Here is a 72,089-nt window from a genome sequence, read left to right as displayed (position 1 = left end):
TTTTAGTTTATTTGATATTTTCAGTTTGCTTTTGTTTTCTTATGAAGAGAAAAGTTGACACAAACATTCTAATACACAATATAGTCCTCTAACACTACTGCTCCTGGTATAGTTTCAATCTTTATTATAACTTTTACCAAAGTGACTAGGTTCTGCTTCAGAGAGCAAGAACATTCAGAACTCTCTATCACGAACAAATATTTTATCAAAACTTATAGGTTCCTGGACCTTATTGTGTGTGTGTGCATTTGTGTAGATTTCCCCACAATAACGAGTAATTCTGGGTGTCCCATATATTCAGCTCATGGGATCCCACAGATTAAAGGTTCAGACCTACAACCTCCCCCACCCCACCCTTATCTAAAGGTGTTATCTGTGCTTCTGACTAACTGGCTACATTTTGGAGGTTCTTACAATCCACTCTTTCCTTGAGTTTGATTAATTTGCTAGAGAGGCTCACAGAATTGAGAGAGACATTTTACTCACTAGATTACTGGTTTATTACAAAAGGCTATAACTCAGGGACAGCCAGATGGAACAGACGCATAGGGTAACACATGGGGTAAGGGCTTGGAGCTGCCATTTCCTCTCCAGGTGCTCTGCTTTCCCAGAAACTCTGTGGAGCCTAGAAGCTCTTTGAACTCAAAATCCTTTTGGGATTTTATGGACACTTTATTACATAGGCATTGCATAGTGCCACCATCCGCAGGTGGCACTAGTGGTAAAGAACCTGCTTGCCAATGCAGGAGATATGAGACTAGGGTTTGATCTCTGGGTTGGGAATATCCCTTGGAGGAGGAAATGGCAACCCACTCTCATAGTCTGACCTAGAGAATCCCATGGACAGAAGAACCTGGTGAGCTACAGTCCATGTGGTCACAAAGGATCGGACATGACTGAAGCAACTTAGCATGCGTGATTGATTACATCATTGGTCATTGCCAATCAATTCAACCTCCAGCTCCTCACCCTCTCCCAGAAATCAGGTTGAAAGTTCCCAACCCTCCAATCACACGGTTGGTTCCTCTGGTGACCAGCTCCCATCTGTAGGTGATCAAAGACAGTCCAAAAGTCACTTCAAGTCACTTCACTTCAAAAGTCAAGACATAACGGAAAATATATTCATTACTCTCAGTCACTTAGGAAATTCCAAGGGCGCATCACCAACTCGATGGACATGGATTTGAGAAAACTGGGAGACAGTGGAGGACAGAGGAGCTTGGCATGCTGCATTCCACAGGGTCACAGAGAGTCAGATACAACTTAGTGACTAAACAACAAGTATTACAGAACCTAATTACTGTTGCTATCAAAAAATTTGTCAGAATTATACTTCAGTTTAATTAAGCTCATTAAATTTTATGTTTTTCTTGATCTTTTTTTTTCAAAGCAGCTTTGTTGATACCATACAACTAACACATTTAATGTGTATGATTTAATGGTTTACGTTTTGGTTGCACTGTTAATTTTTTTAATTGCAGTAAAAGAATACAAAAAGGCTAATTTGAAAAGATACATGCACTCCTGTGTTCATTGCAACATTATTTACAAAAACCAAGACCTGAAAACGATCTAAGTGTCCATCAACAGATGAATGAATAAAAAGATGCAGTAACTACATACAATAGAATATTACTTAGTCATAAAAAGATGAAATTTTGCCATTTGTGACAACATGGATAGACCTTAAGGTATTATTCTAAATGAAATAAGCCAGACAGAGAATGACAAATACCGTTAGACTGCACTCATTTGTGGAATATAAAAAGCAAACATGCTCCAAATAAATGAATAGACCAAACCAAGCAAAAGAAAACATGCTGATACAGAGAACAGAAGAGTGATTTCAGCAGGGAGTAGGGGTAGGGACAGGAGGGAGGGAGAAATGGGTAAAGGGGATCAACTCTATGGTGATTGATGAAAACTAAATTTTTGGTGGTGAGTATATTGTAGTGTATATAGAAGTAGAAGTATAATATTGTTCACATGAAGCTTGTATGTTATAAACCAGTTACCTCAATAAAAAATAAAATTTTTAAAACTTCCTTGATTGATCTGAAAAAAATTATAAAATATATGTAACATAAAAATTGCCATTTTAGCCATTTTAAAATGTACAATTCAGTGGCATTAACTGCATTCACAATGTTGTTTGATTATCAGCATTAATTATTTCCAAAATTTTTCATGACTTCAAACAGAATCTTTGTAATCACTAAACAGTAACTTCCCCATCTAACCCATGCTCCAGGTCAGGTAACCTCTGGTCTACTTTCTGTCTGCTTGAATTTGCCTATTCTAGATGTTTCATATTCTAGAAATATTTCAATATCTAAAAATATTCTAGATATTTCATATAAGTAGCATCACACAATTCTTGTTCTTTTGTGCCCTGGTTCTTCTGTTTATAATGTTTTCAAGATTTATTCATGTTGTAGCACGTGTCAGGATTTCATTTTTTACGGCTGAATAATATTACATTGTTTGATAGATCTCATTGGTTATCCATTTATCTGTTGATGGACACTTGGGTTGTTCCATCTTTGGGCTATTGTGAATATTGCTGCTGTGAACATTGGTGTACAAATCCTGTTTTCCTTCATCTTAAACATTATATGGAAGTGATACCAGCATGAGTTCAATAATGAGTATCCGTCCTCCCTTATACCAGTACAAAACTGGAAAAATCCATTGTGCACTCACACCCATTCCTGGAACATCATCTGCAAGAATATATCTCATTCAATCCTACAAACCTGATTAAGGAGCAAGGCTTTCAATTCACATGAGGAATCAAATCCCACAAAGCCCTCCCAGGAACCTGAAATGGCATCTTATGTGTTCTATTGTTGATCGCATTGCAGCCCTTCAGACAGGAAGGAAGGCCCTTCCTGGTAAGCCAAACCTCAGCTGATTTGGGGAACCTTAAGGAGAAAGGACTCACTGTCTTTATAGTACTATAGGTAAAACATGGTGGAAATAATTTGGCAGGGTTTCCTAGCCGTAAGATTGAAGGGCAAATAATATTTAAAAGTTTAATCCTAGATTCCTTATGAAATCTCTGGACAAAGGTTACATCTCTGGCTTTAGTACCTGCTCATCACTATGTCGCTCGAGCTCTGCTGACCAGGCTATGAGAAGACTTACTGCTTGATGTACATAAATCAGGTCAAGCAACGTGAGGCCAGGCTTGCTTTGTGATCAAGAATAATCTTTGGTAGAACATTTATGATCATAACAGGGGACTATTAAGAAAAATTGTATAAAACTGGTAATAAGGCAAAAGGATCGCTACATGTCCCTTCTTTTGAGGTTTTAAAAAACTTATTTTGAAATAACTTTCAATTTTAAGAACAGTTTCAATGATAGTACAGAGTGTTCCCATATATACCTGTCACTCAGAATCTCACATCTTATGTAACCATGTGCTTTACTTTTTTTAGTTTTTGAAAGTTAATACTTTATTCATTAAAGATATAATGTCAAAAAGCCCAGTTCTTCCTTAAACTTTTATTTCATAGGCTGATTATTTGATTCTTCAAAGAAATAATTTCTATTAGTTTATATTCATATGTTCAGCATATATTCAGAATGCCTGTCTTTCCCAGCATCAGGGTCTTTTCTAATGAGTCAGCTGTTCACATCAGGTAGCCTAAATATTGGAGCTTCAGCTTCAGCATCAGTCCTTCCAGTGAATATTCAGGACTGATTTCCTTGAGGATTGACTGGTTTGATCTCCTTGCTCTCCAAAGGACTCTCAAGAGTCTTCTCCAACACCACAGTTCAAAAGCATCAGTTCTTCAGAGTTCAGCTTCTTTATGGTTCAACTCTCACATCCATACATGACTACTGGAAAAACCAGAGCTTTGACTAGACAGACCTTTGTTGGCAAAGTGATGTCTCTGCTTTTTAATACACTGTCTAGGTCTGTCATAGTTTTTCTTCCAAGGAGCAAGCGTCTTTTAATCTCGTGGCTGCAGTCACCATCTTCAGTGATTCTGGAGCACAAGAAAATAAAGTCTCTCACTGTTTCCATTGTTTCCCCATCTATTTGCCATGAAGTGATGGGACCAGATATCATGATCTTCGTTTTTTGAATGTTGAATTTTAAGCCAGCTTTTTCACTCTCCTTTCACCTTCACTAAGAGGCTCTTCAGTTCTTCACTTTCTGCCATGAGGGTGGTGTCACCTGCATATCTGAGGTTGTTGATATTTCTCCCTGCAATCTTGTGCTTCATCCAGCCTGGCATTTTGCATGATGCACTCTGTATATAAGTTAAATAAACAGGGTGACAATATATAGCCTTGATGTACTCCTTTCCCAATTTGGAACCAGTCCGTTGTTCCATGTCCAGTTCTAACTGTTGCTTCTTGACCAGCATATAGTTTCACAGGAGGCAGGTGAAGTGTTCTGGTATTACCATCTCTTGAAGAATTTTTCACAATTTGTGGTGATCTACACAGTCAAAAGCCTTGCCGTAGTCAATAAAGCAGAAGTAGATGTTTTTCTGGAATTATCTTACTTTTTCGATGATCCAACAGATATTGGCAATTTGATCTCTGGTTCCTCTGCCTTTTCTAAATCCAGCTTGAATATCTGGAAGTTCTCAGTTCGTGTACTGCTGAAGCCTGGCTTGGAGAATTTCGAGCATTACTTTGCTAGCATGTGAGATGAGTGCAATATGCAGTAGTTTGAACATTCTTTGGCATTGCCCTTCTTGGGATTGAAATAAAAACTCCCCTTTTCCAGTCCTGTGGCCACTGCTGAGTTTTCCAAATTTGCTGGCATATTGAGCACAGCACTTTAACAGCATCATCTTTTAGGATTCAAAATAACTCAGTTGGAATTCCATCACCTTCATTAACTTTGTTCGTGATGCTTCCTAAGGCCCGCTTGACTTCACTCTCCAAGATGTTTGGCTCTATGTGAGTGATCACACCATCGTGGTTATCTGGGTCATTAGATCTTTTTTGTATAGTTCTTCTGTGTATTCTTGCCACCTTTTCTTAATATCTTCTGCTACTGTTAGGGACATATCATTTCTGTCCTTTATTGTGCCCATGTTTGCAAGAACTGTTCCCTTGATATCTCTAATTTTCTTGAAGAGATCTCTAGTCTTTCCCATTCTATTGTTTTCCTCTTTTTCTTTACATTGATCACTGAGGAAGGCTTTCTTATCTCTCCTTGCTATTCTTTGGAACTCTGCATTCAGATGGGTATATCTTTCCTTTTCTCCTTTGTCTTTTACTTCTCTTCTTTTCTCAGCTATTTGTAAGGCCTCCTCAGACAGTCATTTTGCCTTTTTTCATTTCTTTTTCTTGGGGATGGTTTTGATCACCACTTCCTGTACAATGTCATGAACCTCTGTCCATAGTTCCTCAGGCTCTCCGTCTATAGGATCTAACCCTTGAATCTATTTGTCACTTCCACTGTATAATCGTAAGGGATTTGATTTAGGTCATACCTCAATGATCTAGTGGTTTTCCCTACTTTCTTCAATTTAAGTCTGAATTTTACAATAAGGAGCTGATGATCTAAGCCACAGTCAGCGCCCGGTCTTATTTTTGCTGACTGTATGGAGCTTCTCCATCTTCAGCTGCAAAGAATACAATCAATCTGATTTCGATATTGACCATCTGGTGATGTCCATGTGTAGAGTTGTCTCTTGTGTTGTTGGAAGAGAGTGTTTGCTATGAGCAGTGCATTCTCTTGGCAAAGCTCTCTTAACCTTTGCCCTTCTTCATTTTATACTCCAAGGCCAAATCTGCCTGTTACTCCAGGTATCTCTTGACTTCCTACTTTTGTATTCCAGTCCCCTATGACGAAAAGGATATCTCTTTTTGGTGTTAGTTCTAGGTGTTGTAGGTCTTCATAGAACCATTCAGCTTCTTCAGCATTAGTGATTGGGGCACAGACTTGGATTACTGTGATATTGAATGGTTTGCCTTGGAAATGAACCAAGACCGTTCTGTCGTTTTTAAGATTGCACCCAAGTACTGCATTTCAGACTCTTGTTGACTATGAGGGCTACACCATTTCTTCCAGGGGATTCTCACCCACAGTAGTAGATAAGTGGTTATCTGAATTAAATTTGCCCATTCCAGTCCATTTTAGTTTGCTGATTCCTAAAATGTTGATGTTCACTCTTGCCATCTCCTGTTTGATCACTTCCAATTTACCTTCATTCATGGACCTAACATTCCAGATTCCAATGAAATATTGCTCTTTACAGCATCGGACTTTACTTCCATCACCAGTGACATCCACAACGGGGCGTTGTTTCCACTTTGGCACAGCCTCTTCTTTCCTTCTGGAGCTAATTCTCCGTTCTTCTCCAGTAGTGTATTGGGCACCTACTGACCTGGGGAGTTCATCTTTCAGTGTCCTATCTTTTTGCCCTTTCATACTGTTCATGGGATTCTCAAGTTAAGAATGCTGAGGCAGTTTGCTACTCCCTTCTCCAGCGGACCAGGTTTTATCAGAGCTCTCCACCATGATCCATGTGTATTGGGTGGCCCTACACGGCATGGCTCATAGTTTCACTGGGTTGGACACAGTTGTGATCCATGTGATCAGTTTGGTTAGTCTTCTGTGATTGTGCTTTTCATTCTGTCTGCTCTCTGATGCATGAGGATAAAAGGCTTATGGAAGCTTCCTGATGAGAGGGACTGGCTGTTGGTAAAACTGGGTCTTGCTCAGGTGGGCAGGGCCATGCTCAGCAAATCTTTATTTATTTATTTATTTATTGATGTCTGATCTTATTTATTTGTTACTCTTACAACATCTCATTTTTGACTGGGCTCAGACTTAGAAGTAGAAGCTCTCAGAGAGGACAGCCTCCGTCTCTTGGCAATCTGTTCCTGCCGTTTTCTTTGGCCTCCTTCATTCTCTTGGCCAAAAGTTTAGCATATTCTGCAGCCTCTTCTTTGTTTTTCTTAGTACGCTGTTTCTTCAGAGCAATACGCCGGCGTTTGTGTTGCAGAACTTGTGGAGTCATGAGACGTTGAATCTTGGGGGCTTTAGTCCTAGGCTTCTTACCTTTGTTTAGGTGCTTTCGCACAACATACTGGTGGACGTCATCTTCTTTAGAGAGATTGAAAAGTTTGCGGATTCTGCTAGCTCTTTTGGGACCCAGGCGACGAGGCACTGTAGTATCAGTGAGTCCAGGAATATCCTTCTCCCCTTTTTTCACGATGACCAAGTTGAGAACACTCAGATTGGCATCCACAATGCTACCCCGTACAGATTTGCGCTTTCTCTCTCCAATCCTCCTTGGTCTGTAACAGGAATGCCACTTACTCAGTAGCAGGCGAACTCGGCCATGGGTCAAGACATCCTGCTTCATGGGGAAACCCTGCTTATCGTTCCCGCCACTGATTCGGACCACATAAGCCTTCCATTCTTCACCCAGAGGGTCAGCAGAACTTCTGTGGCCATACGCTTCTCATAGAAGATACAAAGTTTTCATTCATCGTCCACTTCAATGAGCTTCTGGCAGCCAGTGGCCGGGAAAGAGATGTTCAGCTTCATTCTGAAGAGGCTGACAGCCTCCGAGGGGCCAGAGAGAGAGCTCAGTAAATCTTTAAGCCAATTTTCTGCTGGTGAGTGGGGTTGTGTTCTCTCCCTGTGGTTTGGCCTGAGGACAAAAATTTAATACAAATTTTCATACAAATTCATACAATTCTAATATTTCATATTATTCTATTTTTATATCCTGAAAGTGTTGTTAATCATTTAAAGGACATTCTTTCATGTTTCCTTAAATTTTAGTTGCATGTATAAAATAACACTTTCAGTTATCTTTTCTTGATTGGTTTTTTCTAAGGGTTTATCAATGTTATTAATCATTGTAAAATGTCAATTTTGCCTTGTTGCTTTTCTTTATTTTATGCTTGTTTTCTGTTTCATTATTTCTGCCTTTATTATTATTTCTGCCTTTGTTATTGTTTCTTTTCTTTTTTCACTTACCCCAAATTAAGATGCAATTGACATATAACATTGCTTAAGTTTAAGGTGTGCATAACTCAATGATTTGATGCATGTTGTGGAATATTACGAAATGATTACCACAATGAGATATGTTAACATCTCCATCACCTCACATATTTGCCTCTGTGTGTTTGTATACAGTGAAAACAGTAAGATTTACTCTCTTAGCAACTTTCAAGTATTAATGCAGTACTGTTAAGTATATTTACCACACTGTACATTGGATCCCCAGAACTTTTTCACTTTATAACTGAAACTTCATACCTTTTGACCAACTTCTCTCCATTTCTCCCCACACTAGCTCTTGGAAACATGTTGTTGTTCCGACTCTGCGATCTCATGGACTGTAGCCCTCTAGATTCCTCTGTCCTCCGCAATCTCCTGAAGTTTGCTCAGATTCTTGTTCATTGAGATAGTGATGCTATCTAACCATCTTATCCTCTGCTGCCTCCTCCTTTTGCCTTCAACTACCATTCTATTTGTTTCTATGAATTCAGCTTTTTAAGATTTCACACATAAGTGATATCATATAGTATTTGTCTTTCTCTGTCTGATTTATTTCACTTAGTATAAATACCCTCAAGGTCCTTCCATGTTGTTGCAAGTGGTAGGATTTCCTTAGTTTTTATGGTTTCCATAAAGTGGCTCCCATGTCTTGGTTATTGTGAATAATGTTGCAATGAACATGGGAATGCAGGTATCCCTTTAAGAAACTGACTTCATTTCCTTCAGATATGTATCCAGGAAAAGACCTTTTGGTAATATGCTGGCTCTATTTTTCTTTATTTTTTTTTGAGGAACTTCCATACTGTTTTCCATAGTAGGCTGTACCAATTTACATTCTCTCCAACAGTGCATAAGGGTTCCCTTGTCTCCACATTCTCATCAATACCTGTTATCTTTTGTCTTAATGGGGGTATCCATTCTGACAGGTGTGAAGTGATGTCTCACTGGAGTTTTGATTTTCATTTCTCTGATGATTAGTGATGTGAAGCATCTTTTCATATACCTGTTGCCCTTTTGTATGTGTTCTTTGGAAAAATGTCTATTTGAGTCCTCCACTCATTTTTTTTAATTGGGTTATTTGGTTTTTTGCTGTTGAGTTATATGAATTCTTCATGTTTGGATATTAATCCTTTATCAATCATAGATGGTTTACAAGTATTTTCTCCTGTTTCACAGGTTGCCTTTCATTTTGTAGAAGCTTTTCAGTTTTAAAAAAGCCCCAACTGCTTATTTTTGCTTTTGTTGTCATATTTTAAAAAATGTTACGTAGACCAATGGCAAGGAGTTTTCCCCGATGTATTCTTCTAGGTGTTTGACAATTTCAGGTCTTACAGTTGAGTCTTTTTTTTCTTTTTTAATAAAGTTTTTATTTTGTTTATTTATGCTTGGCTGCACTGGATCTTTGTTCCTGTGTGTGCTTTTCTCTAGTTATGATAAGAGGGGGCTGCTCTCTAGCTGACCGTGTGGGGTTCTCATTGCAGTGGCTTCTCTTCTTATAGAGCTCGGGCTCTAGAGTGCAAGCGTGGTAGCGGAGCACTGGCTTAGTTGCCCTGAGGCATGTGCAATCTTCCCGGACCAGGGATCGAACTCTTGTCTCCTGCATTGACAAGCAGATTCTTAACCACTGGACCATCAGGGATTCCTTACATTTAAGTCTTGAATTCACTTCAAGTTAATTTTTGTGGGTAGTGTAAGAGAGGGGTCCAGTTTCACTCTTTTACATGTAGATATCCAGTTTTCTTAGCACTCTATTAAAGAGACTCGCCTTTTCCTATTGTGTGTTCTTGTGGCCCTTGTCAAAGATCAGTTGACCTATATATGTAGGTTTATTTCTGGGTTCTTGACTCAGTTCTATTTGTCTATGTCTCTATTTTTATGCTAGTGCCATATTATCCTGATAATATAGCTTTGTAAGTTTGAAATTGGAAAATATTTTGCCTCCAACTTTGTTCTTCTTTCTCAGGATCGCTTGTTTATTTGGGGGTCTTTTGTGGTTTCTTATGAATTTTAGGATTGTTTTTTTTATTTCTGTGAAAAATGCCATTGGAATTTTAATAGGGATTGCATTGACTTTATAGATGTCTTTAGATAGTATGAAAATTTTAATATTAATTTTTGCAATCTATGAATGTGAGATATTGTTCTCTTTATTTGTGCCTTCAATTTCTTCCATCAATGCCTTATAGTTTTCATTATCCAAGTCTTTTGCCTCCTTAATTAAATTTATTCTTATTTTATTTTTTTTGATGTTATTGTAAATGGGGCTGTTTTCTTAATTTCTCTTTCTGATAATTTGCTGTTAGTGTATAGAAACTCAACTGATTTTTGTATGTCAAGTTTGTATTTCACAACATTACTGAATTCTTTTATCCTAACAGATTTTTGGTGGCATTGCTTTTGATTTCCTCCTTGACTCATTGACTGTTCAGAAGTGTGTTGCTTAATTGCCATATATTTGTGAAATCTTCAGTCTTCCTCCTGTTATTGACTCCTAGTTTCATACTACCGTGGTTGGAAAAGATACTTGGTATGATCTCAGTCTATTTAACTTTGCTAAGACCTGTTTGTGACTTGATATATGATCTATTCTGGAGGAGGTTCAGTGTGTGCTTGAGAAGAATGTGTATTCTGTTTTGTTGCATAGAATGTTCCATATCAAACAAACAAACCAAAAAAGAATGTTCCATATCAGTTCTTTTTGTTCACAAGTGTGGTTCAAGTCCAATGTTTCCTGTTGATTTTCTGTCTGGTGATTTACCTGTTGTTGAAAATGGGGAACTGCCTCCTACTATTATTTGATTGTTGCATATTATTACCTTTATTAAATATCTGTTAATGTTTGCCTGATATATTTAGGTGCTCTTATTGGGTGCATTTATTTACAATTGCTTTATGCTCTTGCTTAATTGATCCTTCCATCATTAGTGACCTCTTTGTCTCATAACATTTTTTACTTAGTCTATTTTTCTGATAGAATATAGTTCACCTGCTCTACTTTTGGTTTCCATTTGCATGGGATGTATTTTTTCTTCTTTTTACTTTCAGCCTACGTGTGTCTGTAAAGCTGAAGTGAGTCTCTTTTAGGCAGTTCATGGTTGGGTCTTGTTTTTTATCCATCCAACCACTGTCTTTTGCTTGAAGAATAGAATACACTTACATTCAAGATAATTATTGATAGATAAAGACTTACTATTGCCATCTTGTTAATTGTTTTCTGACTGTTTTACAGTTCCATTTTTCCCTTCTTTTTTCCCTGTTGTCTTCCTTTGTGGTTTGATGATCTTCCATAATGGTGTGCCTTGATTCCTTTCTCTGTATCTATTATGGGTTTTTATTTTGTGGTTACCATGAGGCTTACAGAAAACAACATATAGAAATTAATATAGCAATTTTATTTAAGCTGATAACTGATCACATATAAAACCTCTACTCTTTTATTGCTCCCCCATTTTATGATTTTAATGTCACAATTTATATCTTTTTATATTGTATATTTGTTAAAATGTTTATAACTATAGTTATAGTTAACACTTTTGTCCTTTAACCTTTATAGAGTTAAATGGATAACACTTTACCATATCACAGTAGTAGAGTATTCTGAATTTGACTATATACTTACCTTTATCAGTGAACTTTATACTTTTCAATGTTTTCATGTTACTAATTACTGTCCTTTCATTCCAGCTTGAAGAACTCCCAGTTCTTAGAACAAGCAGGTCTAGTGGTAAGAACTAGCTTTTGTTTGTCAAGGAAAGTCTTTGTCTCTCTCTCACTTCTAAAGGACAAGTTGGCCCACTAAAGTATTCTTATCTGACCAGTTTTTTATTATTATTGTTCTTAGGTGGAAAGTTTTTTTTTTTTTCTTTTAGCACTTTGTACATATCTCTCTATGCTCTTCTTTTTTGCAAGGTTTCTGCTGAGAACTTCACTGATAGCCTTATGGGGGTTCACTTGCATGAGATGAGTTAAATAATTTTTTTTTCTGCTTTCAAAATTCTCTCTTTGTTTTTGTTTTTGACAGTTTGATCATAATGTGTCTCAGTGAAGTCTTCTCTAAGTTGAATCTGTATGGGGACCTATGAGCTTCATGCATCTAGATGTCCATATCTCCTTCCAGATTTGGGAATTTTTCAGCTCCTGTTTCTTTAAATAAGCTTTCAGCCCTTTTCTCATTCTCTTCTCTTTCTGGGACTCTCATAATTCAAATATAGTAAGTCCCCTACATATGAACGAGTTCCTCTCTGAGAGTATGTTCATAAGTTCAATTTGCTTGAGTCCAACAAAGTTAGCCTAGGTATCCGCCTAACACAACTGACATAGAGTACTGCACTTTAATAGATGTATAATATTCTTCAGAGTATTATATATATAATATGTAATAACAATAATATATATAAGTAATATATAAAACAATATATAGTCATATATAAAAGTAAACAAGTAATATAAAAAATAAACACAAAGTAAAGAAAATATTTTAACTCTTACAGTATAGCACCTTGAAAAGTACAGTAGTACAGTACAACAGCTGGTATACAGGGGCTGGCATTGAGTGGACAGGCAAGCTACTGATTGGAGGAGGAGAAGAGGTGGGAGAGAGTAAAGCTGAAGGACTGTCAGCAGCGGGAGAAAGAGGGCAAGTTGCAATTTCACTCAAGCCTGATGTTGACAGAACGCACATGTGCATCTTCGAAAGTTCTCAACTTGAAGGTTCATGTGTATGAGTCTTACTGTATTGTTTGCATATATGACATATTGTGTCATATAATTCATGTAGGCTTTCTTCACTCTTTTTTTGCTCGGTAAGAATGTTCAAGAATGTTCTTTGTTCTCCTCTAACTGGATAATTTCAAATATCCTGTCCTCTATTTTACGGGTTCTTTCTTTTGCTGTATCCTGTCTGTTGTTTATGCTCTCTGTTTATTGCATTTTCCATTTCATTTATTGTATTCTTTACCTCCAGAATTTGTTTGGTGCTTTTTTTTTTAAGTTCCTATCTCTCTATTGAACTATTTTTCAATATTTCAATATTCAATGATTCTACTGAATCATTTTGTTCATGTAATGGTTTCCTGGTTTCACTGAACTGTCTTTTTTGATATTTACCTATAGCTCACCAAGTTTCCTTACAACAGCTATTCTGAATTCCTTATTGGACAAACTGCAGATATTCATTTCTCTGAGGTTGGCTACTGAAAAATTATTATATTTTTTTGTGGTGTCATGTTTCCTTGATTGTTTGCATAACTTGAAGCCTTGCATTGCTATCTTCCCACTTGAAGTGGCAATCACCGATTTCATTCTTAATGATTGGCTTTGGGGTAGAAATATTTTCTGTCACCCCTGCTAGGCATTCTGAGGCTTTCTCAGGCCTTTTCTAAGAGTACACTGCTCCATACTTGTCCCCTCTTGTGGTAGAATCCTTAAGCGTGCATACTTTCTCAGTAATGGTACCGAATGCTTAAGTGTGTGATTTCTCCCAGGCCTACAGAGCTGGACTGGCTTTCTCGGTGTCTTTGCTTTGTTGTTGTTCAGTTGCTCAGTCGTGTCTGACTCTTTGTGACCCCATGGACTGAAGCACACCAGGCTTTCCTACCTTCACCATCTCCTGGAACTTGCTCAAACTCATGTCCATCAAGTCGGTGATGCCATCCAACCATCTCATCCTCTCTGGTCCCCCTCTCCTCCTGCCTTTAATCTTTCCCAGCATGAGGATCTTTTCCAATGAGTCAGCTCTTCGCATCAGGTGGCCAAAGTACTGGAGCTTCAGCTTTGGTATCAGTCTTTCCAAAGAATATTCAGAACTGATTTCCTTTAGGATTGACTGGTTTGATCTCCTTGTTGTCCAAGGAACTCTCAAAGTTCTTCTCCAGCACCACAGCCCAAAAGCTTCAGTTCTTTGGTGCTCAGTCTTCTTTATGGTCCAATTCTCACATTCATAAATGACTACAGGAAAAACCAGAGCTTTGGCTATACAAACCTTTGTTGGCAAAGTAATGTCTCTATTTTTTAATACACTGTCAGGTTTGTCATAGCTTTTCTTCCAAGGAGCAAGCATCTATTAATTTCATGGCTGCAGTCACCATTTGCAGTGATTTTGGAGCACAAGAAAATAAAGATCTGTCACTATTTCCATTGTTTCCCCACCTATTTGCCATGAAGTGATGGGACCAGATGCCATAATCTTAGTTTTCTAAATGTTGAATTTTAAGCCAGTTTTTTCACTCTCTTCTTTCACTCTCATCAAGAGGCTCTGTAGTTCCTCTTCAGTTCAGTTCAGTCACTCAGTTGTGTCCGACTTTTTGCAGCCCCATGGACTGCAGCACACCAGGTTTCCCTGTCCATCACCAATCCATCACCAACTCCCAGAGCTTGCTCAAACTCATGTCCATCGAGTAAGTGATGCCATTCAACCATCTCATCCTCTGTTGGCCCCTTCTCCTCCTGCCTTCAATCTCTCCCAGCATCAGAGTCTTTTCCAATGAGTCTGTTCTTCGCATCAGGTGGCCACAGTACTAGAGTTTCAGCTTCAGCATCAGTCCTTCCAATGAATATTCAGGATTGATTTCCTTTAGGATATTTCCTCTTCACTGCCATAAGGGTGGTGTCATCTGCATATCTGAGGTTATTGATATTTCTCCTAGCAATCTTGATTCCAGCTTGTGCTTCATCCAGCCCTGCATTTTGCATGATGTACTCTGCATATAAGTTTAAAAAGCAAGGTGACAATATACAGCATTGACATACTCCTTTCCCAGTTTGGAACCAGTTCATTGTTTCATGTCTGGTTCTAACTGTTGCTTCTTGACCTACACACAGGTTTCACAGAAGGCAGGTAAGGTGTTCTGGTATTCCCTTCTTTTTAAGAATTTTCCATGGTTTGTCATGATCCACACAGTCAAAGGCTCTAGCATAGTCAATGAAGCAGAAACAGGTGTGCTTGCTAACCAACTGCAAAAGCTCATTCTCACTGCTGCTGGGAGCACTAACAGGGAACCAGTCTTGAGGTGGAGGTGTGGCATGTGGAGTTCTGGGGGTGATGTGGGGCAGTTGGGGGATTTGAAGGTGAAGCATCTCCAGTGGCCCACGCACAGACCTCCTGATGGAGTCTGTGACACAATTACTAGGATCTGCGTCCCTGGGATGCCCTCTGTGGGCTCTATCTGCTGCTCCCTACCTTTCTGTAGTGCGGCACACCTCAGGTTTTGGGATGGAGCAACAAAGAAGTGGGAGTCTTTGGCAGTGGCCTGCACAACTGAAGATGCTGGGCATTCACTCACAAGCTCACTTTCCCCCATGGGAGGAATCATGGGCCAAAACGGTCCCTCTTAGCACTGAATTGTGCATCTCTGTGGGAAGTAAAGCAAAAATGGTCCTCTTATCATCTTTGTTCAATCTCAAATTGCCTAAATTGTTGCTCTTTGGGAGGAAGATGGTAGAAAACTCTTATTCTGCCACAATGATAACATAACTCTTTTGAGTCCTTTCAATGTTATACTATAGTCCAATAGGATTTAATTAGTTAATTCTCTAGGGGATGTACCTTTGACTTGCTATTACTACTAATTACAGCCTAGATTCACTGAAGTTACAAGTTGACTTGTAGGTTTTTGCCTAGTAAAAGTGTAAATGATATTTGGCCAGTAGAGAAAATAACTCCAAATATAGTGCAGTACATTGTTTTGCTATAACAAAGTACTATAGACTGGGTGGATTATAAACAATAGGAACTTATTTTTCACAGTTCTGAAGGGTGGACGTCCAAGATCAGAGTGCCAGCATGGTCAAATTCTGCTTAGGGCCCTCTTCTGCAGGCTGCCGTCTTCTCGTTATATCCTTACATGCCAGAAAGAGAGTGACAGAGCTCTTTGGGGTCCCTTTCATAAGGGCACTAGTCCCATTCATGAGGGTTCCAGCCTCCTTACCTAATTATTTCCCCAAAGTGCCACTTCCTATTACCATCACATTTCAACATATGAATTTTGGGGAACAAAAACATTCAGTCCATAAGCCTCTACTTTAGCAAACTTATTTAAACATTCCCTTCCCATGTAATTATGTCAATCTCTGTTCTTTAACTGCTCTCTCAATCAGCTTTCCCAATCTCCTGAGTTAAGCTTCAAAAATTTCTACTTTGACAGAGTTACTGTGAACCTGAGGCTGAGGTCTGAGGTGACATTAATGACAAATTAAGATCTGCTCTATGGTTATATAATGTGACAATTCAGAAAGTCCTTATGGTCTTTTCTCCTTTCTTAGAAAAAAAAAATTAAACATAGAGAGAGTAACAGTGATCACCAATGTACTCATCTTCCAAGTTTTTTCCTAGTTTTATTGATATAATCAATACAGTATTAATTATGTAAACTAAATAATAGTATGTAGTTTATTTTTATTTTTTGGTGCTGCCCTGTGGCTTTTGGTATCTTAGTTCCCCCACCAGGGATTGAACCTGTGTCCACTGCAGTGGAAGCTTGGATTCCTACCCACTGAACTGCCAGGAAATTTCCTCACCAGTTTTTCCATTTCCATGTCCTTTTCCTGTTCTAGGATCCAACCCAGGATGTTACATTACATTTATCAGGTTACATGTTTGAGCTTTATAATGATACATGGCATTCTTTTTTATTCATTCTGACTGAAGAGAGAATTCCATTCTTTAATGGTAACCAAGGTATACATTCTCCTGTTGGTACATATTTAGGTTGTTTCTCAGTTTCCTTTACTGTTAGAAACTGGTGCAATCCTAGTATCTCTATCCTTATCTTCTTAAATTGTCAGGAAACAGAGAGAGAGCATCTATCTGCAGCATCTATCTGTAACTTATGATGAAGTGCCAGCCTATACCCTTCAAAATCTGGCTCTAATTTTCTGTTCTAGCCTCATCTTCACTCCCAGACAACCTTTCAAGTTCACTGCTGACTTCTCCAGCTCTCTCATGTTTTCTACTCTGCCCAGTGCTTTCCTGTTCCCCAGACTGGCCTTTTCTGGTCACCTTCCTCACCCCGCCATAAGCTCCAGCAGTTTGTCAGAATGCTGTACCGATTAAGAGCAGAATGGGATTATATGTATGGCTGAGTCCCCTCGCTGTTCACCTGAAACTACCATGACATTGTTAATCGGCTGTTGTTCAGTTGCTCAGTCATGTTAGACTCTTTGCGACCCCATGGACTTTAGCACACCAGGCTTCCCTGTCCATCACCAACTCCCAGAGCTTGCTCAAACTCATGTCCATTGAGTCAATGATGCCATTCAACCATCTCATCCTCTGTCGTCCCCTTCTCCTCCTGCCTTCAATCTTTCCCAGCACCAGGGTCTTTTCTATGAGTCAGCTCTTCTGCAGTAGGTGGTCAAAGTACTGGAGCTTCATCTTCAGCATCAGTCCTTCTAATGAATATTCAGGATGATTTCCTTTAGGATGGACTGGTTTGATCTCCTTGTAGTCCAAAGGACTCTCAAGAGTCTTCTCCAACACTGATTATATTATACTAGCTACACCCCAATACAAAATAAAAAATTAAAAGCTTGAAAAAAAGTGAGCAGAATGGGATTCGTAAGTGTGTTTAAGAAATAACTATGTTCTTAATTTTTTTTTTTTAATGATCAGTATGGATATGGAATAACACCACATCAAGGCATATGAAAGTGAAAGAGATTTACCATACTCACAGGCTGTAGAAGAGAGAGGCAGGCATGCCAGAGGGCTATGTGGGAGTACCACTAAGGGAGCCAGCTCAACCAAGCAGGCGGGGTGCTGGGAGAGACTGAAGGCAGTGGGCGAGTTCCTCCCTGAGGATCAGGGTGATGCACACAGCAACAGGAATGAAGGGATTCCACTGGTGTGCCTGACGTCACTAGGTCACAGTCAGGACAGGACAAGAAGGGGAACCTGTGGCAGGGACCAGCCTCCTCATACCGTACACCTTTTCTCCTGGGCAGGGGGCTCACAGGCTGCGGGGCTGTTGAGGCAGCAGGAAAGTATGATATCTAGTCTGTCTCAGGTGGTCTCATACATCCTAATGGTTTCAACTCTGTTATCTACACCTCCAGCCTAGACTTTGCTTCCCAAGCATCTGACCCATATATCTATCTGCCTCCGGAATATCTCTGTTTCACTATCTCATGTGCTGTACTGTGCTTAGATGCTGAGTTGTGTCCGACTCTTTGCAACCCCATGGACTGTAGCCCACCAGGCTCATCTGTCCATGGAGATTCTCCAGGCAGGAATACTGGAGTGAGTTACTATGTGCTCCTCAGGGGATCTTCCCAGCCCAGGGATTGTACCCAGGTCTCCCGTATTACAGGCAGATTCTTTACTGTCTGAGCCACCAGGAAAGCCCATGCATACTGGAATGGGTAGCCTAATCTTTCTCCAGGGGATGTTCCCCAACCCAGGAATCAAACCAGGGTCTCCTGCATTACAGGTAGATTCTTTACCAGCTGAGCTACAAGGGAAGCCTGGCAATCTTATAGGTAACCTCAAAGTGAACCTGTTCAAAAATGAAATCATCATCTGTAATATGCCCTGAATCTGTTCCCCTTCCAATGTTCCCTGTATCTTAGGGAATGGCATCAGCAAGCTTCCAGAACTCAAAGTAAACACCTGGGAGTTTCTTTGGACTCACTTCTCTTCCCCAGCGTTAATCTAACGCAGCACTAAGTTCTGTCTACTTTATTACCTTAGGATAGATGCATATGTCAACTGCATTCACTTATTCACTTTTGCATTTATTCAGTATCTTTTTATACTGGAACCTGTCCTGGCTTCTGGGAAACAAAAATCAGTGCTTCTCAAACTATCCTAGTAAAGGACCATTTCTTTTCTTTATTCTTTTTCCAACCAGTCAAGAATGGATTCTTTCGGGACTTCCCTGGTGGTCCTGTGGTTAAGAATTCACCTTGCAATGCAGGAGACTCAGGTTTGATCCCTGGAGAACTAAGATGCCACATGCCTCGGAGCAACTAACCCACAGGCCTCAACTACTGAGCCCACATGCCACAACTAGAGAGTCCGTGAGCCACAATGAAAGATCCCCGCGATGATGCAACAAAGATCCCGTGTGCCCCAACCAAGACCTGATATAGCCAAATAAATAAATGAATACTTTTTAAAAAAAGAATGGATTCTTTTATAGACTACAATGAAGATCAACTACTAGAAAAATAAAGTGAAACGACATAAAAAATACAAGTCCCAGTTTTTCATTACTAGATTCAATCAATGGAAATTACTTACCAAATTACTATAAAAGCTTATAAATGTTTCTCTCGATTCCTGTACCTATCTCATTGCAGACTGGTTAAGTTTGCAGACTGGTGTCATACATGGACCACACTCTGAGTAGAACAGAGGAGAGAGAACAAACAGGATGAAGTACATATATGTGGGCCTCACAGTGAGAGGGGGAAGGCAGAAAAGAAAGACTCTTAAGCAAATAAATAATAACCACACCATCAGCAAAAAGCAATTAGTTATTTGTGCCAAGATGCGGGTAACCCAAGGCAATGGGAGCACAGAGATGGCACGTAACCCAGCCTAGGTATCAGGGAAGCCTACCTTATAGGAGGTGCAAGACAAGTAGTAGTCAGTCAGATTGCAGATGCTCTAATGATGAGTAGGAAAGATACTTTTGGCAGAGAAACACGTTCTGGAGACATTAAGTAGCACATGGCTTTCGGAATTACCTTCCTATGATTTGACAGACTGCTTTTCTCTGAGCCTCAGTATGTATAAATGGATGCGATAATCCTCTCTGAATGATGAAAGAAGTGGTGGTGGTGTTCCAGTTGCTCAGTCGTGTCTGACTCTTGCAACCTCATGGACTGTCGCCCCCCCAGGCTCCTCTGTCTATGGGATTTCCCAGGCAAGAATACTGGAGTGGGTTGCCATTTCCTTCTCCAGGGGGTCTTCCTGAATCAGGGATTAAACCTGGGTCTCCAGCATTGCAGGTGGACTAAGCCACCAGAAGCCCTAAGAGAGATAAGGATGAAAATGTAACAATATAACAATGCCCAGTGCTTGGTACCATGCTTTTTGTGTGTGTTTGGGATACTTACAGGAATCAGAGCTACCTTGGATGGTGGGGTAGAGTGGGTGAAGGGACAGGTCGCTGACCCAAGACTGGAGTCCAGAATGACCCAGGCTGAGGGGATATAGGGCAGCATGCCTGCCCCTGAGTCATTCCCAGGCCTGAGGCATGTTTCTCTAGGACAGTCAGCAGACCATGAGTGTAGTTTTAGGTGGGGGCAGGAGGCAGGACCCCAGCGTAATCTCTTCCTCTCCAGTCTGGTGTTCCAGATGCCCACAACAAAAATAAGTTCTATATTAAAAGACTGAAGGGTGGATTGTCTCTGTCCTGTCATGCCTTGCCCTGGGGGAAGGGGGACTGATGAAATAAAGACATGAATGGATTGTTCGTAAATCACAGAGCTAATCCTCTCAAGTGCTGCTTGCTAATGGTTAGAATCATGAAGATTAAGTCAGAGATCCCAAATCTCAAAGCCAGAGTGATACGAAATTAACATGAAATTAATACATTTGATTTATGAAAATAATTTTGTCCTATAGAGGAATGAGGTGTTAAAAAATGACTGACTGTCAAACATGATTCATTCCACAAATATTTTCTAAGTGCCCTGTTACAAGAAACACTAGGTGTATGGTAACTGGAAGAGGCATCTAATGGGAGTCAGAGAAAGCCCATACAGAGGTGATACCAGAGCTGATATCTGAGCAGCTGTTAGTTATGGAAGCACTGGAGCACTACTTCTCAAGGGCCTGCTCTCAGCCACACCCTTCTTAGTGAAGACACTGTTTCTTAAGACTTACCTCACCTGTTACAAGAGAGAAGTCTCTGCTCTCACCGAAACTCTCTTGTCTATTTGTACCTTGGGTCCTGTCTATTCTTCCCTTATTATTGTCACTCCTATAATTAAACCCTTTGCTTAAATGTCAGTTTCAGACTCCTTGGAAAAAGTTGTTTACCAGACAGTGTGTCTACCTTATCAGCACCTGTTCCCTTCTTACCCACTCTAGTCAGGCTTCCATCTCCTCTGTAACTGCCAAAACCATTGCTGAAGTCACCAAGGATCTCCACCTTGTCAAATCTCATAGGCTCTTACCTGGTTCTTAGCAACATTTGACGTAGTTTAACATTTCCTCTTTTACATACATGTTTCTCTTGATTTTTTTTTTTCTCCCACCACATGGCTTGTGGAATCTGGGCCCCCTACAATGGAAGCCCAGTGTCCTAACCAATGGACTGCCAGGGAATTCCCTCTCTTGGCTTCTTGAAATATAATTTCCAAACTTTTCCTCTATCTGGTGGTTATTTCCCAGTGTCTTTGGATGATCGCACTGTTATACCTGCTCTTAAATATAGGGGAACTTGGGCTCTGTCCTGTTATCTTCCTAGTTGATATCATCCATTCTTATGACCTTAAAACCACCATCTCTATGCTGACAACACCTAAACCTACATTTACACTCCTGATCTCTCTCTGAACATGTTTAATTTGCTTGTTGTTTGTTTTAGTTGCTAAGTCATGTCTGATTCTTTTGCAGCCCCATGCGCTGTAGCCCACCAGGCTCCTCAGTCCATGGGATTTCCCAGCCAAGAATACTGGAGTGAGTTGCCATATTCTTCTCTAGGGAATCTTCCTGACCCAGGGATCAAACCCGCATCTCCTGCATTGGCAGGTGGGTTGTTTACCTCTGAGTCACCAGGAAAGTCATCTCCAAGTCAACATGTCTAAAGTGGAACTCTTGTCTCAGCAGCCTCTATCTCTTCTCAAATTCCTATCTTTCAGTATTACCAAATGGTGCAGTCAGCACTTGGTTGCTTCCCCAGGAATCTAAGGATCACCTTTAATTCTTCTTCTCCTCCCAGTCCTTTACCATTCAAATCCACTACCAAGTTCCACTTTTTAAAATTCTAAAATATTCTTTAATGACCATCACCACCACCTCCCCCCCCCCGCCCCCCGACCACTGAACAGTGACTTCTCTTTCTTGGAGACCTCCTTTAGCTTTATAACGGGTGTCCCTGCTTCTCTCTTGTCCATAAGCCTCAAAGGAATGGAAGGATTATTTTCTTTTTATCAAGGTATAGTTAATTTACTATGTTGGTTAGTTTCAAGTGTACAGCAGAGTGATTCAGATTCTTTCCCATGATAGGCTATTACAAGATACTGAATATAGTTCCCTGTGCTATACAGTAGGTCTTTGTCGAATAATTATTTTAAAAACTTAGATCATACCAATTTCTTGCTTAAAAATCCTTCAGTGGTTTCCCATCACCCCTAGAATAAAATCCAAACTACTTCCCTCCAAGACCCTGCTCATCTCTGCTCTCCTGTCATCCCATCCTCCCCTTTTATTCACATCACTGAGGTCACCTGGCCCTCCCTTGCCCAACTGGCCTACCAAGCTCCTTCTTCTTCCATCCTCCTCCAATCTTCCTATGTCTGGTTCCTTTCAGGCACTTGGTTCTCAGCTCACCCGAGAACCTAGTGCCTGAAACAGAATAGCTCACTTGTCCTGTTTTGTTTTCTCCACAGTGCTCACCCCCATCTAAAATTATGTTGACTGCTGATTTTATTATATTCTTTTCCTGTCTGCCCATTTAGGATGAAAATTCCCTGAGCGCAAGGGCTTGGTTCTGTCTCGTTTGTCATTGTATCCCTAGTTCCAAAAGATAGCGCCCAACACACAGTAGGAAGTCCCGAAGTACCATAGAAAAAAAAAGACTTTGTTTCCCAGAGCTCCCAGTCTTCAGCTGGTACACTCATCGGACATCGGCCCTATTACAGCGGAGGAGATCGAGCTCACGGCAAGAACCCCGAGCTGGTGGGGTGGTGCTGGAAGCGCTCCTGTCTGCAGACGCCCTACACCCTGACCTGCGGTTCTCTCCAGCCTCCTTCCCTCGTCCGTCCATGAAGTCCACATGGCCTGACCGAAGTCTGAAACCTCGGGGTCCCCACCCTCACTTAGGCCAAATAAACATGCTCAGAAGGGCGGGTGGGATAGGTAGGGTGGGGAAGGCTTGAGACACAAGTAACGAAAGTCTTGAGGTCCCCCGTTAGTGACCCTGCCGCCTGAGGGCGGGATGAGCGCGAGGCCAGGCGCGGCAGGGTGGGGCGGCGGCCGCCGGGTGGGTCGCTGGGTGCGGCCCTTGGCCCCGCCCCCTGCGCGGTGCGAAGTGGAAGCTGAGCGCGCCGATTGTGGCGTGGTAGGACAGGCCTGCGTCGCGCCGCGAGTCGCAGCTCTGCTCGGCGGCGGGTCTGGACCCTGGCGCAGTGTCCATGTGCAACCCATCCCAAGTTCAGATGGAGCAGGGGGCCGAGGGCCTGAACCAGTGGCATGCGGCTTCGCACCAGTTCACAGAGGTGAGTCAGGGCGTCACCCCAGGACACCGCGTGGGGGCTGAGGGCATGGAGGTTGGGGGAGCAGAAATCTGGAGGATTAGGGGTTCGAGGAATAGGTTGGGAAGGGAAGGGATGCGAGGAAGAGAACATTAATCATGTGTTGTTTGTTCCGTTAGCAGTCTTAGCGTTGGGTGCTGGGAGCGAAGAGATTTCAGGTAACTTCTGATAGAGACTTTTGAGTCTGGAAAGAAGACGAAGAAAGTTGGCGGAAGCAGACGGAGAGGAAAAAATTACTAATTGGCAGGCCTTTGACAGACCCTGGGAATAGGATGGTGAGTTTATCATCAGATATTTCATCGATCGTTTTATTATAAGTAGCTGGATGATTGGAAGTGTAGAAATAACTGTAAAGAAGAAATATAGGGGCCACAGTAACATAGCGTAGAGGTGTTTGATCTGATTTAGGATGTGGAGAAGACAGCTGAGTATTCATTCTGGGACCGGAGAGAAATGGTTAGGTGAAGGGTTGGCAGGTCCTGAGACCAGAGACAGAATGCCTCCACCTTGGCGGTAGTAAAGATGCAGGATGAGACCAAGGTCAAGAGAGTGATGGGAGCGTGGTCAAGGGAAGTGGAAGCAGGGACTCTGGAACCAGCTAAGTCCTGCTGGGCCTGAGTTGGTTGTTCCAAGAGCAGGGGAAAGCCATTGAAGAGTTTAAGTATGATCAATCACAATAAATTTGTTTTAAAAAAAATACTGATTAATAAATGGTAAAATATATGATGCTAAACTTAACATTGTACTTCCAGTATCTGTCAAAGTTCTGCCAATTAGTAATTTTTTCCTCCATATCTGCTTCCCGCTGACTTTACAACTTTTGTCTTCTTCCCTGAGTACTCAAAAGTCTCTATCAGAAGTTACCCGGAATCTCTTTAATCCCAGCACCCAGTGCTGAGACTATTAACTGAATAAATGACACGTGATTTATGTCCTGGTGGGTATGGGTGGAATTCAAGGCAATAATTAGAAAGCTATCATGATAATCCAATCAAAGTGGTGGCTGAACTAGAAAGGTGAGAGTGGAGAAAATGGAATAGATCTTGGAGTCTTTTTGAAGGTAGACATCACAAGAACTGGTATTTAACTTGGATTGGCTACATTTTCTGGGAGTGAAGGATGAGAACTAACAGGAATAATAGGTTTTTTCTCCTGGGGGTAGGTTGGGGGGTGGGTGAGTGGATAAAGCTGATCCTGAGTTTTGGACTTAGTCCAAAAACTAAGTGCCTTTGGGCTATCCAAATTGACTGAGCTTTAAGCATCTGGAAGATTCAGAACAGGTCTACCCTGGAGCTATTGATTTAAGAATAATTGACTATAAACAGAAGTGGACGTATTAACATGAGAAAGGTTGCACAGAGAGTAGCATAATGCAAAAGGGGACTGAGGAGGAAGGCCAGGGTGAAGGGGAGAAGAAAAACCTGGCCAGTGTTTCCCCGTGTTCCAGAGGCCAAGGGGAAGGAACCATTTAAGGAAACAATGGCCATTATTCTTTTAATGGGAAAAGAATCTAAAAAAGAGTGGGTATGTGTTTGCTGCTGCTGCGGGGCTAAGCCGCTTCAGTCGTGTCTGACTGTGCGACCCCATAGACAGCAGCCCACCAGGCTCCTCTGTCCCTGGGATTCTCCAGGCAAGAATACTGGATTGCCATTTCCTTCTCTGCCTATATGTATATATATAGGTATAACAGATTCGCTTTGCTATATAGCATAGAATTGTAAATCAACATTGTAAATCAACTATACTCCAATAAAAATTTTTAAAAAGAAAGAACAATGGCCAGTAGTCTCAGAAACTCGTGAAAGGTCAAGCAGGGGAGAACTCTGACACGTGTTTGGACTTGATAACATGGAGATCATCAGTGACCTGTATGAAAGCTGTTTCTGTGGAGAAATGGGAGCCAGACCGAACTTGGAGGAATAGTAAATAGAGATAGTGGTAAAGTGTTGTAGATACCCCCAAAGAAGTTTGCCTGTGAAGAATCAGGAAAGGGAAAGGGAGGGAAAAGTGGCTGTGTACCCCAGAAATACCCGTCTAGTAGATAGATCTTTGGCGCCTATTATGTGCCTACTTTATGTTAGTTATTGAGTGTAAGTGGTGAATAAAATGGATGGAGTTTTGATAAAACAGGTAGGATGGCAATTTCTTTTCTTCCATAGTCAAAACACATTATCACATCCTCAGAGTTAATGAATAATAATTTCTAAATATCTTAGATGTAATTCTTTCAAAATTTTTTAAAAAATTGTTTTGAAATACAGTTGACCTACAATGTCATGTTAATGTCAATGTCATGTTACAATGTCATGTTAATTTCTGTTGTACAGCAAAGTGATTCAATCACATACACTTATATATTCTTTTCCATTTTCTTTTCCATTATGGTTTATCGAAGGATATTGTATATAGTTCCCTGTGCTATATAGTAGCAACTTGTTGTCTACTTAGATGTAATTCTTATTCAAATTCCCTAGTTGCTCCTAAAATGTCCTTTGCAGTTAGTGTGTCCAAACTAGAATCCACTTTAAGTCTCTTTGAAATTAGAAGAGTTTTCTTTTTTCCTTACTGACCTTTCATTTTTCATCATACTAACTTTTGCCTTGTAGACTTTTCCTCCTTGTGGACTTATCAGATTGCTTTCTTGTGGTATGATTTCAGTTCAGTTCAGTCACTCAGTCGTGTCTATTTGCAACCCCGTGGACTGCAGCACACCAGACCCCCCCTGTTCATCACCAGTTCCCAGAGTTTACTCAAATTCATGTCCATTAAGTCGGTGATGCCATTCAACCATCTCATCCTCTGTCATCCCCTTCTCCTCCCACCTTCAATCTTTCCCAACATCAGGGTCTTTTCAAATGAGTCAGTTCTTCACATCAGGTGGCCAAAGTATTGGAGTTTCAGCTTCGACATCAGTTCTTCCATTATTAGTCCTGAATATTCAGGACTCCTTGAATATTGGATCTCCTTCCAGTCCAAGGGACTCTCAAGAGTCTTGTCCAACACCACAGTTCAAAAGGATCAATTCTTCGGTGCTCAGCTTTCTTTATAGTACAACTCTCGCATCCATACATGACCTCTGGGAAAACTATAGCCTTGACTAGATGGACCTTTGTTGACAAAGTAATGTCTCTGCTTTTTAATATGCTATCTAGACTGGTCATAACTTTTCTTACAAGGAGTAAGCGTCTTTTAATTTCATGGCTGCAATCACTTTCATCTGCAGTGATTTTGGAGCCCCCCAAAATAGTCTGTCATTGTTCCATTGTTTTCCCATCTATTTGCCATGAAGTGATGGGACCAGATGCCATTATCTTAGTTTTCTGAATGTTGAGTTTTAAGCCAGCTTTTTCACTCTCCTCTTTCACTTTCATCATTATGATTTAGCTTGATCTAAATTATTATGTATTGTATTCCCTCTAAAGATCTTAAAGCTAATTGGTTTCCTGATTTGGGGTAAGGATGTCTCAAAGTTACTATCCGGAGATACATCTGGCTCCCACCTTTGGTGACATTAGGTGTGGCCCTTGAATTAGGGGAGAGAAAAGCCTCATTGATCTATTTGAACTTATATTTCAGCTTTATTGTCAGAAAGTAATTTGTAATTTTACCTTGGATCCATCCAAATGTCCCTCTCCCCACTTATCATTCACTTTCATTTAAACAAATACTAATTTTTCCTTAATCAAAAGTTCCGTTAGAGGTTATAAATTTATTTTCCAATTCCACCATTCCTTCTGTATTAGTTTGTACTCTTCTGTAAAGTAGGATTTTTCTTAAACAACTGGAATCATTTGGTGAATTTGAAGTAACAATTTCCTATCAGACATAATAAATGCTTAATTTTTCACTTCAATTCACAATGTTCAGAGCTGGGGTAATAGCTGACCCATTGTCATTTTTGGTTCATGAATTTTCATAGATTTAATCTATTAAAATCAACAATTGTTCTTTTTGATTCTCAAAATTGTTACAAATGTGGCCAGTGGGAACCCCTTCTGTGCACCTGCTTAAACATTTAAAAAATTATGGTAAAATCTGTATAACATAAAAATATCATTATACACATTCACATTACTACTTTCTGTCTCCTTGAATTTAACTTCCTTAAGTATCTCATGAATGGAATCATACATTGTTTTTTTGACTGGCTTATTTCACTTGGCTTAATGTCTTAATGTTGAAGCCTGTGTCAGAATTTCCTTCCATTTTAAGACTGAATGATATTCTATTTTTTTATTTTATTTTTAATTGGAAGATAGTTGCTTTACAATGTTGTCTTGGTGTCTGTCAAACAACAATGAGAATCAGTCATAATTATACATATATCTCCTCCCTCTTGAGACCCCCTCCCTCCGACCCACCCCCCATCCCACCCCTTTAGTCATCACAGAGTGCCAGGCTGGGATCCCTGTCTTATGGAGCGGCTTCTCACTAGCTGTACACAGTAGTGTATATATATATCAATGCTACTTTTTCAGTTCATCCCACCCTCTTCTTCCCCTGCATGTGTGGCTTTTTTTTTTCCATTTATTTTTATTCGTTGGAGGCTAATTACTTTACAATATTGTAGTGGTTTTTGCCATACATTGACATGAATCAGCCATGGATTTACATGTGTTCCCCATCCCAATCCCCCCTCCCCTGAATGATATTCTACTGTATATATATATATATATATATATATATATATACACATACATATATATATATCATATTTTGTTTATCTGTTGATGGTCACTTGGCTTGCTTCCACATTTTGGCTATTGTGAATAATGCTGCTCTGAATATGTGTGTAACAAATATCTATTCCAGTCCTTGCTTTCGAATGCGCTGCCTTCAGGCTCTTTTGATAGTGTCTTATGATGCACAAAAGTCTTAAACTTTGATGAAGTCAGTTTTGTCCATATTCTCCTTTGTTATCAGTGCCTTCAGTATCATCTCTTAGAACTTATTGCCAGTCCAATATCATGAAACTTTTCTGTTTTTTTGCCAAGAGTTCTATAGTTTGGCTCTTACATTTAGATTTTTTTATCCATTTCGAGTTAATTTTGTATGTGGGTTTTTTTTAAACCCTTGCCTGAGATCGGCATGTAGACACTGCTACATTTATTTATTTATGTCATTTGTTTATGTATTTTTGGCTGTGTGGGGTCTTCATTGCTGCATGTGGGCTTTCTCTGGTTGCGGAGAGCAGGGGCTACTTTCTAGCTGTGATCACTTCTCTGGTGGTGGAGCACAGGCTCCAGGCCTACTGACTTCAGTAGTTGCAGCTCAGGGGCTCATTAGTTGTGGCTTGTGGACCCTGGAGCATACCAGCTTCAGTAGTTGTGGCTTGTGGACTCCAGACTGGGGGTTCAGGAGTTGTGGTGCACGGGCTTAGTTGCTCTGAGGCATGTGGACTCTTCCCAGACCAGGGATCAAAACCGAGTCCTTGGCAGGTGGATTCTTATCCACTGCATCCACCACCAGGGAAATCCATGTATATGGTGTTAGGTAAAGGTCCAACTTCATTTCTTTGCATGTGGATATCCAGTTATACCAGCACTATTTATTGAAAAGATTGTCCTTTCCCTACTGAATGGTCTTGTCATCTTTTGACAATCATTTGACCATATATATAAGGATTTATTTCTTGGCTTTCTTCCTTTCTGTTGGTCTATCCTTTTTTGTTGTTGTTGTTGTTGTTGTTGTTGTTGGTCTATCCTTAATGCCAAAAATAGATTTTGCTTTTTTTTTTTTTTGGATTTTTCTACCTATATTCATAAAAATGTTGGTTTATAGTTTTTTTTTAACTTGTATCTTTGTCTAGCTTTCATATCAGGGCAATGCTTACCTCATAGATTGGATTAAGTAGTCCCCTTTTTTTTCAGTTAAAAAAAAAAATTATTTAGCTGCATTGGGTCTTAGTGGCACTTGGGATCTTCATTGCATCATTGCAGGATCCCTAGTTGTAGAGCGTGGGCTCAGTAGTTGCAGCACGTAGGCTTAGTTGCCCTGCAGAGTATAGAATCTTAATTCCCCAACCAGGGACTGAACCGGATCCCCTACATTGTATGGTGGATTCTTAGCCACTGGACCACCAGGGAAGTCCCCTTTTCAATTTTTTGTTAGAATTTGAGAAACATCGGCATTTTTCTTTAAATGTTTAGTGTAGGATTCGGCGTGAAGCCATCATCAGGTTCAGGATCTTTCTTTGTCCTAGAAGCTTTTGGTTACTGATTTACTAGTTGTGGGTATATTCGGATTTTCTATTTTTTCATGATTTGGTGTTGGTATGTATTGTTTTTCTATGATTTTATCCATTTCATTTAGATTATCCAATTTGTTGGCATGCAACTGTTCATAATACTCTATTCTTAAAATTTTTATTTCTATATAGTTCATAGTAATGTCTTCACTCTCATTTCTGCTATCAGTAATTTGAGTGTTCTCTTTTTCTTGATCAGTCTAGTTTGGAATTTTGTTATCTTTCCCAAAAGCCAACTTTTGGTTTCAGTAATATTTCTCTAATATTTCTTTCCTGCTAACTTTAGGTTAATTTGTTCTTTTTCTAGTTCCTTAAGGCATAAAGCTAGGTTGTTGGTTTGAGATCTTTTTAAATTATAAGCATTTATGGTTATAAATTCCCTCTTAGCATTGCTTTTGCTGTACTTTGCAAGTTTTTTAGTGTTATTTTCATTTTTGTTTGTCTAAGTATTTTCTAATTTCCCTTGTGATTTCTTTTTTGACCTATTGGTTTTTTAAGAGTATGTTGTTTAGTTCCATAAATTTGAATATTTTCCAGTGTTCTTGTTATTATTGATGATTTCTGTCTTTTAAAATCTCTTGAGCCTTAATTTGTGACCTGACATATGATCTGTTCTGAAGAGGAATGTACCATGTGCATTTGAGAAGAACGTGTATCTTGTTGTTGAGTAGAGTGTTCTGTATGTGTTTGTTGTATCTAGTTGATTTATGTGTTGTTCAACTTGTTTCCCTACTCATCTTCGGTCTGGTTGTTCTATTTATTATTTAGAGTGAGATATTGACATCTCCGACTGTTACTTAGAACTGTTTATTTGTCCTTTCAATTCTGTCAGTTTGGGTTTCAGGTACTCTGACCTATTATTAGGTGTAGATCTTTATGATTATGCACCTTTTTGCTGTGTTGAACCTTTATTAATATACTGACGTCTAGTATCCTTTGTCTCTTGGAAGCTTTTTGATTTAAAGTCCATTATGTTTGATAGCCACTAGCATAGCTGTGCCAACTCTTTTGTTTACTATTTCCATGGAATGTCTTTTCCCATCTTTTCACTTTCAGCCTATTTTTGTCTCTGGATCTAAAGTAGTCTCTTGTAAACAACATATAATTAGACCATGTTTATTTGAACCCATTCTTCCAACCTCTGTCTTGATTGGAGAGTTTAAACTGTTTATATTTGAAGTAATTAATGATAAGGAGGCACTTCTGTCATTTCACTCTTTGTTTTCAGTGTGCATAGCTCTCCTGCCCCTTGTTTCCTGTATCATATCTTTTGTGTTTAGTGGATTTTTTTTTCGCAGTGAAACTTTAATTCCCTTCTCATTTCCTTTTGTGTATATCATATAGCTATTTTCTTTGTGTTCACTGTGTGGATTAAATTTGACATCCCCAAATTATAACGTACCAATTTGAATTTATACCACTTTAATGTGATTAAAATAAAAGCTCCATCCAGTCCTGTCCCCATTCCAATTCAGTTATTAATGTCACAGAGTTACATCTTTATGTATTAAGAGTCCAAAAATACAAACTAGTAACATTTTTTATGCATTGGTACCTCAGAAAACCGTTTTCCTTCATTCTCATCTCACAGCACTTATGACATCAGACATGTGGGTTTTCTGCAACAAGAAACTAACTGCCTGGAGTTACTGTCCAGTCCTACAGGTTAAGGGCTTAATCCCACAGACTGTCCCCTACCCTTTATTTCCTCTTTTCTTTAATATTTATTTTTAAATTTAAAAAATAATTTTATTTATTTATGTTATTTATTTTTGGCTGTGCTGGGTCTTTGTTGCTGTGCGCATTTTTCTCTAGTTGCAGTTTGAAGGCTTCTCATTGCAGTGGACTCTCCTGTTGTGGAGCACAGGCTGTTTGGAACTCAGGCTTCAGTCGTTGTGACACATGGGCTCAGCAGTCGCAGCTCCTGGACTCTAGAACACAGGCTCAATAGTTGTGGTACATAGGCTTAGTTACTCCATGGCATGTGGGATCTTCTCAGCCCAGACATCGATCCCATGTCTCCTGCATTGGCAGGTGAATTTTTTACCACTGAGCCACCAGGGAAACCCCATTATTTTTATTTATTTGGCTGTGCTGGGTCTTAGTTGTGGCATGCAGGATTTTTCATTGAGGCATACAAGATCCTCTAGTTGCAGCATGTGGGACCTTGAGTTGTGGCATGGGAACTCTTAGTTGCGGCATGTGGCGTCTAGTTCCCTCACTGGGGATGGAGCCGAGGCCCTCTGCATTGGAAACATTGAATCTCAGCCACAGGACAGCCAGGGAAGTCCTTGGCCCCTGATTCAGACACCAGTCACAAGCCCAGGTTATCACTTTGGCTTCTGACCAACTGTCTGTAAATTGGGACCAGTTTCTATGACCTCCTCCTGAGATCTGATAATTTTCTAGAGCAGCACACAGAATCCAGGAAAAGTTTATTTACTATTGCTGATTTTTTACAAAATGATATCTTAAAGAATACAATTGAACAGCCAGATAAAGAGCTACATAGAGGGTGAGGTATGGGAAAGTGGCACAGAGCTTCCATTCCATCTCTTAGTGACAACCACCCTCCTAGCACCTCCATATGTTCAACAACCCAGAAGCTCTCTGAGCTCTGTACTTTGGGGATTTTTATGGAGACTTGATCATGTCGACATCATCAATTATTAATTCATTTTCTAGGCCCTCTCTCTTGTCTCTGGAGAGTGAGGGATACGGCCCAAAATTCCAAGCTTCTAATGATGGCTTGGTCTTTCTGGTGACCAGCCCCTATCCAGAAGGTCACCAAAAGAGTCACCTCATTAGAACAAAAGATGCTCTAATGGTAATAAAATCTTCCAGAATTTATCTGGGAATAACTTAATATCTCCTTCATATTTGAAGGACAGTTTTGCCAGTTATAAGATTTTTGGTTAGACAGTTTTTTTTCAGCATTTTGAATATATTATGGATGCCACTGCCTTTTGGCATCCAAGATTTCTAATGAGAAATTTGTTAATAATCTTATCTGCGATCCCTTATATGTGATGAGTTACTTTCTTACTGCTCTCAAGATTCTCTTTTTCTTTAGACAGTTTGATTATAATGTGTCTCAGTGAGGATTTCCTTGATTGATTTTATCCTACTTGAAGTTCACTGAGCTCTTTGGAGGGCTATATGCATGTCTTTCATCACATTTGAGATGTTTTCACCCATTATTTTTTCAAGCAGTCTCTCTGCTCCTTTCTCTCTTTTAGGATTCCCACAATGCATATGTTGATCTGGTTGATGTTGTCCCACAGGTCCTTTAGCTGCTCATTTCAGTTTTTTCAATTTTTTTTCCTTCTTGTTCCTCAACTTGACAATTTCAATTGTCCTATCTTCAAATTAGCTGATTCTTCTGCCTACTCAAATCTGCTTTTGAATCCCCTAGTCAGTTTTATTTTAGTTATTTTATTTTTAAGCTCCAGAATTTCTTTTTAGTTTATTTTTAGGTGTTCTGTCTCTTTATCAAAATTACCATTTTGTTCATACATCAGTTTTGTGACTCTGTCCACATCTTCTTTTAGCTCTTTGAGCATCCTTAAGACAGACAGTTGTTTTAAATTCTTTGTGTAGGAAGTTCACCATCTGGTCTTTCTTAGACATTTCTGTTTATTTTTCCCCCCTTTGAATGGGTCATAACATTCCTGTCCTTTTATGACTCATGATTTTTTTGTTGTTGAAAATAGGACATTTGAATCTTATGATATAGGAACTCTGGAAATAAAATTCTTCCTCTTCCTCAGGATTTACTGATTTTGTTTATAGTTTATTTAAGTTGGTATATGTTGTCTCTGACAGCATCAGCCTGAGAGGTAAACTTAAGGTTTCCCAGATATTTTATGAGTCTGGATCTTTTCTTAGGTATGTGTGGTGACTTTCTAAATGTTCCATGTATGTGATTGCTTAGTATGTGTTTGTGTGCGCTCAGTCACTTCAGTTGTATCTGACTTTTTTCAACCCCAAGGACTGTAGCAGACCAGGCTCCTCTGTCCATGGGATTCTCCAGGCAAGAATACTGGAGTGGGTTGCCATTTCCTCCTCTAGGGTATCTTCCTGACCCAGGGATTGAACCCTCTTTCTTCTCCTGTGTCTCCTGCATTGCAGGCAGATTCTTTACCTGGGAAGCTTTTAAGTATACTAGTTCTTAAATGTATGGTTTCCAAAAGGTGAAAAAGGGAAAAATGAAGGGAGATAGAAACAAATGCCAGGGACTTCCCTGGTGGTCCACTGGTTAAGACTCTGTGCTTCCACTGCAGGGGGCACAGTTTCCATATTTGGTCTGGGAACTAAGATCCTGCAAGCCATGCAACATGGCTAGAGAGAGAGAAATCGGTGCCAGTCCTTTTAAATACCCTGTATGTTCGGTCATTTGGAGGAGGAGGTTTGTGACGATTGCAGTGGGTGTTGCAACAATGGCTTCCCACCTCTTTCTGCACCTCACGGTCAGAAGCAGCAGTTAGTGATGAGAACACAGATTACCCATTATTTGGAGCACCAAGTTTTCATTGCCCACTCTGGTTCCCACAAGTTGAGGCAGGCTGCTCCAGAAATGTGTGCACAGCTTCCTTGTATGGGACCCAGGATGTTTGGGGGTAGCCTCTAACTACCTAAGAGCTGAAACTGACTGAAATTAACTGCAGCCTACCTTTCACACCTTCCTTTGAAGTCACAAGCATTTAATAGACTCCATTGCTCCAAAGTAATTACATCAAGCAAACCCTGCAGTCAGAGATGTGAATTCCCGGTGCTTCCTACTCTTCTATCTTCCCTGGTGTCACTTCGGCTGAGTCCATTTTACACAGTCCTAATTATCTTAGGAAGTTCCCTTGTTTTCTGGCGCAATAAGAAGCACCAGGTTCATTTATTCATTCCTTGCTCCAGACTTGGAGTCAGGAAATTCTCCTGACTCTTCCTTTAGTAAGGAATGGAATTGAAGGCAAATCTGAGCGTGAGGGATTTGTGCTTGTATAAAATATTTCCTATTTCAATATAGCATTATTTTTGTTTCTGATTTTTATAATTTCATTTATGCTGAAAATCCAGATTTCTCACAGTATTATGTTAAAACTTTTTTATTGTGATAAACAGCACTCAAACAAAAGTGTGAATGTAAGTACACAGTTTAACAGATTATTACAGAATAAAGACCTTTGAAACATTGTTAGCACCATGGAAGCCCCTATGGTTTCCCTTATCATTGTCTCCTTACCTCCCTTCCCTCTATTATTACTCATAGCCTATTGTCTGGACATAACTTCTTTGAATTCCTCTGTCTACCCTGTGGTGTTCCTGTAATTGGTAAAAGCTGCAATTGCTTTCTTAAGTTCTGTTTTCCTTTTTTTTTTTTTTTTAATTTGTGTTTGAATGTTGTTAATTTTTCCTTGATCTTCAACAACACTTTTCTGGTGAATTTTCTTTCTCTTTTGAGAAATTACAATCTTCAATTTCTGTTTTGGTATTTTAGTGTCTTCTGTGGATACTGTATTTTACTCATGTTTTGGTTTTCATATTTGAATGGACTGGTCTTTTCTGGAGAGATTACTGGCGTTGTGTTCCCAGTTTCTCAGCTCAAGAGCTCTCTCTATTGCAACAGTAATTGACAACTTTAAAAAAAAATATGATTCATGGATCCTGTCCTGTTTCAAGAAATTCTACCACCCACCAATCTCTTCTCTTTTCCCTTAATACCAGTCAAGGAATATTGCCCTTGACTTCCAAGACAATCCCCCACCCTTTTAAAAAGTGCTCTTAAAAGTCTTCCCCTTTTCTTTACTTCCTCCAATGCTTGATCTCAGACTTAACCACTGCATTCCTACTCAGATGAGAGCCTCTTTTTTTCCCCTAAATTAGTACCTCTAAAATTTTTAAATGTATTTTTGGTTGTGGTGGGTCTTTGTTGTGGTGAGTGGGCTCCTCATTGCAATGACTTCTGCTGGAGCACGGGCTTTAGGAGAGTGGGCTCCGTAGCTGTGGCGCACAGGCTTACTTGCTCTGCAGCACATGGGATCTTCCTGGACCAGGGATCCAACCTGTGTCCCCTGCGTTGGCGGGCGGATTCTCAACCACTGGACCACCAAGGAATTCCTGAGAGCCTCCTCTCTAGGTAGATATTTGTGAATGGTCTCTAAGTTTTGCCAAAGCCAAGACCTATCTGAACCCTCCATTCTTCTTACCTTTATGGTTTTCTGAACCTGTTCTGCTAGCTTGGGATGATCTTTCACCCTCACACTTAAGCATAATCTGGAATTTCAGAGTTCTCTCAAGAGCCTTAGCTGAAAATGCAGATTGTGGAGTATTTTATTTGCTCTTTATACTTTTTATGAAATAAAACTAAAAGCATGCCAAGCAGGTAGAGTGGCATGAGTCACTTCTAGGCTTCCACCATGCTTCTGTCAGCCAGACTGGCATTTTATTTATTTATTTGCCATACTGTGTGGCATGTGGGATCTTAGTTTCCTGAACAGGGATCGAACCCAAGCTCAGTGCAGTGTAAGCAAGGAGTCTTAACTACTGGACTATGGGGGAAGTCCCCCAGACTTGCATTTTAGAAAACCCAGACTGGAGATTGGCCTGAAGGGGGGATAATTCAGACAAGAGATGATGAGGGCTTGGATTAAGGTGGGGTCTGGAAATGGGGACATGTGGAAGTGTGGTTTAAGCTATGGTGAATCTCCCCTGACTTTCTTTCTCCAAGGATGCTGAGAAGTCAATGTCCATCTTGAACATGTCTTCAACTCCTGGAAGCAGTGGAATGCACACCTCTTGGAACCATAGTCCATTAGGCATTCAACACACCCCTCAGTGCACAGAGCTGCAGAGGATCCCATTGGCTTCTGCTGAGGCACCCAGGCAGAATGCCAGTGAAATGGGGCCTCAGTTCAGTATGGCACTGCCTGACCCCCGTGTGAGCTACTGCCCCCAACTGACTCTCACCCCTGCCCAGATGACTTTCACTCAAGGAATGTCTCCTTCGCAGCCAGGAATGATGATTTTCAAGGAACCCCAGATGATGCCCTTTGGAGAGCCCAATATTCCAGGGATGGCCATGACCTTTGGTGGGAATCTAAGGATGCCCCTCAGTGGGCCACCAACCTCACCTCCCAGTGGAATCCCAATGATGTCCCACATCAGAATGCAAGCAATGTCATATCCTGGCCTCCCATCAGTAGCTTCTAACAGAGACCCTTTACCACCTAAAACATTATTAAATCCAACCGTGCCTTCCACTGAGGCCCAAGCAATGCTCCCTTCTATAGCTCAGATTTTGCCTCCTAGACAGCCCCACAACTTTGGGATGCCCCCAGGTGGATCTCCATTATTGCTGGCTTTGGAATCCCAGGGCTCCTTTGTGAACCAACCAGTCTCCCAGGAAGACCCCTTCCTACCTAAGCAGCCCATACCTGCTCAACAAAGAGCAGAGCGGCAGTACTCCGGGACCCAGGAAAAGGCTCCCAGACGGAGATCCCCAGTTTCAAGGCCTTACCGCTGCGACTATGAGAACTGTGAAAAAGCTTACACTAAGCGCTCCCACCTCGTGAGTCACCAACGCAAACACACAGGTAAATGAAGTATCAGACATGTGGGGTGGGTGGAGAAATCTCTGGGTTTTAGATTTGTGGGGGACCCCTGGTTTGTAATGGTTTAGAATTAGCCTGTCATCCTTAAAGCTTGGGATCAAGCTCTGTTGGCCCCACTGATGTGCTTTCCCACAGTCTAATATGCCTGTGCTGAGATGATGGAGACTGCTAGTTATGCCATCTCCTCACTGCTTTCCCACATTTTCCCTTCTGATTCCTCAACATTGACAGTTCTGCTTCATCAAGTCAGACCCCTTTCTTCCCACCTGCTAGCCTGTTCCTCTCAATCCCTTCTCTCCCTTGTCATTCCCCAGGTGAACGACCCTATAAATGCACTTGGGAAGCCTGTACCTGGTCCTTCTTCCGTTCTGATGAACTTGGAAGACATACTCGGATACACACCAAACATCGACCACATAAATGTGACCAGTGCGGCCGACAGTTCATGAGATCTGACCATCTCAGGCAACACCAAAGGACTCATATACGGATGCCAAGATCTCCAGACCCACCGGCTGACAATGGATGTATGACTGGTCCTCCTCTTACTCCTGGTCTTTAGGTCTATCTGCTCATTCCCTCATTTTGCTTCTCCATCCAGATCCTGCGTGCCTCTGACCAGCTAGTCTCTTTGGTGGGTGTAGGCTTTGATGAAGATACTAAGATTATGAGGCAATGGTGAAGCTCATATGAGCTCTGGACCCACTCAGGGCTCCTCAGAAACTGTGTTGGATGTCCTCACATCTCTGGGGCCACCTACTTGTGCCAAGTTCAGCCACATGAGAAGATGGAGCACAGTAAAAAATGGGAGCTTTATTCAAAAGCTCTTTATCTTTTGTCACTCCCAGCTTGAAACCCTTTAGTGACTCTCCTTTGCCTGCAACACAAAATCCGAGTTCCTTATCTTGGTCTTTGACAGTTTCCAGAGCCAGACTATGTTCAAATCCTGAATTTACCACTTACTAGCCATGTGACCTTGGGAATGTTTTTTGCCCATTGTGCCAGGTTTCCTCTTCTGATAAATGAGAAAAACAGTATTATACTGTGTGAACACGTCTTATGTACAATATCAGATGCTCTCTGGCACTCACTAGCCACATGTCCAGTTTGTCTCTTCTCATCATTTCCAGACTTGGATGAAATGCTCCCCACAGGACATGGGATCTGACATCTCAAGTAGCCACTAGCAACCCAGGAGTGTGGAAGAGTTAATGCTCCAGGCGTAGTGTTTGACTATTGGGAGTTGGGAGAAATCCCGGCAGATTAATTCCCTCTTCTTCCCTCCCTTCCCTAACTGGTGCAAGATTTCTCCCAGTAGGGAGACCACTTCTCCCAGTGGGGAGACCTCCCAGGTACCACTGCGCACAGCTCTGTGCCTCTTCCAGGCTTGTCATGAAGCAGACTCAGTGTGCTCTCACCTTGCATTACCTCCCATTCTTCCTTACCTTGTGTCCCTTTTCTCATCCCCAATGCCCTGGGTTTTTGTCACCCAAATAAAACATTGATACTTATTCATGTTCCAGGCTCTGTTTTCTAGGTGACTTGCAGGTGGAGGACATTAGACTGGAACAGAGAAGGATGAACCCCACTGTAAGTTCCCCTTTGCCCCCCACCAAGCCCAGGTACCTGGACTCCTAAATATCAGCTATCACAGGGCCTGTTCTGCCCTGCCCCTTCCTTGGGGTTAAGGGCATAATGACTCCCCTGGCAACTCAACCACAGTTAGTTCAGAACCTCATTTCTGGACCTCAGCTGGCTGTTTTACTGACCAGCAAACTAATAGGAACTGGCCTAAGTTTTCAAATAGCAGAGCTGGGATCCCAATCAGGAGCTGTCCACTTCAGAGGTGGATCTCTTACCTTAGAGGTGGTATCTTCTACAGGTGTCTCCTGGGCCCAGCACTGCCAGGAGATGGCCACAGTGAAATGAGTCAAGTCTGGTTCTTTTTTTTTTTTTCTATTTGTTTCAGGTCTGGTTCTTGTGGCCCAGGGACCATCTTGGTTTAGGGGCTGAGAGGTCCACCTTGGTGCAGTGGCCATGGAGAGGAGGAATACCTGAAGGGGGAAGGTCAAAGACTTTCTGGAGGAGGTGATCCTTGAGCTCAGTAAGCGAGGGTATGTAACATCTAGTAACCCCTTAGTGTCGAAATAAACCCATCAGATAAAAGAAGAGAATTCCAAACAGAAGGAAGCTGGATCTGATAATCTGCTCTGAGGAGAGTCAACCTGCAAGCATCCTTTCATTCAGCACATGTTCTTGAAAGAACCCACAATACAGACAGCACCACGGCTGTGAGGAACAACTCATAGTGAGGGGTACAGAGAAAAAACGAAAGGATGAGTCAGGGAAGAAAGACTTCTCAAAGAGGTGCCTGAATCACCCTGACCTAAAGGGCTTATGGGGGCTAGTTGGGTCTCCCATTTCCTGGATGTCCCCTTTGATCATGCTCTGTGCTGGACAGTAAGGACTCAGAGAATGACAGTGCCTTGCTGGAGGGCAGAAAGATCATGGACGAAAGTTCTGAAAGTGCTCCATGCTGCCAAGGAGAAGAGTCAAACCCCTGGACTCAGCCTTCTTCTGGGCGTCTGGGGGTGTTCTCATGGCCTTGGTTGTGCCTGCCTCTCCCCCTTCCACCCTGACCCTGTCCTGCAGGACAGCTTGATCTGTTTCCTAAGTGACCCCCTCATATCTGGGCCTGGCATCCTGGTGGCTTCCACCCCAATTGTGAGCCAGGGTAATGGATCTGATTTTAAAAAGTGGGGGCAGAAGGCAATCTTTTGTGACCAACTTCTGGCCCCAGGGACAGGAGTCTTAGGTATCTGAAGTCCCTTCCACCTGAGCACTGGGTCCCCTCCATGGATTGAGGCATCCCAGCCTCAATGGGCCAGGGCTGGTCTCTATTGGCAGCCCTGCTGGTAGGGTCAGCAAGCCAGGTTGATTGTTGGGATGCAAGAGAGATCTGTTGGTGACCCATCACTTTCACTGAGGAAGGGGAGCAGGTAGGAACCAGCGTGGGCGAGAGAGCGCCATGTATGCTGCAACCATGGGAAAAACAGGCCTCCACCCCTTGGAGGTCACAACCTCATAGACGAGGGATGTAGGGAATGTACAGCATGCTGTGAGGACAAGTATCTGAAGGTGACTATACAAGGCCAAGGACTTCTCTGGTGGCTCAGACAGTAAAGGTCTACCTACAATGCGGGAGACACGGTTTCAATCCCTGGGTGGGGAAGATCCCTTGGAGAAGGAAATGGCACCCCACTCCAGTGCTCTTGCCTGGAAAATCCCATGGATGGAGGAGCCTGGTAGGCTCCACGGGGTTGCAAAGAGTCGGGCACGACTGAGCGACTTCACTTTCACTTTATACTAGGCCAAAGGAGTTAGGAAGGCATTCCACAGGAAGTGTAGTTTGATCTTAGAGTTAAGGATTAAGGAGGAGTTAGGAAAATAAAGGAGGTGAAAGGATTGGAGAAGAAATAAATCTATCCTTTATATCCAGTGATTACTTTATGGCAGGCATGGCTAAACATCTCCCAATGTTATCTTGGTTTCAACACAAGGCAGGATAACGGATGGATAAGACACTGTAGGCTCTCAAGTAAGTCTAGGTTTGAATCCTGCTTTTGCCATTCCCTAACTGTGTGTGTATGTGTGTGTGTGTGTGTCTCAGTCATGTCCATCTCTTTGCAATCCCATAGACTGTAGCCTGCCAGGCTCCTCTGTCCGTGGAATTCTCCAGGCAAGAATACTGGAGTGTGTTGCAGTCCCCTTCTCTAGAGGATCTTCCCAACCCAGGGATCAAACACGGGTCTCCGGCATTGCAGGCAGATTCTTCACTGTCTGAGTCACCAGGGAAGCCCTTGAGCAAATTAGTTATCTCTGCTTCAAATAGCAGTGAGGCCAGATTAATAGATTCAAGCTCAAGAGAGACAAGAGTTAATCACATTCAAAAATGGTTTGACTTAAAAAAGAGGGAGGGGTTTTGTACTCCAGGTGAGAGTGGAAGGTAGATTGGACCAGGTTATGGAAATAGAGGTGGAAGGTAGATTTATGAGAGAAAATTAACCCTGGTGAAATTAATTGAATTTGGTTGGTAAGGGAGTGGTCAAAGATGACACCCAGGTTTCTGGCTTGCGTTATAAGTAACACAGAAAGAGAACTGGATGACAATCATTTGTTTTTATTGTGATATTTAATATGTGCAAAAAATCTTATATATATATATATATATATATATACAATTTAAAGAATAATTTAAAAAAACACTTATTTGCTTTTATGACACTTGAGAAAAAGAACAAACTAATACATTTGAAGGCTTTTGAGTTCCCCTCTCTGGTTACATCCCTCATCCTATCCTGAATTTTGGTTGATCTTGTCTTTGCTTTTCTTTGTTGTTCTTACTATATATGTATTCTTAAACAATATAATGATTGGTTTTATGTAGTTTTGAATTTTGTGTTTATTCTATTTGGGGTTCATTAAGCTTCTTTAAAGTTTTATTGTCTTAATAAAATTTGGAAAAAATTTGGCAATCGTTTTGTCAATTTTTTGTCGCCCCTCCTCCCCTTCTGACACACAGACACACAGTCTGGCACACAGTCCAACAAAGGTGGACATTTTAGTCATATCTGACTCTGTGACCCTCTGGACTGTAGCCCACCAGGTTCCTCTGTCCATAGGATTCTCCAGGCAAGAATACTGGAGTGGGTTGCCTTGCCTTTCTCCAGGGGATCTTCCCAACCCAAGGATCAAACCAGCGTCTCTAGTGTCTCCTGTATTGACAAGCGGGTTCTTTATCACTAGTGCCACCTGGGAAGCATTGCCCCAAAGATCAGTAATATTCAATTTCTTTTCAGTATTTGAATGGCTGACAGTTTTTTTTTCCCCTAGATGTCAGAAAATTGTGAATTTACACTGTTGATTGTTGGATTGTTTAATTCCTGTAAGTGTGGTGTTAGCTTTTGTTTCTGGTGTGAATTTTATTTGGAATTAGTTGGCTCTCTTTGAGGCTTACTATTTTTCTCCCTTTGTTGTTGTTCAGTCGCTCACTTGTGTCCGACTCTTGACGACCCTGTGGACTGCAGCACACCAGGCTTCCCAGCTTCACTATCTTCTGAAGTTGGCTCAAACTCATGTTCATTGGGTCGGTGATGCCATCCAACCATCTCATCTTCCATCACCCTCTTCTCCTGCTGTCAGTCTTTCCCAGCTTCAGGGTCTTTTCCAGTGAGTCAGTTCTTCACATCAGGTGGCCAAAGTATTGGAGCTTCAGCTTCAGCATCAGTCCTTCCAATGAATATTCAGGACTGATTTCCTTTAGGACTAACTGGTTTGATCTCCTTGCAGTCCAAGCGACTCTCAAGAGTATTTCTCCAGCACCACAGTTCGAAAGCATCAGTTCTTTGTAACACAGCCATCGTTGTTGTAATTTTTCTTCCAAGGAGCAAATGTTTTTCAATTTTGTGGCGCAGTCACCATCTGCAGTGATTTTTGGAGCCCAAGAAAATAAGATCTGCCACTCTAACTTTCAAATAATGAACGACAACTAGATTTCTTTTCATATATTTATGGGCTATTATTCTTTGATGTGAATTATCTGTTCATGATTTTGTCCATTTTTTCCTCTCGGTTTTAGTGTATTTTCCCCCTCATTTTTAGAGTTTGAATTGTCTTTTGATTTTATCTACCATGTATTTATATATACTTATGGCCATGTAAAAGATTTTTATTTTCATGCAATCAATTTTCCTCACCTACTTTTTATCACATCTGGATTTGAGTCATAGTTAGAGTCCTTTGTCTAAATTCTGGTTATAGAGGAATTCACCTATTTTTCCCCTAGTAATTGTATCTTGAATATTTTACTTTTAGATTTTCGATCCATTTGAGATTACTTTTACTTATGGAATCAGCTATAGATCTAATATCAACTTTTGCTAGTAGGTTAAGCAGCTATCCCAGAACAATTTCTTTTCTTTCTTATTTGTTTTGGCCATACTGCACAGCATGTGGGATCTTAGTTCCCCAACCAGGAATTGAACCCGTGCCCTCTGCATTGGAAGTCGAGTCTTAACCACTGGACTGCCAGGGAAGTCCCTCTTTAAAAAAAAAATCTGATTGATTGATTTTTGGCTGCTCTGGGTCTTTGTTGCTTCACAGGCTTTCTCTAGTTCTGTTGAGCAGGGGCTACCTGCTAGTTGCAGTGTGGGCTTCTCACTGCAGTGACTTCTCTTGTTGCAGGGCATAGGCTCTAGAGCACAGGCTCAGAACTCGTGACACACAAGCTTAGTTACCCTACAGCATGTGGAATCTTCCTGGGCCCGGGATTCTTAACCACTGGGTCACCAGAGCACCCTCAGTCCCTCTGCTAACTCCCAGGGTTTTCTCCTCTGACTCCCCCAACACCACAGCCCTCCCACCATGGACACTGTGTATTCTGTGCCTCAGGCCCACACTAGCACCTCCATTCCCTCTCAGGCACCCAGCCTACAGCTCACCTGCACCCTGGAGGGTTCCTTCCTGCTGTCAGTGACTGTGGTCCAACTCTGCTTCCGCAATGACTACAAACCTGCAAACTTGTCTGCCATCCACCTTCTGCAACTGTACCTTCTTCAGTGAGATCTGAACCCCAACCTCAGAGAGAGGGCTTATCTTCCAACTTATCCTTACTCCTAAGCTTGTCCTAAACAAAGTTAGAATTGGACATGGTACAACAGACTGGTTCCAAATAGGAAAAGGAATACGTCAAGGCTGTATATTGTCACCCTGCTTATTTAACTTACATGCAGAGTACATCATGAGAAATGCACAAGCTGGAATCAAGATTGCCAAGAGAAATAGCAATAACCTCAGATATGCAGGTAACACCACCCTTATGGCAGAAAGTGAAGAAGAACTAAAGAGCCTCTTGATGAAAGTAAAAGAGGAGAGTGAAAAAGTTGGCTTAAAGCTCAACATTCAGAAAACTAAGATCATGGCATCTGGTCCCATCACTTCATGGGAAATAGATGGGAAAACAGTGGAAACAGTGACAGACTTTATTTTGGGGGGCTCCAAAATCACTGCAGATGGTGATTGCAGCCATGAAATTAAAAGATGCTTGCTCCTTGGAAGAAAAGTTATGACCAACCTAGACAGAATATTAAAAAGCAGAGACATTACTTTGCCAACAAAGGTTCATCTAGTCAAGACTATGGTTTTTCCAGTAGTCATGTATGGATGTAAGAGTTGGACTATAAAGAAAGCTGAGCACTGAAGAATTGATGGTTTTGAACTGTGGTGTTGGAGAAGACTCTTGAGAGTCCCTTGGACTGCAAGGAGATCAAACCAGTCCATCCTAAAGGAAATCAGTCCTGAATATTCATTGGAAGGACCAATGCTGAAGCTGAAACTCCAATACTTTGGCCACCTGATGCAAAGAACTGACTCATTTGAAAAGACCCTGATGCTGGGAAAGATTGAAAGTGGGAGGAAAAGGGGACGACAGAGGATGAGATGATTGGATGGCATCACCGACTCAATGGACTTGAGTTTGAGTAAACTCTGGGAGTTGGTGATGGACAGGGAGGCCTGGCATGCTACAGTCCATGGGGTCACAAAGAGTCAGACACTGAGTGACTGAACTGAAAGCTTCTCTTCTTTCAGTCTCAGAGTCCCATATACTATTCCTTTATATCTTAGTTTGTCTTTTATTACAGTTTATTCATTCTGTGTATCAAACTTCTCTTGTGTAAATCACTGCTTACTGTCTCCTGATTGGACTCAGAATGATTCAGTCACAGAGCATGTTTTTTGTGGTGTGAAAGGAAAATGTAGTTAGTATCCCATACTGTACAGCATCATTGCCTACTGCATACTACTGTGTTTACTAATGAGTTTATTACATTAGAAATAAATATGGAATTGGTGGTTTTAATGCTTCATATAATATGAAATTCTCAGTAGGTTATTATATGAGTGTTTTAGTGAAATGTGAGGAAAGTAGCTGAGATTTTTAATGGGGTGGGAGTGTGTTACTGTTTTTCATATTTAGGTTAATGTCTAGAATTCACTGTCTAGCAGGTTAAATTTGGATAATGAGGGATGGCTGTATTATCTTTTCTCTTTGTTGTGGTTTCAACTGACGTAAGATCCAAATGCACTCTCATATCTCTGGTCTCCTTCCCACCCCAGTGAGTTGATAATTTTCCTTGGCAGTTGTTATTGAAGATTTTATGGGGAAGTGGGGCCTTTCCTCTTGGCATTCAGAATCTCAGTTCCCTGATCAGGGATCGAATTTATGGCCCCTGCAGTGGAGGCACAGAGTCTTAACCACTGGATAGCCAGGGAAATGCCCCGAAAAGCTATACATTTTTTTAATACATACATTTCTGATAAATCAATATAAGGAAAATCAAGGGAATTTATATATGCAAAATTCAGAGTAGTAGTTAATCCTAGATGATAGAGAGTTGGATCGGAGAAGCACATGAGTAGATACAAAAGTGTCAATAATATTCCAGTTCTTAAATTGGGTAAGGATTCTAACTCCAGTCCTAACCCTATGTGTGATTTTTTTTTCAGGGCTGACCCTAAAACTGTGCCTGGCTGGTCTCCTGGGGGAAGCTGCCTTCCCCACACCAGATATGGTACACAGCAGGACTTTGCAATTTTTGAAGGGAGAAGAAGGACCCAGGTTCCCTTGGAGCAGACAAGCTGATGCATGGTTGTGTTTCTTGCCTGCTCACCTCCATCCAGAGGCCTTCTTACCAGGCCCTGGTGAGGCATTCTTCTTCACTATGACTCAGTACTTTTCTAGTCTTAGCCCTTCCTCCCCAGACTCCCCAACTGCATGAAAAGACAGGAAGTGTTTGTTTGTGGATCTTTGGCAGTGACATCATTCCAGTCGGCCTGCATTATCTGACCCTTGCCTGGTGCTGTTCTGAGAGGGTGTCAACTCAAATAATCAATAAACAGTCTATAATAAGGAATAAAAGAGAGTGTGATTCTAGCCATACTGAGGACTAGCCTGGGAGTGTGGTCTCCACCAAGAAAAAAAGTGCTCTGGAGATGGGTGGGTGGCATTCAGCATAGTTTTATATCTTCTCAGAACAAGAGCATACATCAAACACGACATGAATATATTCCTTCAAGGTCTCAAAAGAAAGAAACTAGCATGCAGTGAGTCAGTGTGGCCTTGGCACCTGAGAAGGGAATCTTCCAGGGAGTACCAGCATTGGTGTCATGGAAAGGGCGGCACTGATCCTTATTCTCAAGACATTCTTTTCACTTCTAGACAATGCATGCTCTTCTTCTAGACTTAAAGCAGACGTACAATGGATGTTTGGCCAAAAGCCAGGCTGCTGTAGCCACAAAAAGTTCAGGCCAAATGTTGCATATGCCAGAATGCTTCCCCCACATTCCAATGGGTGAAAACCTTTTCCATTTTGGAAAATGGAGCATCAGGGAGCCAGCACCTCTTTGTTTCACCTCTTACTTGCAGTGTCACAGGAAGTGAGTAGATATTTGACTTTTACCTGCAGTTTGACTTGCTGTCTTAATTAACCATCTTGGCACCTGGCAACTCAACAGATTGATGCAGCTGGCAGGGTGCTCCACTGAGCCCTAAGCCTTTCTGGAAGAATAAGAAGCCTGAGGGTTCCTTGGGCATTTCCACAGCTCTGCAAGTGGCCTTGGGAGCATTAGTGAATGAGGTGTAGCAACTTTTAGCTCTGAGAGGAACTTTTGTCTTGAACTCCCTGGCTGAGTTTCCCTGTGGGTCAAATTAGCAATCTGACAGAAGGGCTCTGGGAAAGCTAGGGAAGCAACTCCCTGGCCACTGCTCATGGTTCTGCAGCAGTGGGACCAACAACTGTGCAGTGTAGTCCTCTGCAAGTGTAGTCCACTGTGCAGTAACTGATGTTGAATCCGAGCAGGTCTCTGGCGCTAAGATAAGCCTTGCAACCCAGTGTGTTATTGATTCTCATGTAGTAGTATGTGCGGGCGTGTGCTCAGTCATGTCCGACTCTTTTGCCACCGCATGAATCACCAGACTCCTCGGTCCATGGAATTTTCCAGGCAAGAATACTGGAGTGGATTGCCAAAAAACAAAAATTGAGATTCATGCTTTCTGTCAAAGAGTATAGACTCCTCCAGGGTCGCTTTCTTCAGTAGCTCAAAGAGACCTAGAGACTTGGTTAGTCTGCCATCACCATGGCAAACATCATCTTGTTAAACTTTGTGCTGGAGGGATTTCCCTGACTGTCTGGTGGTTAGTGTTCCTCGCTTCCACCATAGAGAGTACAGGTTTGATCCCTGGTTGGGGAATTAAAACCCTTCATGCCTCGCAGCCCAAACAAATTAATAAACTGTGTGATGGAGAGTCTGTTTTGGGGTGCATTACTGCAGACACCTCTTTCAAAGTGCCCTGACAGTGTCTACTTTGGCTGAGAAGGATGAGGAAGATGAAGAAGAGAGGGCACAACCATCTGAGACCTCCTTCTTCTACTAGTTGCTATTTGGTTCTCTCAGGTTTTATCCACCCATGACAAATTCCTCCTTTGGACTACACTTGCAGAGGCTAGAGCCTCCCTGCCACCATCCTTGTGGTCCTAAGGGAACCAACAATAAGGGATTGAGGACAATAAGTGGTAAGACTTAGCCAGATTCAGATTTCCAGGTTTGTAGATGCTGTTTGAGTTGGCTCTGGGCAGTTGGTCCAAGACACAGTTCAAGTCTTAACTGACCGATTCCTAGATGTGGGAAAAGTGGCCTCTGGCAAAATAGCTAAGATTGATGGAGAGATCAGGTGTTAGAGTAATGACCTGGCGCCCTCTCCTGGGCAACCTGGGCTAAGGCCTCCCCAGAAAGTTCTCTTGAACTTGATTCTTGGCTGGCAGTCTCAAAGGAGACTGATCTAGGCCAAGGAAATCCAGACCAAGTGTTGGCCATGGGTCACCTGATGCGGGGGCTCCTGTGGAGCTGGGAGGTGAAGAGTGCTGCCACTCTTACCGGGACCTCCTGATGTTAAAAAAAAAAAAGTTAACAAGATTATGGGCCATGCTAATGTCCCTCTGTCGTCACAAGGGATTGGAAGCCCTAGGCCAAGGTCAAGGTCAAGGTTCAACAGGGATGTGGGGGAGAATTGCACTTCTTGACCTTTTTTTGAAAATTGGAAGTTGACTTACAATGTGTTCATTTCTGGTGTACAGCAACATGATTCAGATATCTATATGTATATCTATCTGTATGTATTCCTTTTCAGATTATTTTCCATTGTAGGTTATTAGAAGGTATTGAATATACTTCCCTGTGCTATACAGTAAGTCCTTGCTGTTTACCTACTTTATTTTTTTTTTAAATATTTCTTTGGCTTCACGGGATCTCAGTAGTAGCACATGGAATCTTCATTTCGTCATGTAGGATCTTTTGCTGCTTCATATAGACTCTCTAGTTGTGGCATGTGAGTTTAGTTGCTTCGTGGACTGTGGGATCTTCCCAGACCATGGATTGAACTGGTGTTCCAGCACTGCAAGGCAAATTCTTAACCACTGGACCACATTAAGAAAACATTCTTTCCCTGGCGGCCAGCACTTGACACCAGCACCACCACCCCTGTGTCCTGATAGCAATTGGAGGAGGCAGAGGGGAAAAAGAAAATGCTTTGCCTGAGAGAAACAGTTGAGACAGGAGGTTTCATTTTTTAATAGATTAAATTCATACAAATGAGTTTCATTTAATCTGAGACCACTTGACACTGAAGTGACCAAATGTCCCCCTCCTCTTAACTCCATAGAAATGGACTTTCAAAAAAACATGAGCTCAGATATAAAATGCTACATTCTTTACACATTTGAACTATGAATACAATTCTCTACATATAAATATTTTTACATGTACAGATAGAAATAAATACACAGATAGTGATCTACAAGGATTCATAGCACACTGATGAAAACATTCGCTATGCACAGGAAATTGAATGCAGCATGCTTCTGCTTCTACTGAAATGCATACACATATTCTTTTTCAGAAAAAAATAAATGAAAACTTTAAAAATTTACAACTAATATTAAGCATCTACTATATGCTGGCATGGTGCAAGTTGCCAAGCAAAGTCTTAGCAGGGAGAATCTTTCAGTTTAAGTCATTTCCTCAAAGGCTGCTGGGTTTGTCATCATGGGAGAAATTCATCTGTGGACTCTCTGATGCTGCTTTAAGTGATCAGATCGAGCAAAGTCTTTGTCGCATATAGAACACAGGTAGGGCCGCTCCCTGGTGTGCCTTTTCTTGTGTCTGTTGAGCTCATCTGAACGGGAGAATGCCCATGTGCATCCATTCATGTTACATTTATAGGGCTTCTCTCCTGGAACCGAGAAAGAAAGGGAGACTTGTCATGATTCAAGGTAGCATGAGACAGGGAAGTTGGAAAAGAATGGAGAAGAAAACTGTTGGGCATGTTGGAGTGGGACAGAGAGAGACAGAAGACAGGACTGGAAGGTATGTACAGGAAAGGAAGAGGAGGAGGGCAGGATAGGCCAGAGGGCTGAAGGAGGAAGAGGAAAAGAAAAAGAAAAGTAGGAAGGGAAGCAGAAAGGCAGTGGTGGGTAGAGAAGGTTGAGTGGGGGTTATCTATTGGGACTATGGGAGTCCATAAAGAGACAGCCCCAGAAGAGTTAGGGGTCAGGACCATCCTAAGAGGTCAAACAAAGCCCTCCACTTCTTCCATCATCCCAGGCAGTCAACACCATGAAATGCTGCAGCCAGGTTGCCTCTGGAGCAGGACTAGAGTCTGTTCTAGGGACTGCTTTTTATACCTTTTCAGATCGGCCAAGCTTTTCTAGAGTCTTCTGGGTCCCAGACTTAGAGGGAGGTGGCAATGATCTCAAATGATCCCAATGTTTTGTAAAGGCAGAGGCCCTTAGTTATTTTCCTGACACCCCCAACCTGCAGTCTTTACTCACCTGTGTGCACACGCTCATGGATTCGCAGATGGGAAGATTTGGCATACGCTTTCCCACAGTTCTTATAGGTGCAAATGTAGGGCCTCAAAATGTCAGGCCTCTTCTGTAATGGACACCTCTGAATCTCGGGATTCCACTTCTGCATTTCTACAGGTTGTCCTTGGATTAAATGAGAACTGGAAACACATAGAATTCTAGGATATGACAATGATGACGAGGATTGTGGCATTATATGTACTCCATGGAGAGTGTCAACATTGACTGTCTTCATCTGATCCCCATAGAGAGTCTGGTCCCCACTGAAGGTCATCTTTTCTACCCTGAGTGTCTGGTATTCATCCATGGTCTTCATCTGATTCCCATAGACGGTCTTGTCTGCAGCGAAGGTCATCTGGGTTCCACTGAGACTCTGGCATACAGTGGGGCTCTTCATCTGACCCCCATAGAGGGTCTGATCCCCACTGATGGTCATCTGGCCTCCACACAGGCTCTGGTCATCATTGAGGGTCTTCACCTCGCTACCCTCATTGGGGATTGTCTTCTTGTTGGCATTAACAGCTGTTACTTGACAATCAGTGATAAATGTCATTGGGCTGTCAGTGACATCCATCAACAGGGATGCTCCTGTTGGGTTTCTCTCATCAAAGGAGGTCACCTTGGGGTCAAAAAGAAAGTCACTTTAGGTTTTCAAGGGGGCAAATTAAGGCTTTAACATAGGTTGTGATTAGTTCTGGACAAAAACTGTCCAGATGTGAGAACATGCATAAATCTTCATTGTGGGCCTCAAAAGATTCATTACCTGGGTCTGCATGGACTCCATTTGGCTGACTTCATCATGGGCAGTCAGAGGTACACAGAACTCTGACTCTGGTGCAACTGGGGTTTTTGCCTCACGTATCTCATTGATCTCCTGAAGAAACTCCTCAATGTCCTCAAGTGTCACAAAGAAAGAAGTCATGGAAGCCTCTTTGCTGGTACCTGGTAACTGAACTAGATCTTCAGCCATGGGTTTCTGCAAAAAAGTTAAAGTTCAGATACCCTATCCAGTTCAAATTCTGATTCCATACACCCACTATCACTGCTTAGCTGAAAGCCTACAATTGCCTCTTAATTGGCCTCTGTGAATCTGGAGTTGATGCCACCCTTTGGGCCCCCCCACACACATAGAGTAATATTTCTGAAATGAAAACACTTCCTTTGCACCTCCTATCTATTGGTGGAGGTGGGAATCTAGATGAATGCAAACACCCCACCATCCCCTGCAGAGATCCTGCTGTACAGACTTCTTAAAAATTGATGTACCCTTGATGTACCATATTATATGTCACAGGTGTACACTATAGTGATTCACAGTAGTTAAAGGTGAAGCTCAAATTTTAGTTTATATAAAATATCAGCTATATTCCTTGTTTTGTACAATACATCCTTGTAGCTTATTGTATACATAATAGTTTGTATCTCTTAATCCACTATCTCTATATTGTTCCAGTTTCCATCCAGACACTTTTCCAAAGCTGCCCCATCTCCCAGATATCCTACTAATCTAACATTTGGTTAGATTAATGAACTTCCAACCACATTATCTCATTTTATTGACATTATTACCCAAGAAAGAGGAGCCATGATAAAACCCTATTAAAGAAGAACTCACAGAAGTTCGAAGAGGTGAAATGACTTAATTTGAATTAGACCTATCTTGCTCTGGGTGCTCACAGACCTGAACCACTGTGGAAAATACCCCCTGAATATTCCTGGGATTCCCCCTGGCACTGCAAGTTCTTGAGAACTATCCTGGAAAGCATCAGCTTCCAGAAACCAATCCAGGAAGAAGCTACTCCACAGGCAGAGGCTTAATGTGCACATGCCCAAACTCCATGCTTCTCTTCTCAGTAGCCATCCTTAGTAGCTCCTAGATTCCTATACATCTGGTAGAAAGTTTGCAATTGACTGCCAAAAGCCATGATGTCAGTAGCCTCATGTTTTTCACCCTGTGTGCCTCTGTAGCTCTTGTCATACTCTAGTCAGACAAGTCTGCTCAGTTTTGCCATATCCCTGCCTGTCTCGAGTTCAGCCTACCTCTCTCAGCAAACTGTCTCGGTGACTATAACCTGTCTTATCAAATATGATCTCCATTCCCATCCTGCCACCAAACCCTGGACACTCTGCCTTATCCTGACTCTCAGAACACAGAGACAGACATCATAATTCTTTCCAAGTTATATTCAAAACTTATGACTATACAGCCATTGAATACAGTAGGCTGAGGACACTCTGAAGTCTTCTACACAAAACCCATAGAAGTAATAGATGGCATTACATTTGTTATCTACAATCATACTCCGAAAGAAGTGGAATTTTCCAAGCCACAGTGTAGCAGAGGCCACTGTCATTTGGAGGTGTGGAAATGGGTACTTTCATGAGGCCAATGTCATTGTGGAGACACTCCACCAGAAGGACCACCAAAACCCACAGATTCTCTGAGATGAAGGCCTCATTGAAAGTCAACTTCTAATGATGTCTTACTCTGGCACTTCCTTTCTTCCCGTTTTTACTCTTGAAATAGTGTCATGCCTTTCTGCTCCCCTTCCCCCATCACTGAACTGAAAGTTTCTCAAGGCTGGAGGACTCTACTTTTTTCTTAGAAGGGTCTGACAGATCCAGCTGGATGTACATCAGAGTAAAGGGACCAAATGAAGGACTTCTGATTTCCCCTCCCAGCTCTAGGTCCTCATCCAGCCTCTAAAGTCTCAGGATGTATTTGGTATGTCAACGACATCTGTTATGTGGCATGTTACTTGGATTTACTCTTATCAAAGCAGTTCCCCAAGGGGTCAAAAAAGGGTCTCACTTAGGTTTCCAGGGAGCAAATCAAGAGTTTTAACATGGGTTGATCTTAGTTCTGGTTAAGAACTGTCCCAGGGATGTTAAAACATGCATAAATCATCAAAGGATTCATTACCTGGTTCTGCATGGACTCCTTTTGTCCATCTTCTTCATGGGCAGTTGGAGGTGCACAAAGCTCTGGCTCTGGGGCAGCTGGGGTCCGTCCCTTATGTGTCTCATTGGCTTCCTGTAGAAATGCCTTAATTTCCTCAACTGTCTGAAGATAGGAGTACCTCGACACCTCTTTGCTGTTGCCTGATACCTGAACTAGATCTTCAACAGTAGGATCCTGCAAAAAAGAAGTTCATGGGTCGTACCCAGATCTAATCCCTGTTCCACACTCCCTTCTTCTCCATCCCTGCTGATACAATCCTAGCCAAGCCCACCAACATATGTTGCCCAAAGTCTGTAATTGCATCTTAATTGGCCTCTATGAATTTGGAGTTGACTCGAGCTCATATGTCCTCCACACACAGTAATATTTCTAAAATGAGAACTGTTCCTATGCTACACTTATTTGTTGGTGGAGGGGGCTCTGGATGAATGCGTGAGTGGTCCACCAACCCCTGCAGAGACTTTGCCCCACAGACTCTTTTTTAAATTGATGTATACTTGGTGGGTGATATTATATGTTACAGGGGAACAATATAGTGATTCACAGTAGTTAAAAGTTATACCTAGTTTCAGTAATCATAAAATATTGGCTGTTTTATACACTATATCCTTTTAGCTTATTAAACACATAAGAGTTTGTAACACTTAATTCCCTCTCTCTGTATTTCTTCCCCTCCAATCCCCAGAGAGACTTTCCCAAAGATGCCCCATCTCCCAGACATCCTACTGGAGATTTGGTTAAATGAATGGAAGTCCAAACACATTATCTCATTTGATTCACACAATGATCCCAAAAACAGAAGCCGTGCTTAAACCCTATTAAAGAAGAATTCAGGACTTGCCTGGCGGTCCACTGGTTAAAACTCCACCTGCCAGTGCAGGGGACTCACTTCTTCCCTCATTTCCTTTCTTAAAATAGTGTTTTGCCTGTCTACTCCCCTTCCTGTACCACTGGATTGAAAGCTCCTCAAGACTAGAGAACTCTACTTCTTCCTTAGAAGAGTCTGACAGAACTAGTTGGGTGGACTTCAGAAAAAAGGGGTTCAATGAAGAACTTCTGATATCCCCTCCCAGTTCTAGGTCCCCATCCAGCCTCTAAAGTCTCATAATGTGTTTGAAGTGTCAATGACATCTGTCATCTAGGGTGTTACTTGGGTTTACTCTTATCAAAAGAGTTCACTTTGGGGTTTAAAAAATAAAGGCTTCATTTACGTTTTCAGGGGGCAAATCAAGGGCTTTAGCATGGGTTGATGTTAGTTCTGCAGAAAAAGTGTCCCAGGGATGTTCAAACATGCATAAATCATCATTGTGGGTCAAAAGATTCATCACCTGGTTCTGCATGGATTCCTTTTGGCTGTCCTCTTCATGGGCAGTCAGAGGTACATAGAGTTTTGGCTCAGGTGCAGCTGGGCTTCTTGTCCCATATGTCTCATCGAGTTTCTGTAAAAATTCCTCAAGTTCTTCTATTGCTTCAAGGTAAGAGTCTCTTGAAGCCTCTTCGCTATTGCCTGACCAATGAACTTGGTCTTCAGTTGTGAAATCCTGCAAAAAAAAAAAAGTTGGAAGTTCATGTTCTCTACGTAGCTGAAATCCCAATTCCACACACCATGTGTCTCCATCTCTGATGACCTAATTCTAGCCTAGCCCACCATCATTGCTTCCCTCAGTTCAATTCAGTTCAGTCTCTCAGTAATCCCATGAGCTCTTTGCAACCTCATGAACTGCAGCATACCAGGCCTCCCTGTTCATCACCAACTCCCGGAGCCTACCCAAACTCATGTCCATTGAGTTGGTGATGCCATCCAATCATCTCATCCTCTGTCCTCCCCTTCTCCTCCTGCCCTCAATCTTTCCCAGCATCAGGGTCTTTTCAAATGAGTCAGCTCTTTGAATCAGGTGGCCAGAGTAAAAGCCTGAAATTGCCTCTTAATTGTCCTCTGTGAATCAGAGGTTGACTTAATCTCGTGTATCCTCCAAAGACAGTCAGAGTAATATTTCTGAAACAAAAACTCTTCCTATGCTACCCCTGTCTATTAGTGGAGGTGAGAAACTCGATAAATGCATGAATACCCTACCATCCCCTGCAGAGATATTGCCTTACAGAGTTTAATAAATTGTAACATAATTTTGGTGTTTACAGATTCAGGATCCATATAGGCTGAAAATGAAATGAAGACAAAATATATTCCATGGAAATAGAAACCAAAAACCAGGGTAGCTATACTACCTCAGAAAAACGCGCTAATCAAAGCTGTTGCATGAGACAAAGAAGGTCAGTACATAATGAAGAGATATAATTAATCAAGAGATATAACAACTGTAAATTAATGCACTCAACATAAGAACACATAAATGTGTTCAACAATACTACAGTTCTGAGGCCAGAAATAGACAATGACACAACAGTAGTCAGGGACTTCACTCTCCACTTTCAACAACAGATAGATCATCCAGACAGAAGATCAATATAGAAATGTTGGACTTGAACTGCCTGTTAGCTCCTATGGACCTAACAGTCATACCCACTACATTCAATCCAGCTGATACACATTCTTCTCAGCTACATGTAGAACAGTCTCCAAGATAGATCATGATCAAATTTCACAGAACAAAAACAGACTTAAAAAAAATTTTAAGACTAAGATCATACCCAGTATCTTTTCTTACCAAAATGGTGAAAAAGTAGAGAAAAAAACAGAAAGATAGGAAAATTCGTGAATGTGTGGAAATTAAACACTCCTGAGCAGTCATTGTATCAAAGGACAGATCAAAAGAAAAGAATACATTTTGAGACAAATGGAAATGGAATTACCAAAACCAATGAGAGCATCAATAGCAGTTCTAGAAGAGAAGAGTATAATGATAAATGTCCTTATTAAAACTCACAGGAGACAAAGTCAACCTACAAGAATTGGTAGTGCTTCTATACATAAGCAACTCTCAGAAAAGAGAAATTTTTAAAAAATCCCCCTTATAATGGCATCAAAACAATAAGATACTTAGGGATAAACTTAGCCTTAGAGGTGAAAAATCTGTACAGTGAAAATTATAAGATGGTGATGAAATTGAAGAAGACACAAAGAAGTGGAAAGATATCCCCTCTTCTTAGACTGAAAAAATTTAATATTGTTAAAATGTCCACATTACCCAAGTTGATCTACAATCAAAGGGATTCCTATCAAAATTCCAATGGCCTTTTTCACAAAATAGAAAAAAAAACCGAAACAATTCTGAAGTTCAACTCAACCCATCAAAGATACGAATTACAAAAGCAATTTGAGAAAGAAAATAAAAAAGCTGGAGGCATAGCACTTCCTGATTTCAAACTTATATTATAAAGCTATAGTAATTTAAACAATATGGTGCTGGCTGAAAAACAAACACATAGATGAATGAAGCAGAATAGAGAGTCAGAAATAAAGCTATGCATGTAGATCGACTCATCTTTGACCAGGGTACCAAGACACAATGCAAAAAAGATAGTCACTGAAATAAAGGGTCTTGGCAAAACTAGATTCACACAGGCTTAAGAATGAAACTGGATACCTATCTTATAGAGCTTACAAAAATTTAACTTGAAATAGACCAAAGAATTAAATATAAAACTTGAAACCATGAAGTTTCTAGAAACAGACATAGGGGAAATCTCCTTGACATTGGTCCTGGCATTGATTACTTTGGATCTGACACCAGAAGCATGGGAAACAAAAGCCAAAATAAACAATCAGGACTCCATCAAACTGAAAGCCTCTGCACAGTAAAGGAAACAATGAACAAAGTGAAAAAACAACCTGTGGCTGGGAGAAAACCTTTGCAAGTCATTTACCTGAGAAGGGGTTCATATCTAAATACATATGGAAATCATACCACTCCATAGCAAAAAAACAATCTGACTTGTTTTTATAAATGGACAAAGGACCTTCATAGACATTTTTGCAAAGAGATACACAGTCAATAGGCACATAAAAAAAATGCTGATCATCACTAATCATCAGAGTAATGCAAACAGAAACCACAGTGAGATAGCACCTCATACCTGTTAGAATAACTATATTAACAAAAATAGAAGATATAAGCTTGGGGCAGGATGTGGGGGAAAAAGGGGTCTTCGTACACTGCTGCTGGGAATGCAAATTTTTGCAGCTGTTGTGGAAAGCAGTATGGAATTTTCTGAAAAATTTAATACTAGAACTACAATGAAAATGAAGTCTCTCAGTTGTGTCTGATTCTCCATCCATGGGATTTTCCAGGCAAGAATACTGGAGTGGGTTGCCATTTCCTTCTCCAGGAGATCTTCCCAACCCAGGGATTGAACTCCAGCATTGTAGACAGACGCTTTACCGTCTGAGCCACCAGGGAAGTCCTGAACTACTATATGATTCAGTATTCCACTGCTGGATGTTGAAAGGAAATGAAATTTATATCTGGAAAGAGATTACACTTAGAGGTTCATTGCAGCCCTAGTCACAGTAGCCAAGATATGGGAACAAATGTCTGTCCACAGGATGAATGATAAAGAAAATGTGTTCTTTAGGTATTCAGAGATTTTGGAAAGTTTATTTTATGCCATTTTGCTTTTGTGGAAAACCAACATTAGTACCTGTTTTAAATAATCTAAAAAAAAGGAAAGAAAGAAAGAAATACCCAAGAAAGAATTTTTGCTTTTACTAAAAGGGGTGAAAATGAAAATAGTGCTCATCATTTGTTTTGCAGTGAACTTGAGTAGAATGGCAGCCCCTCCCTGGGGAAGTACACTCAGCATCTCCTTAGCAGCACAGCATTGAACTCTGTCTATGGCCATCTGTGCTTTATTTCCATTTGTTTTGTTAATCCTTGTGAAAGAAGTGTCCTAAACTAACTGCCTCATTGCTGTATGCCATTTCAGCTTACACATGTTTTCATAGGAATGTGCCACTTTCTGAGAACAGAGAAAGCCTGTATATATACTACAGAACATTATTCGCCATCAAAAAGAAGGAAATCCTGACATTTGTGACAACATGGATGAACCTAGAAGGCATAAATCTATGAAATGTCAGAGAAAAACATGAACTTCATGGTTACTTATATGTAAAATAAGAAAAGGGCATCCCAGGTGGCGCTAGTGGTAAAGAACCAGCCTGCCAATGTAGGATACATAAACGATGCGGGTTCAATCCCTGGGTAGAGAAGATGCCCTGGAGGTGGGCATAGCAACCCACTCCAGTATTCTTGCCTGGAGAATCCCATGGACAGAGGAGTCTGGCAGGCTCCAGTCTGTAGGGTCCCAAAGAGTCAGATGCATCTGAAGCGACTTTACATGCATAGGATCGGAGAGAAGAGTGGTGGTTGCTAAAGGCTGAGGGTCGGGGAAATGGGAGATATTGGTCAAAGAGCACACAAGTCATAAGACAAATAAGTTCTGAGGATCTAAGGTACAGCCCAGTGATGATAGTTAATCACACTCTATTGGATACTAGAGATTTGCTAAGAGAGTGAATCTGGAGCATTATCACCCAAATCAGAAAGATAACCACATCAGGTGATGATTGTGTTAACCACTTTGAGTGTGGTTATCATTTCACAACATATACATACATCAAATCAGCATTTGTACACTTTAAAACTATGGGAGTTTGTCAGTTCAGTTCAAATCAGTCGCTCAGTCGTGTCCGACTCTTTGCAACCCCCTGAACCACAGCACGCCAGGCCTCCCTGTCCATCACCAACTCCCAGAGTCCACCCAAACTCATGTCCATTGAGTCAGTGATGCCATCCAACCACATCATCCTCTGTCATCCCCTTCTCCTCCTGCCCTCAATCCTGCCCAGCATCAGTCTTTTCAAATGAGTCAGCTCTTTGCACCAGGTGGCCAAAACATTGGAGTTTCAGCTTCAACATCAGTCCTTCCAATGAACACCCAGGACTGACCTCCTTTAGGATGGACTGCCTGGTTGGATCCCCTTGCAGTCCAAGGGACTCTCAAGAGTTTTCTCCAACACCATAATTCAAAAGCATCAATTTTTCAGAGTTCAGCTTTCTTTATAGTTCAACTCTCACATCCATACATGACTACTGGAAAAACCATAGCCTTGACCAGATGGACCTTTGTTGGCAAAGTAATGTCTCTGCTTTTTAATATGCTGTCTAGGTTGGTCATAACTTTCCTTCCAAGGAGTAAGCGTCTTTTAATTTCATGGCTGCGGTCACCACCTGCAGCTCAAAAAAAATAAAGTCACTGTTTACCCATCTATTTGCCATGAAGTGGTGGGACCAGATGCCATGATCTTAGTTTTCTGTTGAGCTTTAAGCCAACTTTTTCACTCTCCTCTTTGACTTTCATCAAGAGGTTCTTTAGTTCTTCTCTTTCTGCCATAAGAGTGGTGTCATCTGATTTGTCAGTTATACCTCAATAAATCGGGTAAACAAATATAATCTTTTTTCAAGGAAAGGAGAAATCAGTGCCCCCTCGTGGATTATAACTCCCTCTCTAGATTTTCCAGTTCCTACCAGAACTCACCCAGGCCCCTCCACACATGGCCACACATTTTGCACATCCTTCTACCCTTTCCACAGAGGTTGCAGCCACCCTGTACCACACAGTGATCTGGGGACTCTGGGGACCATCCAGGCAGCAGCCTTGCCTTCAAGGGGCCTTTGGGAACCAGAGCCAACTGGACAAGTCTCAACACTGTCCACTCTGCAGGAACGGGACTGTCTGGACCAGGGCACCCCCTGGGCAGTGTATGCATGCAGCGTTGCCCAGTCAACAAGCCCCAAAGAAATGAACCATTTCGAATATTTGTGTTCCTCTTCCCCAAGTCCTAGTCCCCTGCTAGGACTCATGACTGTCCACCTAGGAGTTGCTGACCTTCCACCCCAGCCCACAGAATTAGTACCCTCTGTTTAGCAGGTGCAGACTCACCATCAGTGCATCCATCATGTGCTCAGGGACCTCAGTGTGGTCGGTCGAGAGTTTCCAGGACTGGGCTGCTGGCTGGAGCACCTGGCCTTTTATAGAGCCTGGGAGGGATGTACTGGGGTCCCAGACCAGCATTCTTTGGTTGGCCACGCCCTGTTGGGCGGATCCCAACCTTCAGAAACCAATCACCTGGGAATTCTCGACCACTCAGGGTACCACTCTGATTAGGTTACCCACAAGGCACTTCGGGACATTTTTAGTCTTTTGCTAGGTGTTCAAACAGTGTGGGGGTAAATGAGTTACACAACTCGCCTATTTAATCCTTACCACAGTCCTATGAGGTGGAATTTATAACTGTCAGCATAGGATACAGAAAGCCAGGCTCAGAGAGGTTAAACAGGTTGCCCGAGGTCACACCGAGAGTCAGTCACGTGTTCTAGATTTGAACTCAAAAGGTTTAGCGTTTGTAATCCAGGTCCTTAAACACATCAGAGGTGTCAACCCAGGATCCAATCAGCTGCTGAGTTCTGTATATTTCATCTCTTGGCTGTAAACAGAATCAGAAGTACCTCCAGGCTGAAATCCTGGTTTTGATGAGATCACCTAGAAATCATTTCCATCTCCCCTCCCTCACCCCCAAGTGTCACTCTAACTTGTTTCATCCCGGCGGAGTGATTCACTTCTGGGGTCACAAGAGTGACTCCCGAACCTCTTGCAACTCCGCTCCAGGTCCGCGTCTGGTCCCCACTGCCTATAACAAGCACTCAGGCTTTAACCATTCATAGATCTGCCCAAGGGGCGCCCCACCAGCCTCGGGTCTGTAAAATTTTTAAAGCAAGCAGCACACGTCCCTTCACCTGTGCCCCGATGTGGGTTGAGAGGTGAGGTTAGAGAGGCAGAAGGAGCCTTCCTGGCCGACATCTAGATCCTGGCTTCTGCTCAGGCTGCTGGAAGACCTGTCCTCCTGGGCATCTCCAGTCCTCTTGCCCTTCACTCACTTAGAAGCTACAGCTCTCCTGGGATCACCACTGTATAATCTTAAGGGATTTGATTTAGGTCATACCTGAATGACCTAGTGGTTTTCCCTACTTTCTTTGATTTAAGTCTGAATCTTGTAGCAAGGAGCTGATAATCCTAACTGTAGTCAGCCCAGGATCTTATTTTTGCTGACTGTAGGGAGCTTCTTCATTGTCAGCTACAAAGAATATAATCAAACTGATTTCATTATTAAGCATCTGGTGATGTCTATGTGTAGAGTCATCTCATTTGTTGTTGGAAGAGGGTGTTTGCTATGACCAATGCATTCTCTTGGCACAACTCTTAGCCTTTGCTTGCTTCATTTTGTACTCCAAGGCCAAACTTGCCTGTTACTCCAAGTATCTCTTGACTTCCGATTTTTATATTCCAGCCCCTTATGATGAAAAGGATATCTTTTTTTGGTGTGTGTTCTAGAAGATCTTGTAGGTCTTCACAGAACTAACTTTAGCTTCTTTAGCATTAGTGGTTGGGGCATAGATTTGGATTACTGTGATATTTAATGGTTTGCCTTGAAAACTAACAGAGATCATTCTGTCATTTTTGAGACTGCATCCAAGTACTGCATTTCAGACTCTCTTCTTTACTATGATGGCTATTCCATTTCTTCTAAGGGATTCTTGCTCACAGTAGCAGATATAATGGTCATCTGAATTAAATTCACCCATTCCAGTCCATTTTAGTTCACTGATTCCTAAAATGCCAATGTTCACTTTTGCTGTCTCCTGTTTGACCACTTCCAATTTACCTTGATTCATGGACCTAACATTCCAGGTTCCTACACAATATTGTTCTTTACAACATCGTACTTTGCTTTCACCACCAGACATATCCACAACTGGGTGTTGTTTCTGCTTTGGCTCAGCCTCTTCATTCCTTCTGGAGCTATTTCTCTGCTCTTCTCCAGTAGCATATTGGACACCTACTGACCTGGGGAGTTCATCTTTCAGTGTTATATCTTTCTACCTTTTCATACTGTTCATGGGGTTCTCAAGGCAAGAATGCTGAAGCGGTTTGCCATTCCCTTCTCCAGTGGACCAGGTTTTGTCAGAACTCTCCACCATGACTCATCTGTCTTGGGTGAGATATAATACAATATTCTAACTGATTAGTAACATAGGCAAGGATATAGCCATTTCTCATTCTCAGTCACCTTTGCTCTTATGATTGTGAACTAACCAGTTTTTCTGGCACTTTTGACTTAATCTTAGCTTTCTGCTGCTCTCTTTTGCATCTAGATTATTTTTGTAGCAGCTATTTAGAACTTATTTTTATTTTGCTTGTGAGACTGCTCAGAGAGACACTGAATATCACCAAAGGTTTGCTGCTTATCTGCTTGGGCATCCTGAGGCAATGCTCCCCAAAGGGAATTTTAGAAAAAAAAAAAAAAAAACTGTTAGGCTCCTAATTCTTCCAGAGTAGTTCAACAGTATGGTAAAAATTGCTCTTATTTGTTATTCCCACAATGTGAAAAAGACTGTTAAGACAAAGAGAAAAGTTTCAGGGCTGCCATTAGTTTGTTTCTACCCAGGAGTAATGTCATGCTCATGTCATAGACCCTAACAGGACACTTCACCTCTGTGATTTTCTTCCCCAAAGGGCATAAATCCAACCTAGTCATAGAAAACTTCTGAGAAACTTTAACTGAGGAACATTCTATAAGATACCTGACCAATGGTCTTCAAAAATGTCCAGATGGGGAAAAACAAGGAAATAGAGAAGCTACCATAGATTGGAGAGGATCAAAGAAGCATGTCAATTAATGCAATATGGGGTCCTGGACTGGAATTTTAAACAAACAAAATAATAGTGGAAAACCTGTAAAAATTCAAATATAGCTTTCTTAAGCATTCTAGCTAAATGTGTGTCCACTTTGTGAAGCTTTTAGAAGAATCGGCTTTTGGTTTCATTGATTTCCTATTTTCTTTTTCTATTTCATTTATCTCTGCTCTAATTTTTATTTATTCCTAAACTGTCTTTGGGTTTAGTTTGCTCTTTTCTAACTCCTTGAGGTAAACATTTAGATTGTTGATTTGATATATTTCTTCCTTTTTAAAGTAAGCATTCCCTCTTAGTACTGTTTTTACAACATCCCACAAGTTTTCATTGTGTATTTTCATTATTATGCAAATGAAAACTTTTAAAAAAATTTCCACTTATCTCTAAGTATTTATTTCTGTTTTGATTTCTTTCTTGACCTGTTGGTTGTTTAAATCAAACAGTTTTGGGTATTTTCCAGTTTCCCTTTTGTTATTGATTTTAACTTCATTCTATTATAGTCAGAAGAAATACTCGGTTACTTTATCAATCTTTTTAAAAAATCTATTGAGAATTGATTTGTGGTTTACTAAATTGTGTGTATTAGAGAATGTCTCATGTGGAGGTAGGAAGAATGTCTATTTTGTTGTTGGTTTTCTTGTTAATACTGATTGGTTTTATGTGTTGTTCAAGTTCTCTTACTTAATTTCTGTCTGGTTCTATCCATCATTGACAGCGTGGTATTGACATCTCCAACTATATTATTGTAGGACCATTTCTTCCTTCATTTCCTTCAGTTTTTGCTTTATATACTTTGGTGTTCTGTTATTATGTACTTAAATGTTCATAGTTATAATTACCTTCTTTTTTATTGAAACTTTAAAAAAATATGTAATAAAGTACTTTGTCTCTTGTAAACTGTTTTGATTTAAAGTCTACTATCACCATAGCTACTTCCCTTTTGGCTACTATTTGTGGGGACTGTCTTTTCCATTCTTTCACTTTCAACCTGTATGTGTACTTAGATCTAAATGGATTCTCTTGTAGACAGCATTTAGTTGGATCATGTTTTTTTACTTCATTCTACCAACCTCTGTCTTTGGAGTGTTTAGTCAGTGAAAGTAATTACTGCCAAGAAGGCATTCACTTCTACTACTTTGCTGCCTGTTTTCTTCTAAGTGCTTCATAGTGTTTTATGTCCCTCACTTCCTCTATTGCTGTCTTCTTTTATGTTTAGTTGACCTTTCGTATGCTTAATTCCTTTCTTTTGTATATATTGTATAGCCATTAACTTGTGCCTACCACGGGGACTATGCTTCACATCACAGAGTTTTATACTCTAATTTGAAATTATACTAGCTTAACTTCAAAAACAAAAGAAAACTTCTCTCCTCTGCAGCTCAATCTCTACCTCCTTTCAGGAAGAGCTAATGGGAACAATATTCCCTAAATTCTGGCCTGTTTAAAATTGCTTTCCAACAGCCTTGATGTTTTAGGTAAAGCGTTTCACAATTTCTTTCCTTGTGTAGGTGCTATTCCACTGTGTGTTTGTTGTTTTTGTTGTTGTTTTTACTGATTATTTATGTCAAGAATATAATTTCAAACTGATTTCTTCCACTTGAGTCTTTCTGCTTGAAGAAAAGGAGGAAAAAATTCTGCTTATGGAAGAATTACTTTTTGCTTTTAAAGTTTAAGAATTCTGTGAGGATACATCTCAGAGTTAACTGTACTAAGTTGATTTCTTAGGTAAAGATGGTGCCTTTTAAATATATGCAGATGAATTCTAGTTAACATCAAATGGTTTCTTGAATTAGAATTTTAAAAAATTAGTTCCTTGACTTCTTTGTTAAGAATCTGCCTGCCAGTGTGAGGGACACAAGTTTGATCTCTGGTCCGGCAAGATTCCACATGCCTTGGGGCAACCCTAAGCCAGCACTCTAAAGTCAGTGCTCTGCAACAAGAGAAGTAACTGCAATGAGAGACCTAGACAACACAACTAGAAAGTAGCCCTGGTTCTGCACTAGAGCTCTTTTCATTTTGTTCTCTAGATCCTTTATTATATTTCCATCTTATTTATTCTCACTGACACCCTATAATTTAATTTTCATTTCTGAGATCACTTTGTCTTTTTCAATCTATTTCCTGCTTTAAGCTACATTTTATATGCTCCTTTGGTTTGGTCCCTTTCTGTGTTTTTGCATCTTTGTTTCTTGAGATCCCCTTCCCCCATATTGACAATTGCCTATTTAAGTATTTGAGATTCAGGTTGGATTCTTCTTTTGCAACTTTCCTCTGCCAGGAACTTTCGGGAGGCTTCTTTGGTGGCTCAGATGGTAAAGAATCCACCTGCAACGCAGGAGACCCAGGTTTGATCCCTGGGTCAGGAAAATCCCCTGGAGGAGGGCATGGCAACCCACTCCAGTATTCTTATCTGGAGAAGCCCGTGGACAGGCGAGCCTGGCAGATTACAGTCCCTGGGGCCAAAAAGAGTCAACCATTACTGAGGGACTAAGCACATGAGCGGGACTTTTTAACTGTCTCTTTGTCTGACAAAAATAATTATTTCTCATTTTAAACAATCATTGCATCTTTGTAACAAGGTTTGATTTTTCTTGTTTATGTTTAGAATGTGTTGGGTTTTTCTGGACCATTTATTTGAAAGGAATTTTTGGTGTATGAGGTGGGGAAATTTAGGTATTAAAAGTAATTTTCAGAGAAGCGGAGGAAGAGGGAGCAGTATGTCTGCAGAAGTCCCCAAGGCAGCCTCTGCGGAGGAGCAGGAGGAAATGGAAGATAAAGTGACTAGTCCAGAGAAAGCTGAAGAAGCAAAATTAAAAGCAAGGTATCCTCATCTGGGACAAAAGCCTGGAGGTACTGATTTTTTAAGGAAATGATTGCAAAAAGGGCAAAAATATTTTGATTCTGGGGATTACAACATGGCTAAAGCAAAAATGAAGAACAAGCAACTTCCTACTGCAATCCCGGATAAGACAGAGGTCACTGGTGACCACATTCCCACTCCACAGGACCTTCCTCAACAGAAACCATCTCTTGTTGCTAGCAAACTGGCTGGCTGATTAAAAAGAGCTGAACTGCATGGATCTTCTAATTCCCATTATTTCTCCTTAATATGTTACTCCTCTGCTTTTTATTTCCTTTTACTCCCTATGTCATTTGAGAGTGATGGTTTTGCAGATAGCGGTAGTGTGTGCTGCTATTGTAAGGGAATATACATGTGTAGAGTTTTTGATTAGTTTAACAGTGCACTGATGAAAAGAACATGTTAGAGCAACATAAAGTAATCTACTTGAAAATAATTGTATATATTACCTAACTCCTAGTGTAGGGCTGGATCCAACAAGTAACAAACAAGTTTTGCAGTTTTAAGGTTGGCTTTCTTTAATTCATCTTAATCATAGCTTTGTATGTTACTCTTATTTAATATAACCTCTACTGTTGATTTCTTCTGGATTTTCCTTTTGGGTTTTGTAAAACAGAAGTTTAAGACCACAAGTTAGAAGAAAGGTCACATATTTCAAACACAAATAAATGGGGCTCCAAAAGATTTGTATCCTGTGCTTGAACTTGAATGGCCTTAAATTTGTTTCAGCTTTAACAATAGAATTTTACTCGGGCAATATTTGCCCATTCCGGTGTAACTTACGTGACTCTATTGCTTAACAGCTGCTGTTGAAGCTAGTATTCTTATTCAGTTCTATAGTGTTCAGAATACCTTCTGTCATTGAAGATGTGAATGAAGTGTGCATGTGCATCGACTGTTGAATTCACTTTTGTGCCATTTTTGTAAATACAATAGTTTTACACAACCTCTCACAACTGTCTGTGTTACTTTCACATATTAAAGAGTAGATAATGTGCCAACCAGAAGCACAAGAGTTCCTACAAAAAACTCTGTATGTCATTAGAGCTTTTGTATAGTAAGAGTAGTTTATAGTCTTGGGGTTATAGAATACCAAACTGAAATCTTTGCTCAGACTGCCATAGACTTAAGCTTTTTCATTTGTTAGTAGTACCCATGACATTCAGTGGCCTTGTGCAAATATGATATGTTGCTTAGGCATATCTTTTGGCCTATGCAGAACATTTCATTTTGACTTTTATGAAAATTACTATTCATATAATTTATATAAACTTTTTTAATGTAGAAACTTTTTACTTCCACAGTCTATTTGGGGGACACTAGAATAAAATACTTTGCCTCTTGTGGCCCCTCGGTACATTTTTTTTTTTTTTGCTTCTTTGACTCAAATTGTGTTGGGCTGTGCGATTCAGCCTGTTCAGAAACATAAGTGTCTGTATCTTCACTCTTGAAATTTGCTTTGCTGAATGCTATATTTTCTAACCCAATAATGACACTTTCTTTATAATTTCTCAGTTGTTAATTAACCACTCTTAATCCTGTGTTATTACTAACTGACAATTGTTTAAATAAAAGGAAATTTATAATAAAACAAATATTTGAGAAGATTGGCCCAGGAATCTAGTCAGGATGAGCTGAATTTTAAGTAATAATAATAAGTTAAGTGAATTAGACTTGTGACAATTAGAGCAATTTACATGATAGGTGGAACAGATAGTACATATTTAGATATTTTGCTTCTATAGATGTCATTTTAATAAAATGTAAATTAAAAAAAAAGTAATTTTCAGTTCAAAACTGTCCTCTTTTGTTGGCACAATGTAGAGCTATTTCTTTAGTACATGGCACTTTTATTTCTGGTTGTTTTCTCTGATTCTTAGATCTTCTCTAAGTAGAATCTTTATTCTGAGTTATTTCCTTCCTTCTTTCATCATCTGCTTAAGCTTCTTGGAAACACTACTGTCTTCTAGGGTGCGCCCTCTCTCTTTTTTGCATTCTGCTGCTGCTGCTAAGTCGCTTCAGTCGTGCCCGACTCTGTGCAGCCGCATAGACGGCAGCCCACCAGGTTCCCCCTGGGATTCTCCAGGCAAGAACACTGGAGTGGGTTGCCATTTCCTTCTCCAAAGTATGAAAGTGAAAAGTGAAAGAGAAGTTGCTCAGTCATGTCTGACTCCTAGCAACCCCATGGACTGCAGCCTACCAGGCTCCTCTGTCCATGGGATTTTCCAGGCAAGAGTACTGGATTGGGTTGCGATTACCTTCTCTAATTGTACATTTATTCAACAGAACTCTTTTATTCTGCCCAACAAAGTACAAACACAATATTAAAATGCTGCAAAGTTACAAAACTCAAAACATAAAATTCATAGTACTGACTGTACAATAAAAGCAAAAAAGCAATGCACATGTTGCTATGGTAACCTGCACCAATACCATGAATATCAACGCAACAGGGAGTTCTGTGATGACCAGGCAGTCATCACTGTCAGCTTACCAATTTCAGAGAGAGAGAGGCTTGTGTGTGTGTGTTTGTGTGTGTGTGTGTGTATGCATGCATGCAAATACATGTGAAAAGAACCATTTGGGGCAGATAACAGGGTATTTAGATCCAGAGGTCAGAAGAGGACTCGGGCAGGGGAGCAGGGCCAGGCTACCAGGAAAGGCAGCTGGGCATGCCCTTTCCTGCAGGACTCTGCCACACAGATAACCAGATAGTCCCCAGGTCACCTGTGGAATGGGGAAACATGCTCCCAGGCTGGGACTGTACCACCGCCTAGAGCCCTCAACTCATCCTTGCGTCTTTACAAGCACTATCCCAAACCAACAACACTCTGCAGCCAGAACCCTATGGCCTGGGAAACATCTCAATTGCTGCCTTCACCTTGGAAGCCTGCCTCAGAGGGAGGGAGGGCGTTCTTTCACACGAATCCTCCTTCAGCTGGGAAACTGACAAAAGTGAGCTGGATGAGATATGTCACAAGGGCAGAACTTTGGTGTCCCTGCTTATCCAGAGGAGTTGGAACTGGAATGCCTCCTATGGAGCGAGTGGCAGGGGGCTTAGGTGGAGGGCGGGGGATGCGACCTCCTTCATCCGAGGGGGTGATGGATGGCCTGCACCCCATGGGAGGTGATGGGAGCATTCTCCTGGGAGGACTCAGTCGCCTGGGGGATGGCTGAGGCCAGGGGGCTAGCACAGCAGCAGCAGTGATCTTCTGGCCATCGATTTTTCCTCTGTCCATGTGCTTTCAGAACCTTCCCAGCCTCATCCGGATTCTCAGACTTCACATAAGCCTAGCCTTTACACAGATGGGGGTGCATCCTTTCAGCAGACATGTCAGTCATTTTAATTTTTCCACAGGTGGAAAACATCTCCACGATGTGTCCCTTGGTCACATTCCTGGTAAGCCTCCGATTGTGGACTTTGGTGGATTTAGGGGAAGGATTTTGCCTTTTCCTTCCCTTTCCATCCCTTTTGGGTGGTTTGGATATGGAACAAGAATGCCACCTGTTGTCCTGTCTGCCCTGAGAAGGACTTGGAGAGCCTGAGGAGCCTCTGGAGCTGGAGCTACGGGAGGTGCTGGGACTTCTGGAGTGGCTGGAGCCAGGCCTGGTGCTACTACCACCGGAAGCACTGAACCTCTTCCACCATCCTTCCTTCTCGCTTGACTGATTGGGGGCCCATTTATCTTTAGAGCAATCCTTTCGACTTCTCATCAGAGTGGTCTTTGCGTTTGGTAGGAGAAGGAGCCCCTGTTGTTCCGTTTCTCAGTCGTGTCTGACTCTCTGTGACCCCGTGGACTGCAGCATACCAGGCCTCCAAGTCCTTTACCATCTCCCGGAGCTTGATCAAACTCATTTCCATCGAGTCGGTAATGCCATCCAACAACTTGTCCTTGGTCACCCCCTTCTGCTCCTGCCTTCAATCTTTCCCAGCATCAGGGTCTTTTCCAATGAGTCAGTTCTTCACATCAGGTGGCTGAAGTATTGGAGCTTCAGCTTCACCATCAGTCCTTCCAGTGAATATTAAATGTTGATTTCCTTTATGATTGAGTTGATTTGATCTCCTTGCAGTCTAAGGGACTCTCAAGAGTCTTCTCCAACACCACAGTTCAAAAACATCAATTCTTCAGAGTTCAGCTTTCTTTAAGGTGCAACTCTCACATCCTTACAATACCACTGGAAACACTATAGCTTTGACTATAGAGACCTTTGTTGACAAAGTAATGTCTTTGCTTTTTAGTACACTGTCTAGGTTTGTCATAGCTTTTCTTCCAAGCAGCAAGTGTCTTTTAATTTCATGACTGCAGTCACCATCTGCAGTGATGTTGGAGCCCAGAAAAATAAAGTCTGTCACTATTGTTTCCCCATCTATTTGCCATGAAGTGATGGGACCAGATGCCATGATCTTCGTTTTCTGAATGTTGAATTTTAAGCCAACTTTTTCACTCACCTCTTTCACTTTCTTCAAGAGGCTCTTTAGTTCTTCTTCACTTTCTGCCATAAGGATGGGGTCATCTGCATATCTGAGGTTATTGATATTTCTCCCGGCAATCTTGATTTCAGCTGTGCTTCACCCAGCCTGACATTTCGCATGATGTACTCTGCATATAAGTTAAATAAGCCGGGTGACAATATACAGCCTTGATGTACTCTTTTCCCAGTTTTGAAGGGGCCCTAGTGCTGGACTTTTTATTATTTTCTTTGGCTTCTAGCAAGCTCTTCTTTTTCACTCCTGATAAATTCATTCTCCCCTTTTGAGGTGTTCAAAGCAGCAATGGCGGCCTCACTTATGTGAACTCTCACTTCTAACTGGAGTCTGAGAAAGGATCCCTAATGAATTGCAGTTTACACCAAAGTGCAGCAACTTCCCGTTGCCTCTACCTCCTCCAGCTCTCCTTAGCCTCTGAGGCCTGCGCCGCCAGAGGTGTTTTTATTTACTCTCAATTCTCTGTTTGATTTTTAGGAGGAAGTGTGTGGAGTATTAGATCTGTTACCCACTGCCTCAGGCAGATGTGATGTCCAGAAAACACCTAGATTGATTTTTAATAAATGCCCCCAGAGAAAATGGTGTTTGCCCCAGGCAAACTTTGAGTCTGGTCAAATATTGCCAGTTTTGCAACTGGGATCTTCCAGGGACCCACCAAACAGGTCAAATAGTGAGAGTTCTCTGGGAAGGGGTGGTTTACAGGAATTCCAAACTTGTTCTGTCCTCTACGGTGGCTGCCAGGCTGCTAGTTTTCACCATGACTGCAGGCTGTTAGTTTTCAAGTCTACAAGGAAGCCTTGATGGATGGAAACAGGACAAGCTGAAGTACCACAGAGCTTGTTGTTTTTTTCATGTCAGCCATTTTTCTCGTATAAATGCTCCCCAGTCTCACGTCTGTGACTAATTTCTTGAGTTCAGAGTTTTTTACTCTAATCTGTTATTACTTTTATGGAGGAGAGAATTTTCAAAGGTCCTTCACCATTTTCACTGCCTTATTCTTTAACTGCAGTTTTGATTTTTACCCTTCAAATCATAAATGATAGATTTCTATCCATATATTTACAGGCTATTAAAGTATATTTTTATGTAAATTGTCTATTCAATGATTTTGTCCTTATTTTCCTCTCGGTTTTGGTATATTTTCCCCTCAGTTTTTAGAGTTTGCCAGTTGTCTCTTGATTTTATCTGTCTGCCTGTTTATCTCTCTATTGTTTGCCCTGTGAAAGATTTTTATTTTCATACAGACAATTTTACCAACTCTCTTCTTTTATTGCATCTGGACCTGAGTCCTATAATTCTTTCTATAAATTCTGGTTATATGAACCAACTCATTGGAAAATGAGCACCCTGCTGCTGGGAATGATTGAAGGCAAAAGGGGAAGCGGGCAGCAGAGGATGAGATGGTTGATAGCATCACCAACTCAGTGGACATGAACTTGAGGAAACTCTGGGAGATTGTGGAGGATAGAGAATCCTGGCATGCTTGCAAAGAGTTGGACACCGCTTATCGACTGAACAGCAACATAGAGGAATTCACCTATTTTTTTCTGGTGCTTGTTGTTCAGTTGCCCATATGGTTACATATTTTACTTTTAAATACCTGATCCATTTGAGTTTACTTTTACATATGGAATGAATTACAAATCTAATTTCAGCTTTCGCTACTAAGTTAAACAGCTATACCAGCATTTTCTTTTTCTTTTCTTTTTTTTTTTTTTTTGGCTGCACTGCAGCCATTTCTGCACTGACCAAGTATTGAACCCAGACCACAGCAATGAAAGCCCAGAATCCTAACCACTGGATCACCACGGAACTCC

General features: G+C 41.3%; 1 protein-coding gene and 3 pseudogenes across 1 annotated transcript; 2 read left to right on the top strand and 2 right to left on the bottom strand.

The window, feature by feature from the left end:
• Positions 1-6,786: 6,786 nt before the first annotated feature.
• On the bottom strand, positions 6,787-7,531 carry LOC136164496 (small ribosomal subunit protein eS6-like; annotated as a pseudogene).
• A 28,853-nt stretch (positions 7,532-36,384) lies between these two features.
• Positions 36,385-37,888, top strand: KLF17 (KLF transcription factor 17). Its single transcript, XM_065911493.1, has 3 exons — positions 36,385-37,252; positions 37,585-37,797; positions 37,872-37,888. Exons 1-3 carry the CDS (start codon positions 36,403-36,405, stop codon positions 37,886-37,888), a joined length of 1,080 nt encoding a protein of 359 aa, XP_065767565.1. The 5' UTR covers positions 36,385-36,402.
• Positions 37,889-65,625: 27,737 nt separating this feature from the next.
• On the top strand, positions 65,626-67,541 carry LOC136164491 (cAMP-regulated phosphoprotein 19 pseudogene; annotated as a pseudogene).
• Positions 67,542-68,789: 1,248 nt separating this feature from the next.
• Positions 68,790-70,531, bottom strand: LOC136150670 (RNA-binding protein with serine-rich domain 1-like; annotated as a pseudogene).
• Between the last annotated feature and the right edge of the window lie 1,558 nt (positions 70,532-72,089).

The sequence above is a fragment of the Muntiacus reevesi genome, chromosome 1, assembly GCF_963930625.1.
Source record: "Muntiacus reevesi chromosome 1, mMunRee1.1, whole genome shotgun sequence".
Classification (NCBI taxonomy): domain Eukaryota; kingdom Metazoa; phylum Chordata; class Mammalia; order Artiodactyla; family Cervidae; genus Muntiacus; species Muntiacus reevesi.
The sequence above is the reverse complement of the archived record's forward strand: the minus strand, read 5'-3'. Positions and strand labels throughout refer to the sequence as shown.

Bases quoted from the DNA above. Each gene is read 5' to 3' on its own strand.
- KLF17 (XM_065911493.1), top strand. From the start codon at position 36,403: ATGTCCATCTTGAACATGTCTTCAACTCCTGGAAGCAGTGGAATGCAC. The intron at 37,253-37,584 runs GTAAATGAAGTA...GTCATTCCCCAG, and splicing joins TCACCAACGCAAACACACAG to GTGAACGACCCTATAAATGC.